General features: G+C 39.6%; 1 protein-coding gene and 1 non-coding gene across 2 annotated transcripts; both read right to left on the reverse strand.

Annotated features, from left to right (window-relative positions):
- Window positions 1-18,558: 18,558 nt before the first annotated feature.
- On the reverse strand, window positions 18,559-20,379 carry LOC116888906 (signal peptidase complex subunit 3). Its single transcript, XM_032890164.1, has one exon. The coding sequence runs from the start codon at window positions 19,998-20,000 to the stop codon at window positions 19,458-19,460; it is 543 nt and encodes a 180-aa protein (XP_032746055.1). The 5' UTR covers window positions 20,001-20,379; the 3' UTR covers window positions 18,559-19,457.
- A 15,761-nt stretch (window positions 20,380-36,140) lies between these two features.
- Window positions 36,141-36,280, reverse strand: LOC116889468. Its single transcript, XR_004386420.1, has one exon. It is a non-coding gene; the product is annotated as a small nucleolar RNA SNORA57 (small nucleolar RNA).
- Window positions 36,281-72,089: the final 35,809 nt, after the last annotated feature.

Below are 72,089 nucleotides of genomic sequence, written 5' to 3' on the forward strand. Positions count from 1 at the left end.
GTTTCTGAGGACTGGGCCATTTTTACCCCTGCACCCAGCTATAAATTACAACAGGAATGTCCCCCACTTCCTTCCTATTTCTGCTTTTTCAGTACTGAGATTAAGGGTGTGTACTTCCGGGCTGGAGAAATGGCTCAGTGGTTAAGAGCACTGACTGCTCTTCCAGAAGTCGTGAGTTTAATTCCCAACAACCACATGGTGACTCACAACCATCTGTAATGGGATCTGATGTCTGCACTCTTCTGGTGTGTTTGACAGTGACAAGTGTACTCACATACATGAAATAAATAAATAAGTCTTTAAAAAACGGGTGTGTACTTCCAATTTAGGCACATGGGAAAAGAGAGAGGGAGGGAGGGAGGGAGGGAGGGAGAGAGAGAGAGAGAGAGAGAGAGAGAGAGAGAGAGAGAGAGAGAGAGAGAGAGAAATATACCTGGGTCTCAGCATAGGAAAGGGCTTAGTGTCTGTTATGTGAATGTTTTAGGAGAGCTGGGCAAATTTGACTCACTGCAGATAGGACATGAAAGGAAGAGTAATTCCAATAAAGTGTAGCCTGGAGAACCAGTGAGTTCTATTACAGGAGCTTGGGTTACAAACTATTTACAGGAACTTTGACAGCTTTTGAGTGGCCATTTCTTTCTCTGGAGGAAATCTTTGTTCTTCCAGTAACTTGTGAGCTCTCCTTTCTCATAACAGTTAATGGGTTCAATCTTGTGCAGGTCTCCTTTGGATAGTTACAACCACTAACAGTTCAAGAGGGCAACACAGCACAGTGTTGCTCCACAGTGCCAGAGTGGGGAACATCCTTAGGCCAAGGAAATTAAGCAATAGTATCCCAGACCTAATGTATGAATTTATTCACTGGAGTTTAGTTAGCAATTGGGAGCTTTCAGCTGTGGATTGAAATTCCAGCTATCCAGAGAATGGGCAAAGGCTATAAAATAAAGTGTTGGTTCTCAGCTTGCTTCTCTTGGCACTCTCCCATTGTCAGACAGCCCAGTAATGAATGACTCCATAGTGAGGGCAAAGGTCAGAGCTTGCTTAAAATCTACTTAATACTCAGTTCCACAGTGTCTAGGAGTTTCTGGGTAAAACGGAGTTAGCCCAGGGTCTCAGGAGTGATTGCACATGAAATTAATACACTTTTGCAAGCAATTCTTTGGCTACTGAAAGTCAGTGAAGGAAATATACACTCTTCAGGACTACTCGTGCAGAAGGAGATCAAGTTCTGCATGTTGTTGCATTGTTAAATCACTCAAGGGGTCTGACCACAGGCGAACTGACTCCTACAAAGCTTTGTTTTTAAGTAACACAGAGCAGATTGGGTTCTGGAGGTATAGAAAAGATAGGATGAGAGGAGCAACAGTTTAAATTGAAGATGAAAATTTACGCAGGAACAAATGGAAAGATGGTTCCCAGTCAAAATGCACTGAGGCATTGCCACACAAAACTGCAAGACTCTAAACACATCTGCAGAATAGTGTAAAAGAGCTGCACCTAAAGGTTCTGTCAATGCTTCTTACAGCATAAAGACTGAAAACTTTTGCAATGAGTCTGAGCATAAAGTGACACATAGGCGTGTGGCTGTTAGTATGGAGATGTAAATATATATATATATATAAATATATATATAAATATATAAATATATATATATAAAGATATATATATATATATCTTTATTCCTCCTGCTTGGAAAGTAAGCAAACGTTATTGATAAAAACAAACATGCTACCAAGCAAACTATGCATATATACATAGCAATAAGCTGTACTACTGAGATAGCAATAATATACATTGATTGTATGTTGATAAAATTATAAAGAAACATGCATATACATATGCATATATACATGCATATGTTATTACATGTAGATTTCAACCATCTGGGGATTCAATATTCCCTAAAGATCAAAATGTTTAAATTTCCAAGCATTCTACCCTATTTCTATGACTCCAAAGTTCATATCATTAAGTATTTGTAAAACACAGTTTTTCCTGTTTAAGGACTGGGGCCACTCAGGCAACATAAATTTACAAAAGTTTCCAAAATTTCCAAAGTGTAGGCAAGCATGGGTGAGTACTAAGGGCTCAAGTCTTCTGATTTCAGTCTATTAGCCAGAAGAACAAACCACCTTTATACTTGGTCTTTCTGTTTTACCTCCTTCTAGGGGCTAAGAGCAAGGCTGCTGTTGAAGATAAAATAAGTTGGTAAGAAACAAAATCAATGAAAAAGTAATGCCATGCATATATTTTCTATGATCAGATATTTTATCCTACAAATAAGATAGGGATTTTCATCATACACGTAGGTAAATATTCTAATTTCTCCTAGTTTAAAATATAATTGATATATAGGACATGCTCAAAGTCATGCCTTTTGAAAAAAGTGACCACAAAGGAGGCCAGTCCATACATTTTGTAGTTTTCTGTGTTAGATACCGTCCCAAGTTTCGCTCATCCATAACTTGCTTTTTCCTTCCAGATTTGGGGAGGTATTGTGTATTTGTGGTGGTAAATCTTGTCAACCTGATTGAACTAAGAACCACCTAAGAACCTTACTTCTGGGTATATCTGTAAGGTTGGTTCCCAGAAACAATTAACTAATATGAGAGGATTCTGCCTGAATTCAGGCAGCACCATCCAATAGGCTGAGATACATAGAAAAAGAGAGCAGGAGAAAGGAGAAACCCTCAGCCCACTTATGCTTGTTTTTGTTTGTTTGTTTGTTGTTTTGTTTTGTTTTGTTTTATTGTTTTTGTATTTTGCTTCCTGCCTGCTGTGAGATGAGCAGCTACTGCTACGGGGATCCAGTGATAAACACTTTTTTTCTTACTGCGCCTATAAAGCAACTAATTCACTTGAATTTGAACTGAAATCCCTGAACTCATGAATGGAAATTAATCTCTCCTTCAAAATTGTTTCTCTCAGTTACTTGCCATAGCTATAAAAAATTGACAAGCACATAATTTTACAAATGCCCTAGGCCAAGCTCCCAAAAGGTTAATATTAAAGGGTTATATCCATATAATTAGAAGCATGAATGCAGATTAGCTATATGTATATGTATATATATCTTGTCTTTACATGCATATGTACACATATTATGTATGCATATTTGACAGTAAACACACACACATATATGTGAAATACGTAAAATGTACTCACCTACTGCAAGATATTTTTATTTATTTACCTTTTCTGTATTTCTGCACATGCCTTAGTCAGGGTTTCTACTCCTGCACAAACATCATGACCAAGAAGCAAGTTGGGGAGGAAAGGGTTTATTGAGCTTATACTGCCACATTGCTGTTCATCACCACAGGAAGTCAGGACTGGAACTCAAGCAGGTCAGGAAGCAGGAGCTGATGCAGAGGCCATGGAGGGGTGCTACTTACTGGCTTGCTAGTCCTGGCTTGCTCACCTTACTTTCTTATAGAATCCAAGACTGTCAGCCCAGGGATGGCATCACCAACAAGGGGCCTTTCCCCCTTGATCACTAATTGAGAAAATGCCTTACAGCTGGGTCTCATAGAGGCATTTCCTCAAGGGAGGTTCCTTTCTCTCTGATTACTCCAGCTTGTGTCAAGTTGACACACAAAACCAGCCAGTACGGTATGCCTGCATGAGTTTATGTGCACCACATGCATGCAGGTACCTATGGAGACCATAGAATCATTATATCCTCTAGCACTGAAGTTAGACAGTTGTGTGGCACCAATCTTCAGTTCGTTCTGAGAACTAAACCCAGGTCTTCTGCAAAAATAATAAATGATTTTAGCCTATGAGGCATCTTTGTAGCCCCGTATACTATTTTAAAAAAATGAGAGAGCATTTTTTTTAACTTTTTATTGATTCTTTGTGAATTTCACATCATGGATCCCAATCTCACTCATATCCCCATCCTTTTGCATCTGCCCTCTCTCCTTGCAACTTCCCTAGAAAATACAAAACAAACAAAAAAAAACATAAAATAAATTTTCTTTGTGGAAGCTGTAGTATGTCATACACATCTTTACTTGCAAATGTTCATGGCAATGAGTCACTTGGCTTCCGCTACACTACCAATACTAGAGCCTCACGTAGCTCCCCTCAGATGTCCTGTTGTTGCCCCGTGTCATGGAGATCCTGCAGCTTTGGATCTGCAGGACCAGGTCATTCACATGCTCCAGCAGTTCATAGATGGGGTAAATGTTGGGGTGGGCCAACTCAAAGCACCTACACCACCTGGACAAGCTATCCAGCACAGCCTGATTAGCTCACAGAAAGCTGCAGCCAGCAAGGGCCAGGGCCAACTCTCCTGTTCTCATGCCTTTTGGGCTGGCTCACCACCAGAGCCAGCTCTACTGTCCTGCCCAGGTAAAGTGCAAGGCCAACTCTCCTGAATGCTGTAGCCAGTGAAGGGTAGGGCCAACACTGCACAACCCTTGGATATCAGCATGGTCCCAGGTGGCAGCCCAGACCACGGAATCCGAATGATTTTACTGGTAAGGTGAGCCATGAACATGGACACAGACCCCTGCTGCTGCATGGTCTCAGAGTCAGACATAGCCCTCAGCAACAGCACAGGCTGTGACATCACCATGACCTCAGGCGGCAGGGCAGGCTACTCACATCAGGCTGTTCCTCTCTACCCACGAATCTCTAATTCTACCTCCCTTCATAATGCTCAAACTGTTCTGCTTCTCTTTCTCTCCCATCTCTCCACCATATGCTCACACACCATCGTGGCTCCCACTGCTGGTAGACCAAATGATAGGATGCTCTCTGGGTGTCTTCTGCCGGCCCTCTCAGCACAGCTTGGAGGCTGAGATAGCATTTTTAATGTCATCATGATGGCCTAAGACACAAATTCATGCTCTTAGCTGCTATAATGGGACTGCATTTGAAAACTTAATGCACATGTATTTTTTTTCTTCTTTTCATATGTGTGGGGTGCCTGTGTGCACACATTTATATGTGGTTTTGTAAACCAGAGATTGATATCAAGAATTTTACTTGTTTGCTTTTCTGCTTTACTCTTTATAGGCAAGATCTCTCAGTTAAACCCACAGCTTATCAGTAACTTGTCTAGTCTCACTAGTCAGGCACTCTGAGGATTCTTTATTTCTGCCTTCCAAGGCTGAATTACAGGCAAGCCACTCGGTCCACTGAGCATTTATATAGGTTATGGGTACCTGACCTCTGATCATTTTACTTGGGTAGCAAGCATTTTAACTCCTCAGGTGCTATTTTTGCTTGCTTGCTTGCTTGTTTTGTTTTCTTTAGAATTTATTCTTAATTGTATTTTTAAAAATTAAGTGTATGTGCCTGTCTGCATGTGGGTATGAGCATATGAATGCAGATGCCCAAAGGATTCTAGGAAAGAGTATCAGATTCTTAGAAGATGGAGTTACAGGTTGTCTTAGATACTGGGAACTGAAGCCAGGTTCTCTGTAAGAGCAATATGTGCTCCTAACCATGACCAATCTCTCCAGCCAGTGTCTGTGTGGCACAGGTTGGTCTAGACTTCATATGTTGCTCAGACAGGCCTTGAACTCATGAACATCCTTCTGCTTCAGCTTCCCAAATGTTGGGATTATAGAGGTATATCACTGTGTCCATCTTGAATGCAGCTTTTTACATGATTTATCTATCTATATATTTGCTTATCATTCATACTTGGAATTATCTTTACATTAAGAAGATTAGAGTTATCATTTGGAAGTCAGTACAGAAGTAGCTCTACAGTTAGCCGAGGGGGTCCCATGGAAATCTCTAAACAGCTGAGGAAAACATACAACTCATTGAACATGGATATCAGGCTGGAGTCTATATAAAGCCTTCACCCTACATTGTAGTATCTCCGGTGTGGGAAGGTACTCTGCAGGACACCAAAAGAGAAACAGAAACACCAACTCAGCTTCAAAACCTTTGACCTACAATATGTCCTGCCCACATAATATGCTAGGGCATTGATAGCACAAAATGTGAGTAGCCAACCAATGTCTGATTTGACTTAAGGCCCACTCCATGAGATGGAACTCATATTCAAAACTGTTTGGGTGACGAAGAACTAGACAGTAGATAGACCAGAGACCTGTGGTAAAACCAGTGCTACTGTTCTAAAAAAGCAAACAAACAAAAACCAATAAAATGATTCTTAATGATATGCTGCTGTACTCATAGATCAGTGCCTCATTCTGTGATCATCAGAGAGGCTTCCTCCTGCAGCAGATGGTAACAGAGACCCACAGCCAGAATTACTCACAGAGGGAGAGAGGGAGAGAGGGACTGGGAGTGAGGAAAGACATTGGAACACACAGTTATAAATGGATGTCTACAACAAATCTCTCCCCACAGAGCTCAGGGAAACTCCACAGAAGAGGAGGCAGAAAGAATATAAGAGCCAGAGGTGATAGAGGGCAGGAGGAGCAAAGATTTCCCAATGGACCAAGGCTCATATAAACTTGCAGAGACTGAAGAAGCAAGAACAGCCTACATGTGTTTGCAACAGGTCTCCCACTTATGAATTATAACTTTCAGCTTAGTATGTTTTAGGGAATTCCTCCTGAGTGTAGGATCAAGTGAGATTCTGATCCTTGTGCTTACTCTTGGGGCTACTTTTCTTCTGTTGTGTTGCCTTGTCCAGACTTGATTTAATGGTTTTGTTTTATCTTATTATACTTTATTTTGTTAGGTTTGATTATTGCCCTTTAGGAATCTCTTCTTTTCTAATGAGAGATAGAAAGGAAGTGTTTTTGGAGTGTAAGTGTTTCTGCTGGAATGAAAAGGTATCCTGAGATACAGGCACCCAGCTCTGAGGGGAAGGCTCCTAAGCAGGGGCACTGCAGCTCCCAGGGAAGTGTATCTGCAGCAGAAACGGGGAGCTCAGGAGCCTCAGCCCCTCTGCTTCTACTCTTCCCTTCATTGTTTCTTGTCTTCTTCCTATGAGAGAGTCACGGGCAGGCAGTAAGTCTCATAAAAGAGATTTATTGAAGGATCCAGGAGGAGGAGGGATGAATCCAAGAATGCCATGTGCTCCCTGTTTGTGCAACAGAGAACTGGACAAAGGGTGGGGCTTATGTTGGCTTTTATTGCGGAGGGGAGTGGGGTGCAGAGCTTTTCAGGGCAAAGATTTCCAGATTGAAGACTGGTGGTATTTAAAATCTTGAGCTTGGGGAGTTCAGGGATTGGTAGTTTATTTTCCTGTTCAGGGATTGGTGGCCTCCCCTCCCCCCTCTACCACACACTCTTTTCACTGCATCAGGCCCATGAGTTAGGGTCATAAGTTCTTCCCAAGCAGCAGGAGGCTTTGGCTGAGGCGCCATCTCCCTGGAGCTGCTTCAGGGCAGCAGGAGAGGAGGTGCTGTCACTGTGGGATGGCTTCTGTGGGACAGCTCCTGCAGTAGTATTTCACCAAGGTTTCAGGCTGCAGGAAAGGAGTCTAGATAGCTCCTCACAATGGCAGCAAGCTAAGGCAGTGCTGTTTTGACAGATGCCACCATTTTGAAAGATGCTGTTATTTTGGCATCTTCAGTGGCTATAGACTGGAGCAGGAAGGAAGGAAGGACAGAAGGCAGGAAGGAAGGAAGGAAGGAAGGAAGGCAGGAAGGCAGGAAGGCAGGAAGGCAGGAAGGCAGGAAGGCAGGAAGGCAGGACGGAAGGAAGGAAGGAAGGCAGGAAGGCAGGGAAGGCAGGGAAGGCAGGAAGGAAGGAAGGCAGGAAGGAAGGAAGGAAGGAAGGAAGGAAGGAAGGAAGGAAGGAAGGAAGGAAGGACTGGAAGGAGAGACTGCTGTCACTTTGAGGATCTTGCAGCATTCGGCTTAGGGACTACATGGAGGGAGAGGGAGTTGGGGAGGGGCTTGGAGGAATAGATGAAAGGAGAACTATAATAAGGATATGTTGAATGAAAAGAGAACTTATTTTCAATTAATGAAAAAATTTAAAAAGACAAAAAAAGAGTAGTTCCAATGATAAAGCAATAAACACTAGAAATGCCAAATAAAAAGAAAAACCAGTTAGATTACTTAATCTTTGTTGTGTGTGTATGTGTGGGTTGCCTATGCAATGAAATGCAACTGGCCTAAATGAAACTGTTTAGACATGTATATACAAAATTGCAAGTAAGTGTAACTCTATTAAAAGAATAGCTGAGGTGATCAACAAGTGACAGCTATTGGGGCAGGACAGTCAGTTTTCTTCAATAATGAGGCCTATGAGATGCTATTCATACTCCAGTATATATGGCTCTTTGTCCACACATGTACTGATGATTCTAAGAGGAATCAGTGGTGTTTTATCTGGTTGTGAGGCCTCAAACTAGTAGTTTTCCTGCTTCAGCCTCCCAAGTGTTGGAATTATAGGTGTGAGCTACCATGCACAGCTATGAAATACTCTTAAAAATATTAGCAACACAAATTCACAGTCCATCAAAAGGATATGGCTTTATGGAGCTCATTCCAATTATGCAAAGCTATTTCACTCTCAGGAAAGCCATTAATATAGTTTATGTATTAATGTGTCTCAGGAAATAATTGTAAGGCCTATTCTACACACGGAAAGGTATTTACCAGGCTTGTCATTTCGCAGGCTACAAGTCCTAGTTTCTTAAGAAAATGAATTAGAAGTGGTTTTTTTTTAAGTTTAAAAAGTGTTTGAGATCGTCTTTACATTAAAAGAGGTTTAACGATTTGCAGAGCTAATTAAGTCAGAGAAATTGCTATTACAATAAGGCACTTAATGTGTGCCTACGAGAAAGATGAAAGCAGAAAGAGAGATTTTTTCAATCTTTTAGTACTTGAACAAAAAGATATGATAGAGAGACCGTGCCTCAAAAGAATAAAGTAGAAAAGCAATCAAGGAAGATTCTTTTTTTTTTTTTTCCGTGGATTTTTTTTTTTATTAACTTGAGTATTTCTTATGTACATATTTTCGAGTGTTATTCCCTTTCCGGTTTCCGGCAAACATCCCCCTTCCCTCCCCCTTCCTTATGGGTGTTCCCCCCCCACCCTCCCCTATTGCCGCCCTCCCCCGACAGTCTAGTTCACTGGGGTTCAGTCTTAGCAGGACCCAGGGCTTCCCCTTCCACTGGTGCTCTTTACTAGGATATTCATTGCTACCTGAGGTCAGAGTCCAGGGTCAGTCCATGTATAGTCTTTAGGTAGTGGCTTAGTCCCTGGAAGCTCTGGTTGCTTGGCATTGTTGTACATATGGGGTCTCGAGCCCCTTCAAGCTCTTCCAGTTCTTTTCTCTGATTCCTTCAACGGGGGGTCCTATTCTCAGTTCAGTGGTTTGCTGCTGGCATTCGCCTCTGTATTTGCTGTATTCTGGTTGTGTCTCTCTCGGAGCGATCTACATCAGGCTCCTGTCGGCCTGCACTTCTTTGCTTCATCCATCTTGTCTAATTGGGTGGCTGTATATGTATGGGCCACATGTGGGGCAGGCTCTGAATGGGTGTCCCTTCAGTCTCTGTTTTAATCTTTGCCTCTCTCTTCCCTGCCAAGGGTATTCTTGTTCCCCTTTTAAAGAAGGAGTGAAGCATTCACATTTTGATCATCCGTCTTGAGTTTCATTTGTTCTAGGCATCTAGGGTAATTCAAGCATTTGGGCTAATAGCCACTTATCAATGAGTGCATACCCTGTATGTCTTTCTGTGATTGGGTTAGCTCAATCAGGATGATATTTTCCAGTTCCAACCATTTGCCTACTGAATTTCATAAAGTCGTTGTTTTTGATAGCTGAGTAATATTCCATTGTGTAGATGTACCACATTTTCTGTATCCATTCCTCTGTTGAAGGGCATCTGGGTTCTTTCCAGCTTCTGGCTATTATAAATAAGGCTGCATGAATATAGTGGAGCACGTGTCTTTTTATATGTTGGGGCATCTTTTGGGCATATGCCCAAGAGAGGTATAGCTGGATCTTCAGGCAGTTCAATGTCCAATTTTCTGAGAAACCTCCAGACTGATTTCCAGAATGGTTGTACTAGTCTGCAACCCCACCAACAGTGGAGGAGTGTTCCTCTTTCTCCGCATCCTCGCCAGCATTTGCTGTCACCTGAGTTTTTGAAGGAAGATTCTTGATATCAACTTCTGGCTTATGAACACATATGAATGTTTGCGCACGCGCGCTCACACACACACATACACACACACACACACACACACACACACATACAAAAAGAAGAAAAACAAAACAAAAATGTATGTGCACTAAATTCTCTAACTGGCACTGGATGTGATGGTGCACACCTTTAATCTCAGTCCTCAGAGGCAGAGGTTAGACAGATCTCTGTGAGTTCGAGACCAGTCAGTCTACAAAGTGAGTTCCAGGACAATCAGTGCTGTTACACAATGAAATCCTGCCTCAAAAACCAAAGCAAACAAAATGAAGCAACACCCTCAAAAGTGTATCTAATTATAGCACCTAAGAAAATAAATGTGTGTCTTAGACCATCATGATGTCATTAAAAATAAATTGAGTAAATTGATACATCACCTTCATAAGATAGATACACTACTATTGTTAAATATTCATTCTCAAAATATCTATACACTAAGTAAAATCCCAGAAAAAATATAAAAGATATTATTGATTAACAGGCTTCTTTTTAAATTTATATCAAAATGTAAAGATACTAGACTATTAATGCATATTGGAAAACATAAAAGTTGGAGAAACACTACCTTATTCAGAAAACTTTATTAACTCGTAGCACTGAAAAATGATCTATCAGCATGAAGATAGAAAAGTATATATATATATACATATATATATATATACAAATATAATTCATTATAAAAAGAGCACTATTCTAATAAGTTGTGTAAGAAGAACTAGTGGATATCCACATTGAGAAATGTAAACTATGACTCTTATATGGCTCATATAAAAAGTAAAAATGGGTCATAGTGGTTTTTGTTTCTTTCATCCTTATTTTATGAGAAAGGTTTGTCCTATGTAGGCTAGGATGGCTTGAACCCCATCATAATTATGCCTCAGGCTCCAATTGCTGAAATTATAAACATGTCTGCCACTTCTGATGTTGATCATAGATTTAATCATAAAACTTAAATATATAATAATTCTAGAGGCTGGAGAGATGGCTCAGCGGTTAAGAGCACTGACTGCCCTTCCAGAGGTCCTGCATTCAATTCCCAGCAACCACATGGTGGCTCACAACCATCTGTAATGGGATTCCATGCCCTTTTCTGATGTGTCTGAAGACAGCTACAGTGTACTTATATATAATAAATGAATAAATCTTTTAAAAAGTGAGAATTCTAGCAGAAACTATGGGAGTCATTATCAAGAGATAGACATGGCTAGGCATAGTGGTTCATGTCTATAATCCCAGCATTTGAAAGGGAATCCTAAGAAATACTTTGTTTCAAATAAAGACAATAGAAAGTGGACAAATAGTTCTTGCACAAAGCTATAAGCCTTGATTGCTTCAGATGCATGTTTGAGAAAATGTAGACCTGCTCCTGATCAGAAAACAGCATTCTCGAAACATGCAGCTCATACAATATGCAGAACATAGAAAGTCACATCAAAGTCAACAGGAAAAGAGATAATCCAGTAAAGAAATGGGCGACAACGCGAATAGTTAGAGGATGGAGAAATGGCCCCGCATTCAAGAGCATGCAGTGCTTTAGCAGAGGACGCATGTTCAGTTCTCAATGCCCAATTCCTGGTGACTCATATCCATCTGTAACTTTAGTTCCAGGACACCCAACGCATCTGGCTTCCATGAGCAACTGCACTCCTGTACGTATACCCACCCCAACATAATTAAAGTTAAAATATTATTAATTAAGCCTTTAAAAATAAAAAGAAATATTCAAATAGCTATGCCTCTATAGAAAAATAGAAAACTATCAAGCAATCACAGAAAAGGGTGTTTAACATCATCAACCATTAGAAAAGAGTAATAAAACTATGATCAATAAGGTTCTATTAGGACAGTGACACACATTAAAAGAAAGAATATAGCAAATACTGGCAATATGGTGAAACAATGAAACAATGGGAAAAGGGGGCTCGGAGTGCTTGATAGTGTCTCATAATACTAATATTCCATTTATATTACTCAATCATATTGTCATAAAAGGTATATTTGCAGATAGTCTTTATATCTTCTATGTGCATGAATGGCCCCAATTAAAAACAACCAGAGAATATAATATAGATACTAAATTTTTCCACACGCTTAATAGGAAGATATATACAAATGTATCATACATAAAATATCTAGAATATAGAAATTTAAAGGTGAGTTTTAAAAGCTAGATCTGAGCCTAGAGGTGTAGCCTAGTGCTACTATGCATGCTTACCACAAAGGAGAGCCTGCCCACCCCATCCCCACCCCCAGAAGCAGAGACTAAAACGCAGGAAAAGACTCCATTAAAAAGAAGCCTGCATGGTTCTGTTTAAATGACCATGAAACCTAATCTAGAGTGACGGAAATACCATTCATTACTGGGATCAGGCAGTGAGAGGAGCAACATGTCTAACACTACAGAATTGAACACATTACATCCTGGAAAAGTAATTATGAATTTAAACCTATCTGCTAGTATTTAAGGACTATATCTTCTTGTAATTGTAATATAGTGTGTGATGTTGTTTCTGAAACGACAGAACTCTGTATCTAGGAATGCGAACCAGTAAACAGCATTCTTTCAAAGTCTCTGCTCCAGTTCCTTTCTCAGCTACCCTTGGTGGCAAGTCACTCAAAAGTGATGAGTAAAATAAACTCTTTCTTCCCTATGTTTGTTTCCTATTGCTGTGATACAGGCCATGACCAAAAGTAACTTGGGAAGGGAACAGTTAATCACCAAGGGAAATCAGGGCATGAACTCAAGCCCTAGAACTCAAGGAACCTGGAATCAGATATTAAGAAGAAGGCATGAAGGAATGCTGCTCAGTTAACTTTGCTATACAGCTTAGGAACAACCGTCCCGGCCCGCAATAGACTAGACAAGACACTATCACATTGATTATTCATCAACACAATGGCTCACAATCTTCTCTAAGGCCAACGTGCTGGATTCATTTTCTAAATTGAAATTTCCTTTTCCCAGATGACACTAGTTCATGATAAGTTGGCAGAAAGAGAAGGGGGGAGGGAGGGAGGGAGGGAAAGAGAAAAAAAGAAAAGGAGAGAGAGAGAGAGAGAGAGAGAGAGAGAGAGAGAGAGAGAGAGAGAGAGAGAGAGAATTGACTGGCATAACATATTCCCCCTCAGGTTGCTTTGTTCATTGTTTTATCACTGAAACAAGAAGCAAACTAGTACAGAGTGCCTTTGAATCCACTGCATATTTTAGCATCCACTGGGATGTATAATGTAATTAGTTACTAATTACTGTTTAAACTGTCATTTCACAGAGGAGAAAATTGGTCTCAGAGAGACCTATCCCTATCATTTCCTCCCATGAATGCCTGGCTTCTACATGGAAAGTTGTTGAAAGGCACACTGGAGCACAACACCAAAGTCCTAGGGGAAAGGAAAATCTCAAGAGTCTCATAAACAAGACATTCCTCCAAAGAGCTCTCTAGCAAGAAGGAGCTGGCTAGGGTCTGGGATTCCCTGAGTATGTCTCCTCACTCTGCAGAGAAGTTCAGCACTCCCACCACTACACATCCACACTGAGTGCAGATACCTGGAGGAGACTTTTCTGTTGTCACCACACAGTGCCAGTTTCCGTTTTAAGTTGTCAGGGCCATCATAATTACATGGCAACTATAGCATCAGGGTTGCTCTCCATACTGAAGTTGTTTCTTCACATCCATAGGTCCTTAGGGTGAATTTTGACTGAGAAACAGTGATCACATATCTTGGACCCTCATCTTTCAAACCTCTGGGACAGTTCTGCTTTCAGTGGTAGATCTTTTAGTAGGCTCACTGCTGTTCTTCACACACACACACACACACACACACACACACACACACACACACACACACACACACACACCCGCCCCAGGATCTGAGGACCGAACCCAGGGCCTTGCGCTTGCTAGGCAAGCACTCTACCACTGAGCTAAATCCCCAACCCCTCGCTACTGTTCTTTATCTGTGTCTTACTGTCTCGGGAAGTGTTCCTATCTCTTCCTTAAAAATTTTGGTAGATGCCCCCCTTCACCCCACTCATGCCATAACATCCTAAGACTGAAATATAATGCAATTAAAAGACGAGGTTTCATTTCAAATGCCAATTCTAATTGTAGAAGATCATTGAGTTGTCCGGACTTCAGGTCTGGCTAGTTTGGGTGTGTGATGTTCTTATTTACAATTTTTATGATGAAAAAGTATTTTAAAATATGAGAAAAGGAAAAGGATATATTGAGTGATTCCTAATAAGGCAATACTGCTGACTGTGACTTAGACTTTCTAAGGAAATAGATTCTTAACAATAAACTCTGAAATCTGACTGACTTCCCATTTCAGCAGTGCTTGGACAGCTATGAGAGACAGGATTGTGACATGTGTCTATTAAGAGAAAGTTACTTTCTTGCCTTGGGTGATCTTGGTAATACAGGGGAATGCTTCAGGACCCGTTCTTTGGCACACATCTCCAAGTGCTAAAAAGACTCCTTTGTTAGATGTATATTCACCAAGTAAATTACTGCTGCTAGGAGTTTCTGTGTGGTTAAGACAGCAGTTTGCAGTGGCAGCTGCTCGTTTGCTGAGTAGGAATGGCTGCAGTCGTGTCTCATTCTATGTATGGATAGCAGAGTGGGTTAGAAGGGGAGGGGAACAGCCATCTAGAAGGGGAGGGGGAGGGGCTAGGGGGATGTTGGCTTGGAAACTGGGAAAGGGAATAACATTAGAAATGTAAATAAGAAATACCCAATTTAATAAAAATGGAAAAAGAAAGAAAGCGTGTATAGTGAATATTCCACTTAGAAATCTCCTCATAATTGAGGAATTTTTTCAGAAATTAATGCAAAATTGTCATTCACAGATTATAGCTAAAATCATAACGTAGTCCTACCAAGTCTCCTTGTACAGCAGTCTGTCTTCTGCTTAGAAGTGCTAGAGGGAAAAAGTCATGAGAGAGCTGTATTTTTAAATGAATTCATTTAAAATGTGAACCAGTATAATAAACAGCCATGTATCAATTACTTTTTGAGAATAAGTTCTGGGTTCAGACATCTCCAAATCCTTGTGTCTTTTTGAAACTTTTGATGAGTAATGGATAGAATTTACTCAATATACAGCACGTACATGTAGGAATACACTTTTTAAACTGAAAACAAGGGGGGAAGTAGGACAGAAGAGATGGCTAAGAAGTTAAGAGCACTGGTTCCTCTTCCAGATGACTTGGATTCCAGTCCCAGTACCCATAAGGAAGGAAGCTCATAACTATCTATATCTCTAGCTCCAGGTATCTGACACCCTCACACAGATATAAAATAAATCATTAAAGAGTTAACCCCAAAATAGGATATATCAATCAAAGCAAACCCAAGTTCCAGATAGATAGATAGATAGATAGATAGATAGATAGATAGATAGATAGATAGATAGATGGGGTGGGGTGGGGAGGGTGGCTGGGTGGCTGGGTGGGTGGGTGAGTGGATGGATGGATGGATAGATGATAGATAGATAGATAGATAGATAGATAGATAGATAGATAGATATGTAGGTAGGATACCTAGGGCCTTGTATATGGCTAGTAAATTTCTACCATTTAACTACATGCTCAGGCCTCAAGCTTTTTCTTCTGTTCTGGGGTTTGAAACTACAAACTTATCCATAGTATACTTGGACCTTTTATACTTTTATTCCATAGCAAATTTCCAAAAAGTATACTTATCAGATAATTGCAACTCAAGAAAATTACAGCATTCTCCTCTATCAAACTAACAGATCCACTCACCACTATGCACAGTGAGCTGGGATAGTGGTATCTAGGCCTTGGCAAGGCTTTGTTGTGAATGTCTTCCTTAATGACAATGTGGCCAGTTGTTTCAGGCTTTAACATCTGCAGATTTTATGCTCAGCACCTTTAGAAATTATATGAAGTTAAAGATTCTGGCTTTAAAACAAAGTCAGATCAATATGAAGTATGTTCTTGGGCATTCTCCCTATCTGTCTGTCTTCACACAACTATTGTATATTTCTGCTCCAATACGCTGAAAATATAAAAATATTATATATGTGTGATGGAAAAATTATCACCATGCAAGTAGTTATTTCAGCTCTTGCCATTTCGCAGACAGAGAAATGGAGATCCCACACAAACGAAGTGGAAATTCTGGAGCTAACACTAGAATGCATGACATTCCACCTTTGAAGCTGTTTCTGGTGGGAAATACTGGTTCTCAAATGCATATCCGTGGACCTCGTAACTACACGCACAGCTGTTTAAATGAATGGAGTGTTACGTTTACATACATGACGAGACTACAAGAAATGTTACACATTAGTTTAAACTGTTCTTAGGGGGGAAAATCGCCCTTTCTGCTATCACTGTAGTATAATTGGATCGTTTGCTCTTAAGAGCAATTGAATAGCAGTTACTGTTTTGACACTGTTTATTTTCTCACCTTGGAAAAGGCCATTTAAACGTTTTTTTTTGTGTGTGTGTAGTATTATGTATATTTATTCAGTAAGGTATTTTACAAACATTTCAATTTCTTTATACTATGAATCGATTAAGTGGAGATTTTATGCAGAGGAAGAAGCGCACTCCCTTTGTTAGCATAATCAAATCAGTCTTATCACACGAGGTAGGAAACTTCTTTCCATAAATGTTAAAAAGTATTTCCAGAGAAGGGGAACAAGAAATCTTTTAAGGGTTGGGGATTTAGCTCAGTGGTAGAGCGCTTGCCTAGCAAGCGCGAGGCCCTGGGTTCGGTCCCCAGCTCCGAAAAAAAGAAAAGAAAAGAAAAACAAAAAGAAATCTTTTAAGTAAAAATCGACTACTGTACTATCTGAGATACAAAAGAAGCAGAAGTTGAATTTGGCCATGGTATTTTATCAGAGCAATATAAATCCTATCTAAGGAAAGGGGTGAGGATTACACTTATATGTAGGTATAAGGACAAATATTTAGGATGCTGGTTTAGTAAAGCGGTTGTTGGTTCTCCTCCACGACTTGTGCAATAACGAGTACTAGGTGGATGTTTAAGTTTCCAGTATCAGAAATGATTTCTCTCATACTGAGTATGTCTTTGTACAATCTGGGAGTGGTTGTGTACTGCCGAGGTATGTGTGGCGTTACTGCTCCCTTGATTATTGTACCACACTGGCCACTGTGATCATAGGTGTTAGAGCTCAGTAGGACTGTTGCTTGCTTCCCACCTTTGGAAGTTTTCACAGTGCCTTCTGGTACCATGAAGCTCTTCCCCAAGGAGGAAGCTTTCAGGTTTGATCCAAACTGTGCCCTCTGGGGTCCTGGGTCTAAAATGCACACTGATTCCAGCCATAGAGAGTCACCTTCCACCACTTGGAGGGGGGCAACCAGAGGCAACAGAAATAACCTATAATGGTTTTTTTGGGGGGGTACTTTTGAACAATTCTGATCAATAACTCAAAAGAATTTTCATGCCTGATTTGAGATTTTTTGTTAGGTAGTCTATGGCTCTTGGACCAGGATGGTGAGGTCTATTGCCAGCCCATATGTGAAATTTTAATTTTAATTATGTGTATATTCCTAAACAGACTTGGTTGTATTGTATTTTAGGTAGATAGTTCACAATATGATTCCTTATAACTTTTCAAACATCCTGTTATTTTACCCTTTTCTCTCCTATTTATCCTCCTCCCCCTCCCTAATTAGATCCATTTTCCACTTCCTCTTCAGATCACTTGCATTCTGGTAATCCCCCATCAATTGCTCCCCCATCCCCCACTCTGGCGATGGTCTCCTTTTACTTTCCTGGTTTCTGCAGTTACATCAGGTTATATGCTCACATCCAAAGATTTGGAGGTCGGAACATCAGATAAGAGAAACACTAAATATACTCTTTTCTAGTTTCATCCATTTACCTGCAAATTTATTATTTCAGGTTTTTCTTTTACACCTTAATAGCAGCTGATGAAAAAGCAGACTTGTGGGGCCCAGTCCTACCCAATAACATCCATTTGTGGATGGTGGTGGTGGTAGTGGTGGGAGTTCATAAGGCCTCGACCCTAGACAAATAGCTGCAGAAAACCAAGGAACACCGAGAGTGAGAGAAATATATATTCACATACAAATATAATATATACATACACAGAAACACACTCAGAGACACAGACACACCATAAATTTGAAAGAACAACAAGATTATATGAGAGGGTTTGGAGGAAGGTAAAGGAAGAGGAAAAATGAAATTATATTATAATCTCATATAATAAAAATTTTTAACAAAAAAGAATCAAATTGTATTTCAAGTTAAAATTCTCTTGTTTGCTTAATGTAACAAAACTCCTGAATTTCTGCTTTTTTATTTGAACAGAGCTAATGCATGCAGTGTTTACTTTTTAGGTTATAGAGAAAAACATCTACAAATGATTATAAGTGAAAAATCATACCACAAATGTTATTCATCAATATCCCAGTAATGATTAAATAATGCCCCTACAAGAATTTTAAGCAGTTAGCATTTATTTAACGGCATTAAACATATTAGAACATACGCATCTCAGGGTAAGCATGCAAACATTTTTTCCAACTCTAGTAACAGTGCTAGAACATTTAACAAAGATACACTGCACAGCAATCTTTGTAGAGAAACCACTGTAAAGCACACATTTGATTTACTTAAGAGACTTGAAGTGACTTGTCATCATTTACAGTCTCAAGAGGCATTCACTATTTAAATGGTCATATTTACTGGCAAGAAAGGCAAGCAATAAGATTTCTGAAATGGGGGTAAATTCTCATTCTGACTCATGTTTAACTATTTTGCATGTCAGACTTTTAAGAAACGAATCACAATTTTTCTAGTAATCAAACACATCCTAGAACATATAAGAAAATGGCATTCAGTGTGAACTGACAAGGAATGTCTGGCATAAAATACAGTTATTATAACAATACCAATACATCTGTTTTTTAATTTCTCCCCGAACAAATTTTATAGATCACATGGAACCACATAATGAATATGACAAAACTGTGTATTATTCTTAAGCCTCATTATCCAACTGTCTAACAATATCCTACTCCGGAGAACTTCTTTTGTTATTTTGTTTGTAGAATGATGTTCCAGAACTCAATTAGCCTTTCCCTCCAATTACACAATTTGATGCTAATCCTTACACAAAGGAAGAGTAATAACCACTGTCACACTAAGTTCAATGAATGAAGTCTCCATGTTAGGTACATGGAAGCATGAGTATGAGTTCAGCCAGTCCCAGAACAAAACCAGCAGGTTTTAAAATAAAAAGAGAGAAGCCAGCAAGACTTGAGGGAAAAGAAGAAAGAAAAACAATTCCTTAGGTACACACATGTCCCATTTCCGAGGCAAAGAGAGAGAGTTCTTCAAAAAGTCGTGGCTATTTCATAGGAATCTGGAAAAGGGACAGACACACGTCCAGATCCAGTCACAAGAGGCAGGATCCCAGCAATCGGTATAACTTGCCAGGAGAGAGTCAGAGTGACATTCCTGTTTCCCTTGAGACCGTGTCCATCGTCAAAGAAAAAATACTTGCTTTTGACGTCTTTCAGGTTCAGCTTGGGGTTCTCGCCTCGCAGAAGGATCTTGTCCCAGAGGACCACCTGGTTCACAGCGTTGCTTTTGGTGGAATATTCTGCCGACAGATAAAGGAAGAGCTGCTTGACGTTCCAGTCGAAAGTCTTCTCCAGATCCGCAGAGATGTGGAATGTGATGAAGCCCAGGTCGCTCTTCTTTCTGGGTCCAGTGAAGTCTTCCACTTTTTTGAGCAGGATCCTGGAGACATGCAGGCGCACGGGCGCGCTCCTGTCTTTGAAGGCGGTGGTGAGGATGCAGCCCAAGGTGAGCGCCGCCATGACGCTCAGCGTGAAGGCGAACAGCGAGTTGGCCCGGGACAGCAGGGTGTTCATCTTGCAGGATCAATCGGCGGCTCCCTCCACGCGGGCTCCGCTGGCGCCTGCTGGCTCGGCACTGGCGTGCTGTTGGCTCCGCGGTCCCTCTGTCTCCCTGTGGCTCGCGCGGAATGCTGGGCGCGCGCACGCGTCCCTGGAGCGCGCACCGCCCACGATGCTTCCCCCTCCCCCGCCCCAAGTCACTAGTTAACCCTACAACCACTGTCTGCTGATAGTCTGGAGCATCTGATGGAAAGCGGCAGCGTGGCTGAATAAGGGGTTCAGTCGGGGGATGCCTTGAACTGTCTCACCCTCAGGCCCAGACAGTCACTGAAGGTCCCAGCACACAAAGCCCTGTCCAGGGAACCCTCTCCCTCTGCACACTGCTGCATCATGGCTTCCATACATCCTAGCCCCTCCCCTGGCCTTCTGCAACAGGCTGCTGATGGCTGTATTACCCCACCCCACCCCCCCACCCCTTTCACACTAGCTAGTCCTGCCTCTCTGCAGTCCATTCTCTACACAGAGACCAGCCATCCCCTACAGGTCATGTCACTCCCTTGCTGGGATCCTTCACCCTCAGCCTACAACAATCTTGGTGTCAGAGGTGGCCCAGGCTGTGTGCTGCATCTGCCCTTTCCCCTCACCCCCTACCAGCCTGCTTGTTTGCCAGGCTCCAACTTCTGGGCTTGTCCCCTGCTCCTGGGGTAACTGGAGCACACACAGAACAAGCACACCAGGAAAGACATGGCCTGTCTGTGCGTGGTTTCTTATCATTTAGGACTCAAGCCTAAAGCCACGTCCAGAAAAGGCTTTCAGTGAAAAGTCTGTGTAATGATCCCTGACCCTTGATTCTGATTCTACCTACCCTAAATATTCTCTTAATTGGAAATGACTACCAAATGGCTTTTTTAATTCATTTGTCTTCTTGGTCCCAGTTTCCCAATCTTTAATGACAGGTTAGTGACTCTGTCTTTTCTGTTCTTTATGCTTTTCCCCAGTGCTTAAATCAGAATAAATATACAAATCTGAACAAATATGACATATTAAGGAAGTAGTATTTGAATAGACAAAAGAAGCCGACACTTACAAGCAAGTAACCATAACAATCACTTGTGCAAGCATTCAGAATAGTCAACTGACTGAGCAGTATTTCTTGGGAATCTGTTTTCCCACTGAATTACCTTTCCAACTTAAAAAAAAATCATTAATGTAGATATGGATATATTTCTTATTTAGTTAATTTGATTTAGTTTCTCAGCTTGATGTCCACAGAACACTTTCTTGATTATTATAGGTTTATCAGACATTTTGAAATCAGGTGTTGCTTATTTCTGCCATGTTTTCAAAAATCTATGCCCTTTGAGTTTTCACTACATGTGAGAATCTGTGTGCCATTTTCTTTGTATAATTTTTTTGAGTTTTATAGGAATTGCAGGGATTCTTTTGTTGTTGTTGTTAAAATATCCAAAGATACTTTAGGAGGAAAAGACAGTCTTCTCGTGATATAGTGCTCAGTCACATGTGTACTAATGTAAACCGAGATGTATCTATTGGACCCCATTCAAAGGGTAACTCTGAATGGGCTATACATCTAAGTGGAGACTTAGAGATATAAAAATTTTTAACAGAAAATAGGCAAGACTACCATTTTGCTCTTTTGTTTTGACACTAAAACCACAATTTCCAAGTGAGAAATCACTAAATGATACTTTTTTATAAACTAAGACTAAATGAGCTATTTCAAAACTTTACTGAGATGATATAAAGACAGGTGTCTGTGAGAAACTATTTCAAAACTATAGTATCTAAGAGGACTAATAATTAGAATATAAATAGTCACAAAACTAAATATGAAAAAAAAACAAGACATTTCACTAAATAGTTAAGAATTAATTACCTAGACAGGAAGGGGTGGCATATGCCTTTAATCTCAGCACTAGAGAGGCATAGGCAGGAGGACCTCTGTGAGTTCAAGGCCAGCCTTGCCTCCAGAATAAATCCCAGGACAGCAAGGGTTACACAGAGAAACCCTGTCCTAAAAACAACAGCAACAACGACAATGGTAATAATAAATAAAAAAAAAACCGCTCAAGGTCAAGCTAGTCAATGTTACAACATGGAAGAGAGGTGTTCCCAAAGCCTCACTCCTAGTTGGCAAGCTATAGGCAGCTAGCTGACAACCACAGAGGGAGAGAAAGTCTGTTTTCTTCATGGGTGGTGCCCCTGGCAGTTTCCCCATGCTACAGTGGACAGCCCTATAGCCACATGTGTGTAACACTAATTAGATACCACATATATATATATATATATGTGTGTGTGTGTGTGTGTGTGTGTGTGTGTGTGTGTGTGTGTGTGTGCGAAATTTGGAGAAGGATCTGATAAGAGAGACCTGGGAAGAGATAGAAGAGGAGGAAATGAAAGATGGATTTGACCAAAGTGAAATATATTTATGTATGAAGGGAAAATAGAATGGAAATAATTAAATATATAAGTAATGATGGTAGATTGAAGTCAAGTTGATGAAAAGATCCTCAACATTAGTGTTAGAAAAACGTCTCAAGAAAATGGCTACACATTCCAAAGTATTTGGTATGGCAGTAGTTTTACTTCTGCAGAAGCAGATTAGATGCATCAAATCCAGCTTGTAAGCACACTCAGCAGGGTCCACCTGGGCCTTTATTTCTAATGCAAAGTTGGGTCTTACACTCCTACACAGTTGGCTAACTCAAAACAGTTCAGCTGATAAGCAAAGTGCAGCTTTTGAGAACAACATGCAACCTTCAGCACATATTTTGATTTCAAGAACTGCTGCCCCTGTGGGAATTTAAATTTCTGCCAAGTGGCTTTGAAAAAACATTTTAAAAAATGAAGTTTTTGTCTTACTTAACCTTAGAGTAGAAAAGAGAGCATATGGTCTTCAATAACAACAAAAACAACTAAAAGCCCTCATACACTTGGAAGTTGAACAATGCTCTACTCAATGATAACTTGTCAAGGAAGAAAAAAATGAAAAAATTAAAGATTTTTAGAATTTAATGAAAATGAAGGCACAACATACCCAAACTTATGGGACACAATGAAAGCTGTGCTAAGAGGAAAACTCATAGCTCTGAGTCCCTCCAAAAAGAACCTGGAGAGAGCATATGTCAGCAGCTTGACAGCACACCTAAAAGCTCTAGAACAAAAAGAAGCAAATGCACCCAAGAGGGTAGAAGGCAGGAAATAATCAAACTCAGAGCTGAAATCAACCAAGTAGAAACAAAAAGGACCATAGAAAGAATCAACAGAACCAAAAAGCTGAATCTTTGAGAAAATCAACAAGATAGATAAACCCTTAGCAAGACTAACCAGAGGACACAGAGAAAGGATCAAAATTAACAAAAACAAAACAAACAAAACAAAACAGCAACAACAAAAACAACCAAAAAAAAAAAAACAGAAATGAAAATGGAGACATAACTACAGATTCAGAGGAAATTCAAAAAATCATCAGATCTTCCTATAAAAGTCTATATTCAACAAAACTGGAAAATCTAGGTGAAATGATTGATTTTTCTATACAGATACCAGGCACCAAAGTTAAGTCAGGACCAGATAAACCATCTAAGCAGTCCCATAATTCCTAAAGAAATAGAAGCAGTCATTAAAATCCCCACACACAAAAAAAGATCACAGGACCAGATGGGTTTAGTGAAAAATTCTATCAGACCTTCATAGAAGACCTCATACCAATACTGTACAAACTATTCCACAAAATAGAAACAGAAGGAACACTACCGAATTCCTTCTCTGAAGCCACAATTACGCTTATAACTAAACCACACAAAGACCCAACAAAGAAAGAGAACTTCAGACCAATTTCCCATATGTCTATCAACACAAACATACCCAATAAAATTTTCACAAACTTAATCCAAGAACACATCAAAATGATCATCCATCATGATCAAGTAAGCTTCATCCCAGGGATTCAGGGATGGTTCAATATACAGAAATCTATCAACGAAAATCCACTATATAAACAAACCCAAAGAAAAACCCACATGATTATCTCATTAGATGCTGAGAAGGCATTTGAAAAATTCAATACCCTTTCATGATAAAGGTCATGGAAAGAACAGGAATTCAAGGCCTATACCTATACATAGTAAAAACAGAATATACAGCAAACCAGTAGTTAACATTAAATTAAATGGGGAGAAACTTGAAGCAATCCCACTAAAATCAGGGACTAGACAAGGCTGCCCACTCTCCCTACTTATTCAATATAGTACTCAAAGTCCTAGCCAGAGCAATCAGACAACAAAAGGAGATCAAAGGGATACAGATTGGAAAGGAAGAATTCAAAATATCACTATTTGCAGATGATATGATAGTACACTTAAGTGATCCCAAAAATTCCACCAGAGAACTCCTAAACTTGATAAACAACTTTAGCAAGTGTCTGGGTATAAAATTAACTCAACAAATCAGTAGCCTTCCTCTACTCAAATGATAAACAGGCTGGGAAAGAAATTAGGGAAATGACACCTTTCACAATAATCACAAATAATATAAAATACCTTGGTGTGACTCTAACTTAGCAAGTGAAAGATCTGTATGACAAGAACTTCAAGTCTCTGAAGAAAGAAATTGAGGAAGATCTCAGAAGATGGAAAGATCTCCCATGCTCATGGGAGGATTAATTAATCATTGGCAGGATTAATATAGTAAAGATGGCCATTTTGCCAAAAGCAATCTACAGATTCAATGCAATCCCCATCAAAATTCCTACTCAATTCTTTATAGAGATGGAAAGAGCAATTTGCAAATTCATTTGAAAAAACAAAAAAAAAAAAAAACCAGGATACCGAAAACTATTCTCAATAATAAAAGAATTTCTGGGGGAATCACGATCTCCAACTTCAAGTAGTATTACAGAGCAATAGTGATAAAAACTGTATGGTATTGGTACAGAGACAGACAGATAGACCAATGGAATATAATTGAACACCCAGAAATGAACCCACACACCTATGGTCACTTGATTTTTGACAAAGGAGCTAAAACCATCCAATGGAAGAAAAATAGCATTTTCAGCAAATGGTACTGGTTCAACTGGAGTTCAGTATGTAGAAGAATGCAAATCGATCCATGCTTATCACCATGTACAAAGCTTAAGTCCAAGTGGATCAAGGACCTCCACATCAAACCAGATACACTCAAACTAATAGAAGAAAAAGTGGGGAAGAGCCTCAAACACATGGGCACTGGGGAAAATTTCCTGAACAGAACACTAATGGTTTTTGCTCTAAGATCAAGAATCAACAAATGGAACCTCATAAAATTGCAAAGCTTCTGTAATGTAAAGGACACTGTCATCAGGACAAAATGGCAACCAACAGATTGGGAAAAGATCTTTACCAATCCTACATCCAAAAGAGGGCTAATATCCAATATGCACAAAGAACTCAAGAAGTTAGACTCCAGAGAATCAAATAACTCTATTAAAAACGGGCTACAGAGCTAAACAATGAATTCTGAGGAATATGGGATTGCCTTGGAGCACGTAAAGAAATGTTCAACATCCTTAGTCATCAGGGAAATGTAAATCAAAACAACCCTGAGATTTCACCTCACACCAGTCAGAACGGCCAAGATAAAAAACTCAGGTGACAGCCGATGCTGGCAAGGATGTGGGAGAAAGAGGAACACTCCTCCATTGTTGGTGGGATTGCAGACTGGTACAACCATTCTGGAAATCAGTCTGGAGGTTCCTCAGAAAATTGGACATTGAACTGCCTGAGGATCCAGCTATACCTCTCTTGGGCACATACCCAAAAGATGCCCCAACATATAAAAAAGACACGTGCTCCACTATGTTCATAGCAGCCTTATTTATAATAGCCAGAAGCTGGAAAGAACCCAGATGTCCTTCAACAGAGGAATGGATACAGAAAATACAGCACATTTGCACAGTGGAGTACTACTCAGCTATCAAAAACAATGACTTCATGAAATTCTTAGGCAAATGGATGGATCTAGAAAATATTATCCTAAGTGAGGTAATCTAATCACAAAAGAACACTTATGGTATGTAGTCACTCATAAGTGGATATTAGCCCAAAAGCTTGGATTACCCAACATACAATCTTCAGGCCACAGGAAGCTCAAGAAGAAGGATGACCAAAATGCAGATGCTTCAGTCCTTCTTAGAAGGGGGAACAAAAATACTTACAGGAGGAAATATGAAGACAAAGTTTAGAGCAGAGACCAAAGGAATGGCCATCCAGAGACTGCCCCACCTGGGGATCCATCCCATACATAGCCACCAAACCCAGACAACATTCCTGATGCCAAGAAGTGCAAACTGACAGAAGCCTGATATAGCTGTCTCCTGAGAGGCTCAGCCAGAGCACGACAAATACAGAGGTGAATGCTAGCACCCAACCATTGAACTGAGAACTGGATACCCACTGGAGGAATTAGAGAAAGGATTGAAGAAGCTGAAGGGACTTGCAAGTCGATTAGAACAACAATACCAACCAATCAGAGCTCCCAGAGACTAAACCACCAACCAAAGAGTACACATGGACAGACCCGTGGCTCCAGCTGCATATGTACAGAGGATGGCCTTGATGGGCACCAATGAGAGGAGAAGCCCTTGGTCCTGCCAAGGTTGGACCCCCCGGTGTAGGGGAATGTCAAGGAGGGGAGGCGGGAAGGGATGGATGGTTGTGGGGGAAACACCCTTATAGAAGTAGGGGGAGGGGGAATGGGATAGCATGTTTCTGGAGGGGAAACTGGGAAAGGGGATAACATTTGAAATGTAAATAAAAAAATCCAATAAAAGAAAATAATAATAAAAAAAGAAAGTCACAGAAAAAAAGAGCAAGTGCTGATTCTAAATTTAAAACAAAAGACAGCATACTTTACATTTCATACAAAGCTAATCATTAAGGAAAAAATCCTTAAGACATGATATCAATTAAATATTAGATTCTGAGAGAATAGCCAATAGTTTGAAACACTGGCACAGTCATGAATCCTGAAGCTTTTATATGCTGCTAATTGGGGGTGAAAACAGTTGGATAAGCACTTCCAAACACTTCTCTAGTGTTTTTACAATGATAATTTCATGTCTACTGAATGATCTGGCCATTGAACTCTTAAATACTGTAAGGCATCATGGTATTTACTGGCCAATGGTGAACAGCACTGAAACTGTTAGTGACTAAGCATTGTGGGTAGGTAGGCTCCTGTCTTAATGTACCTTCAAAGTACATTTTCATTTATTTCTCATTAAAATTCTGTGGTGCAAGTTGAGCACACCCAGAAGTATTTCTATCCATCACTTTAATATTTTATGTATGTGCTGTTTTGAGCTCGGTATGTAACAAAATGCATCTACTATAGTTTCTTTTAAAATTGTTAGCTTGTTTGCCTAGGCTAAAGCATGCAATCCTTAACTGAGCACGTATGGGAATGGACTATTCATTCACATGTATATATGTAGATGTAGATGTAGGTGTAGATGCAGATGCAGATGCAGTTGTGTACACACACATACACACACACACACACACACACACACACACATCTCTGAATAAAACTGCCATACTTCCTTTACTCTGGGCAAATGCTGCTTTGGAAATATTTTTGGTGTTCTCCTGGATTTGTTGACACAATACATATTTTAAGTGTTTTATGTCTTAGTCTTGATTATTTTCACACTTACCAAAACATGAAAATCTTCCATTTGGTTACAAAACAGCCAAGTTCTGATGAAAAGTATGTTAGTTAAAAACATTAAACTCAGAGGCACCAAAATGTACTAGTGTCTCATCAAGAAAGAGCATTCGGCACTTCCCCTGGGTATGATTTGGGAGTCAATTTGAATTCTACAGTTCTGTTTCCGTGTCTTCTTTCTGCCTGTCATTTGTGGTATTTGGTTTGTCTATGGCCTGGCTATGGTGTGTGTCATATGCATCCGTATTTCTTATCTCTCACGGGTTGTGTTCTAACAAAGGACTTTGCTCTGTAATTCCTGAACAGCACCGAAAACATCACATGAGGAAGGAATGACAGATAGTTTACAGAAATCTTTAACAGAGTTTTACAAGGGGGGGGATTAAATTATTTACTCTAACTGACCCCAAAGCACTCAGCAAGACAAACACACTGTTTTCGTAGAAGAGCCACATCGTTTCCAACTTTTATGGTGCGTGTTTGTTATATATGGATACTTTCGCCCTGCCTTCTGTTTTCAACAAATGATAAACATATCACACACACACACACACACACACACACACACACACACACACACACACACACACACACACGCACACTGCTCTCTGGGTCAGGAGCATATAGTTTAAGATTACAACTTTGCATGCAGTTAGGTCGTAAACGCTGATTACACGGAAAATCCAAGGGAAGCAGGGTTGGTTGTTGCATTGTTGTCTTAAAGGCAGGTTAAACAAACAGACAGAGTACAGCGGGATATCACACTAAGGGACCTCAAGCTGGATTATTAAGTTGGCTGTGAGTTCCAGCAAAAGCTGCAGTCTCTTAGAATATAAGAGCTATTTTCATAAAATTGTATCACAATATAACAGGTACAGGGAGCATCTCCCCTAGGTCTTTCCCATCTACTTCAGCTTTCAAGTTCTAACAAGAAATCTGAGAAGGAGTAAGGAGTGGCCTGGATTCATAAGAACAGGGCTATGTGTTTGTTCTTATTAACTGATGGTCCAGACCATTCTGTGAGCATTCAAAATGAGCCTTTCCTTGTCTTATTCTCCCATAGGCACCCTACTTGTACATGGAAAGTAGTTTCAGGACACCTTGGAACAGGATAACATGTTCTCCTTGGCTGTGAAGTTTCTGTACTTCTCTCCCTTGGGAAATATTCCAGCATCAAGGCAGGAAACAGAAATTATGGAACTTGGGTCTGGGGTCTCTCTGTTTCTCTATTTCTCAGGGATACTCAGCTCCCACTGCAGGGCTCTCATACCCTCATCTGAGTCTAAAATACCTGGGTGTGGGCGGGTATTTGCTCTTTGAACTAAGCCTTGGAAATTTCTGTTACAATATTGTAATTGAAGTAGCCAGCAAGGCAGCAGGTTTCTATGGCAACTGTGCTTCACAGGCTACCCTTCACATTAGAAATCCTTCCACACAGCTGTCTGCCTCTTGCATTTCACTGAGAGAAAAACACTTCACTCTTCAGGCTAGCACTTGAGAAATCACATTAGTTAGTGGAACTTGACTAGAATTAGGCAGCATTCTCTAAGTCTGCTCATTGTGATGAAGGAAAGGAAGTCCACACTGTCAACCATTTTGTTTGCATAAAATTCTCAAGCATAAAAATATAATAAAAATGGCCTTGGGAAGGTATTGCAAGTCTGCCGAAATTCAAGGATGCCAATGGAGGTAATCTGTGTATGTGCAGCTGGTGGCAGTGCCAATCTGTGAGCACACAATATCATCACTGAGGACAGAACTAACGGAATACACTTTGGAGGCTAGCCTGGGTTAGTGTCTTAAAATGACAGAAAGAGTCTGTCTACAGTCTTGTGACTAAATGATCTAGGAATACAGAACAATGTCATTTATATAAAGCCAGTTGTATTTGAAAGAATTAGGCCTAGAACAGCTGGTCATTTATTAGGGCCATGCCTAGTCATTTTAAACATATATCAGTTTACACTGAGGAATATTTACCCTACACTCCTAATGTTTTCCTTCACATAGAAGGGTCCCTATGGATAATGTACACATTGCCTATCCACTTATTCCATCATGGAAGGGAAGACTTACTTGATTGGAGAGTTCCACAAGAGATATGCATTATTCAGCAGAAGCCCTCTTCTTTCCCAAAAATTGCTAACAGAATTCTTCCATTCTACTCTCAGGAAAGGATCTTCCTCTACTCTTCTGTGTCTTTCTGGCATTCAATTCTTACAGTCTTACTTCAAAACAGCCAGCAACCAAATGAACAACAAAAGGGATAGACACAGGAGCAAGGGGTTCTGGGTACTTCCTACAGTATAGATACCTGGTAGGAGTACATAATTCAAGGAGAACTGAGTAATGTGATCTAGGTCTGCCTGCACAGGATTCCTGTTGCTTAGGACTGGGACACTGGAACAAATGGAACACTGGGACAATGGAAGCGCAAGGACTGCAATGTATATTTATGTTGATGTCTGGTGGAGGAGTTCTGTCTGTGTGTGCCTCAGGAATGTGACTTCCTTGCCAAGAGCCATCCTTGTTATAAGAAGAAATATTTCAGGATACTTTTGAGAAAACACTTTCACAGCGACTACTCTTTGTTTGGGATGAATGTGTAATAAGCCAACTTTTGCGCTTTTCTCCGAGGGCGGTTTGTGACAATGCTCCCTCAGTGTCTTAATTCATGAGACTACAGTGGCGCACTCAGCTTACTGAATTAGGTTCCAAATGTTTGAAGAGTAGCTAGAAATCGGTATGTTGTAAAAATTAATGTTATATAAACCCCTTCAAAAAAGAATTGGCCAAGTGTTCAGGAATCTTTATACTCCCATAAACATAAAACATAGATTTTAGTTAAAATTATAAGAAAGCTTTATTGAGCCTCACAGGATAAAATAATTCAATTCTCATAATGACAACAAATCACATGGGGGAGGAACATTCACCAAAGCATAGTAGTTTTGCTATTTATGTCTGTCAGTACCCCAAATCATTAGCCATCGTTCTTTCAGTATTCTATCTGTGGACTTCACTCAGGAGACTCTTCTTCTGTTCTCTGTGGTGTCTGTTATTTGAAGACATGGGTACCTAGGGTCCAAATACCTCGGGCATGGGATGTTTGATAAGGTAGAGCAGATTGAGACCTGGAGACTCAGTGGGTACACATCTGTGACTTAGGTGACTCCCTGCTCCCTGTCAGGCTCCTGGACTGGAACAAGTGCCACACTCTTCACATAAAGAAATGTGTCCTAGGGTCATGCAAGCCCAAAACAGAGGTCTCCATGTACCTAGAGATCTGGAGGGCTCAGCCAATAAACTTCTTTTCCCATACATTCCTCCCTTCATGGGGTCTACCCTGAGAAGTAGGTAGGATGCATTACGCATCCCTTTCCCACCATGAACAACCAATAAACTATTTAGAACCATGGACTGTCTCTCTCATCAAGATTCGCTGTGGGAGCCACGGAGAAGGCATTTGACTACAGAGCCGCAGCTTGATTCTCCCATAGAAAGTCCCTCTGTGCTCCCAGCCACAACCACCACCAAGTGTGCCTCCACCAAGCTAAGGACAATCACCCATGGAACAAGCTAGATCTCCCCTTCCTCTGCCCCTGGGCTAGATGCTGTCCCCAGTTCAAAGGCCCCCAACTCTGTTCTCTGCTCTTCTGCAACTCCCAGCAGTGCCTGGATGTCCAAGAGTCTGAGAATCCCATGGTCCTAGTCCCATCGCAGGCCTGGGGACCCCCAAATCATCTCTGGCATTCCCACATCTCAGACTGTGCGTTCCCACCCCCAGAGCCTTCGTGCTTCTCTACAGCCCAGCACCCACCCAGGTAGCACAGTCAAACTCCTCACATTCGGCTCTCTAAGACGAAGTGCCCAGCATTGGAGCAGATACAGACCGACTCTGGGGCATTCAGAAAACCTCCTCACATGAATAATGTATTGTCACTTTTCTACTGCTGTGATTAAAACGCTATGACTAAAGCACCTTGTAAATGGAGGGGCTTATTTAGAGCTTACAGGCCCAGAGAATCAGGGTCCATGATGGTGGATCAAAGACATGGTGCCTGGAGCAGAGCTGAGAGCTCACACCTTGAACTGTAAATAGGAAGCAGAGAGAACACACTAGAAATGGAACATGGGTTTTGAGACCCTAAAGCCTGCACCCAGTGTCACTCCCTCCAGCAAGGCCACACCTCCTAAGCCTCCCCCGAAGTGTGAACAACTGGTGACCAAGTATTCAAAGGTCAGAGACTAACTGGGAACATCTAAATACCACAGGTGATTACTGCTGTGGACATTTGCTGGAAGCTCAACTGTGACTTTTGCCTAGAATTCATTGGTTATGCATAGAGTCCTCCACATTTTGGGTTGCCAGATTAAAACAGATAACCAATCAGTGATATTCTGATGGCTCAATTTTTCTGTATGCTCCTTTTTGTATAAGAGGTTCTTTTAGTACAAGGTTGAGATATAATTGCATGGAGACACACACCTTTAGCCCCAGCTCTTTGGAAGCAGAGGTAAGCAGACTGTTGTGAGTTTGAGCCCAGCCTGGTCTACAAAGTAAATATGTATATATTTTTCCCAAGAAGATTGTTCTGTATAATGAGATTGAACCTCATCCAATCAGAGGCTTGAAATAAGAAGATGTTTAATCTTCCCAAATAAGAAGGAATTTTTCAATCATGAACTAGAACCTTACATTTTCTCTTCTTTATTTCTTCTCTCCAACCTCTCCCATTGTTGATTCTCAAATTGATAGTTTCTTGTTTATTATTTCATATATATGCATAATTATATAAATGCAACCTGCTCAGTCTGTTTACTCTTACACACACACACACACACACACACACACATATATATTTTGGTTGATCATTTGATATCAGATAACTTATTAGTGTGCTCTTCCATGGAGAAGACTTTCTCCTGCTCTTAGTATTCCTTAGTTGCTTGTACTTCTTTGTCTCCTGGTGGGGTCTTTTGAGGGTCCTTCTATGTCAGCATGTCTACTCAGCTATTGTTTTACTAGAATTTTAGGTTGTCTCTGGTCCCTTCTGTGCAGATTTTGGATTTTTAGTAACTTTCATTCTGTAAAAATATTTCTGAAAGTAAACTAACCTCTTATTAAATACAGACATGTACATATGAATGTGTACAAAAGAATATATTATTGATTCTGTTTTTTATCAAATACAGCATGCAGTATTACTTTATTTGAATTAAATTAAGCTGTCTATTTTTTGATTTGCTACATTGGGTACCTAAGATGAGAAATCTCCGAATATGTGAATCTAAGGATTATCTGAGATGAGACTTAACAGTGAGGCACATCTGGGTAAAATGAAATCAGATCTTCAAAAAGATAAAACCTAGTAATGCCTAGTTTGGATTTCATAAAGGAGAAAGACTTCTAATCCACAGTTGATGCCAAATGTGTGTATAAATATATTGAGGCCCATAATATTACAATTTAACATTTTAATGACCTTTGGTATAAAGGCCCTGCTTCTATCATCAAGAGTTTCTGGTGTGGGTTTGAAGAGAAGTTCTTCAAGGTGATTCTGATGGGAAACTCAGATACTGGGGAGGATCAAGGTTCCACTTGAGCCTCACCTCCAGGACCAGTGACCTCTTAAGTAGGTTGTTCAAATGTGAATCCAGTTTCAGATACATTGTATTAGAAGTTGGAGTTCCCTGTCTAGCCCAGTGGCACAGATATGGCATTAACTTCTCTGTTGTAGCTAGAAGGAGAAGTTGCCAATCAAGTTGCCATCTTGATTGATGGGAAGCATATTAATGGGAAATATATAAGGATACGAACCCGTGTGAGACTTGATATGCATCTTTGCTGTGTTTACTTGTCCTGCATCTCCAGCATACAATATGATTTTATTCCCTTCTCTTTACCTTTGGGGAAGTTTGTGACAAGTGCTGAAGCAGAAGCTGTCTGAAGCCAGTATTTCTTCTTTTTTGGGAAAATATTGAAGTAATAGAAAGACTGACACAGTAAATGCCATCATTTTAGAGCACAGAACAATTTCTTAAGCACAATGTGTGTCTACAGGTTTGTTTTCTTTTCTGTTGTCTGGAAGGAAGCTCTACAGGCTCCTTGAGGTCATGTGATTTAAAGTCGTATCAGAAGGAGAAGCTAGAAAGTTATGGCATGGAAGCTGGGTAGAGAAATGCCCTCCATTTGCAAAAAATTGGTCGGCATCATTGAATTCTTTGATGCTTTTCAGGAGTAGTAATTTCACGAGTGGCCTTTAACTTGGTATCTTGATCTTTATGGTTCCCAAAGGACTAATTTCCACAGAAGTTCAAAGCATGGGGCTGAATCTGGAAAGAGATACCGTGTAAAAGAAAAACAAACGTTATCTGTACAAGTGCCTGACAAACTAATCCCTCAGCAAAATGCATACCATCTCTTGTGTACTGATTCAGGATGTGGGGGGCATGGGAGTTTGGATTATCTTTTAGCACAACAAATTTGACTATACATTTATCTCCCATTGTCCTTGATGTTCTTTTTTTTTTTTTTTAAGATTTATTCATTATATGTAAGTACACTGTCACTGTCTTCAGACACACCAGGAGAGGGCATCAGACCTCATTACAGATGGTTGTGAGCCACCATGTGGTTTCTGGGAATTGAACTCAGGACCTCTGGAAGAGCAGTCAGTGCTCTTAACCACTGAGCCATCTCTCAGCCCCTCCATTGTCCTTGAAAATTGTACCATCATTTAAATTCTCAGAGTTAACTGAAGTATTAGTGAAATCTGAGACACTGTTGAATGGATGTACAAAGTGTAGCAGTCGAAACCCTCAACAGCTCTTACCTCTTGTGCTTGGGAGAGACAAATTCTGTTTCACTTCATAACTTATAACATCTTGTCATGAGCCAACATCTGATGAATGAGGAGTGCAGCCAATTTTCCTAAGAGGGAATATTGCAACCAGCCTATCATGTGAACCATTTGTGGTGGTTTGAATGGGAAGCGTCCTCCATAGGCTCAGCCTAATTCCAGGTTTGACCCAAGCTATGTAGAAAACGCAATGGCAGGAAAGTGAGTTTCCGAGAGATGGCCCACCATTTTGCATGGCTGGGATGGGTGAGCTCTCTGAGGGGCACGGAGCCCAGAGACTTCATCCCAGGATTGCTCCTGATATGCTTTCCCTGCCATCATTACATAGCCTAATGCTTCCTGAGCCTCTCCTATTGGGCAGATTTTCTGCAGATCGATATGAAGGTGCACTTTCATGTAATAATGCTGTCTAGACAAACTGATGATTTCATAATTCCTGATAATGATTCTATAGAACTTCTGAACCGATTCTAGTAATTTTAAGCCTCTCGTAGAATAAAACACTGCAAATAGTGTTCTATGTCATAAGCATGTAAATTTCACTAGGAAGAAAAACAGGCTAGGAACAAATTAATGATCAAGGAAAAACATTAATTCTAGGTCAGGTCTCAGGACAAGGCCACAGATGTATGCCATGATAAAGCAAATTGCTTTGAACTTATAAGGAGCTTATACATTGAAACACTGGTTTGAACTTATCAACTTCCTGCTATAATTCCCTTTTTTAAAATAATATTTTATCAGTGAAGTAATTTTATAAAGAACTTTTGTCTAAGAAGCTATGAAAAGGCTGAGAGAAAAAATAAAGTGTGGCTGTTGAGGCTCTGCTCTATCCACCAAATGTATATATGTGTGTATAAGCACATATGTGTATGCTTTTATATGTGCATATGTGTATATGCATGTTATGTATATATGTATATACATATATACATAATTAAAATTGTAGCTCTGTGAAAGCATGTGTATATGTATATATACATCTATGTATACTTATGTATGTATTACATATATCTCCTGATTCCACAGAGGGACACAGTGGGTTCAAGTTAAAGAGCATTAACATAGAGTTTGTGAGAAAGAGGTAGCAGGTGTTGAAATTCATAATATATTATTATCTGATTATATATATGAATAGATAATAATTCTATGAATTATTTGTAAATTATATATTTTATCATATCACATGTTATATGAAATATATTTATCATAATTTTTATTGTGAAATCTTTCATATCAATTCACATGAATTATATAGTAATTCATAATAATAATATTTAAATTTATACTAATAGTTCATACCATAAAATTCAAAAATATAAGCATTGAGGCAGAGTTAAACTCTGGGACAGGTTACCTGTAGAAGCTGAAGAAGAGCCATGGTCCCTTTTCCTAACTGCTCTTTCTTTTTTCTTTTTTTTCTTTTTTTCTTTTCTTTACGGTTCACAGACTTTATTGGTTCAACAACGAACAGCAAAGAAAACGGGGGCGTCATGTAGACCTGAAAAAAAAAGCGTTGAGTGATTTAGAGGGGACTGCCGGACTTAGCTGCATTTCTGCACGGAGGTGTTCCGGCGTCTGAGGATAGAACCTGCGAACCGGAGGCCGCAAGCCCCGAAGACATAACACTGAGAGGGCCGGAGCCCTTTCTTCTACCTCCGTACATTACAGGAGCGGGCCTGCACGCCCGGTCCCCGCCAACTGCTCTACTTTCTTGTTGCCTAAGTTTTACTATTGACCCTGGAGGTGCAGGTTCCCACTGATTCTATAGCATAAGGCGAAATGCAGAGCCGTGACATGTGGAGACTGAAACAAAACGACAGTGAGGAGACCACACAATGCTTGACTTCAGAAGCCATGCTTGCACAAGTGTCCCAGGCTCTTTCAGGCCTGACAGTGCAGGTGCTGATGGAGCTTCATCTGTTTCTCTTATAGGTGTCGCCACAAGTCTCTGCAAAGAAGTTGTACAAATTGTCCTTTCTTATCAGTGCACGGAGCTTTCATGGCATTGCAATTTCAATCTCAATATGAGAAAACATAATACAACCCCAGAGACAAGGGTTTTATATCAATGTCTCAGATTATTCTAGGGTATAATCTGAGGCATAAAGGTGTACCACTGTCTTTGACTTGTGAACTACATATATGAAATATATGACATTTATATGAAAGTAAGATGAGGAAAATGAAATATTTGTGTACCATTCCAGCAATAGAAAATTAAAAAAATAATATTGCTCTGCAAAAATTTATGCTGTTAACTGGTGGCTGCTTTGAGTAGATTAGTAAAGAGATTCAAATTTCAACTAGAAAAAAATATTTAAAGTGCTTGATGCTTATTTCAATAACATGGTCTTGGTTTTTGGGACACGGAACCCACATGCAGCCTAGGTAGGGCCTCCGCCATCATGTGTTTATACACTCAAGGCTAGGTCGTGGCCTAGTTTTCTTAGTCCTTTCAGATAGTAAACTACAGGTTGTAGTTAAAAAATACTAAGACAGCTAGAATTTTCAAAAGAAATATAAAATTTGTATTTTTCTTTCCCTTAAACCAATGATCTAGTTTAATAAGAACTTAGAATTGGTGCAATGGGTTTTAGTATATTTTCAATAGTATCTTTATTTATTCTAATATTCTTTAATGCCTGCCTGGATAAAAGGCAGTTGGATTTTTATATCATCTTATGCTTAACGGTGCTTTCAAAAACAGATTAATTTTTCTTACAAAAGTACAGGTAAACTTATTAGCATTCATATGATAAAATAATATGTAAAATCTTATTGAACATTTTATAATGATATTTTATAAATGTAATTACATGCAAATATGGTCATATAAAGGTAATGGAGGAGTGAAAATATCCCACGTGACCAGGATTCGGTTTTATTTTTTGTTTATAATACATATCCACCAATTTACTTAGCAGACTTTTAGCATAAAAATAAACTACAATATCGTCCATCTCATGTAGAGTTCTCACTTCTGTCTGATGACTCACGGTGCGTCTACCGGAAATGGTTCCTTTTCCAAGCAATCGTCTAGAACGTTCTGAAAGGTGGTTGGGCCACAGGAGCTCCCCTAGCGTCTCCTGCTCAGTGGTGTTCAAGCTGTAGTTCAGGATTCTGTCACGAGGTGGCACCAAAGCACCCCATTTTCAAATCTTTGCAAAGAAGCTTCTACAATGTGCAGAAAAAGATGACGTCGCTCTTAAAACCAGTTTAAAAAGAGAATGATTCTAATTCTTTCAGAGGACACAAAAATTATGTTATGTGCATGAGAAGCTGTAACATAGAGCCTTGGAAGAGTGGTGGGAGGAATTCTAGGAAACTGCAGAGAGTAAGCCATTAGAGGATGGAGGTCTGTTCCAGGGGAGAGCCCCTGCACGGTGTGGACATTTACATTTATGCTGAGAGAGTAAGAGATAAGTCAGTGAGTACCCGCGAGGCTGTGGTCATCAACAAATGAAATGACTTTCGGAAAACAAATGAAGTTTTCCCAAAGATCTAGAAACACAATTACCTCATTTGTTATTCTGTGCAAAAAGATACTCCTCCTTAAAAGAAAAAGAAGCCCCTTTACCCTTTCACAGTCTTCATTTTGGTCTCATGACCTATACAGCCAACTATACACAGATCCGAGACTTGTGTCTCTGATTCTGAATTGCTTTGTTTAATATAACAATTTGCAGGTCCGTCCATCTTCTGAAAATCTCACCAGGAGGGGGAAATAGCCAGGGTAAGAGAATGCAGTCAGATGAAAACAAGGGAGGCACTATCTTGTGGGGAGGACACGAGTGCAGCATGAGAAGATAAGCAAAGGAGCCTTTTCTTTGTCTTTTAAGGAGGAGTATCTTTTTTTGCACAGAGTAACAAATGAGACAGAACAATTCATTCGCTGTGTTTCTATGCCGGGACCAGCATGGCCTTGGTAGGGACAGGATGGCATGGTTTCTGCCCCAGGGACAGCAGCAGCAAGTGTGAGCCCCCACGAGTATCGATGGCTGCTGTGGGCATATGGCTTATTCGTATAACAATGTACATATTTTATGTTCTGCCTTCAAGTTATGTCCTCCCTGTTAGTGACTCCATGATAAGCAGAGACAGCATGAGTCAGGGAGACGGAGGTGTGGCTAACGTCTCAGCAAAATGGTAAGCTCTGGGACCTTCAGGACCGCCCTTAAGGCTGTAGAAAAGAACTTTAAAAACATGGGTTCAAAAATCCATAATTTATCAATTTTACAAAATATAAGGATGCAATATGAATTGTATAAGGGACTTCACAGGTCTAAGGGAACAGAGGCAGCTTTACAATGAGTCAGCTTGTCAGAAAGATACAAAGAGGCAGATACAAATGCACGCAGAATCCTGAGTTCAAAGCAATCTGGGACACAGCAAGGTTAGGCCTAGGTGTGGTAGAAATGGCAACTTCAGGACCAGGTCCCACCCAGATACATTTTCTTTTTTTCTTTTCTTTTTTTTCCTTTTAAGATTTTATTTATTTTATGTACACCATCACTGTCCTCAGACACACCAGAAGGGGCATCAGCACCCATTACAGATGGTTGTGAACCGCCGTGAGGTTGCTGGAATTGAACTCAGGACCTCTGGAAGAGCAGTCGGTGCTCTTAACCACTGAGCCATCTCTCCAGCCCCCTCCCCCACCCAGCCCTCTTATTGTCTGTGTTTAACAGTGCAGGCAGACCTCTGAGCTCTTTTGCAATGTTAAAAGAACATGTATGCTTGTTGCCGTGAGTTTACAGGAGCTTTGCTCAGGGCCTTGTTCTCCCGCTGTCCTCCATCTCCTCTGCTTCCCACATTCCTTCTGCCTCTTGCTCTGTCGGATTCCCTAAGCTCTGAAGGGAGGGGTTTGATGGATACCCCACTTAGAACTGAATATTCCAAGCTCTCTCTCTTTCTGCATCATTTTTGGCCGATTCTCTACTTGTTCTCATTCCAAAAGCAGTTTGTTTGTTTTTTTCCCCTAAGTTTTAGATCTAAGGCAGATATCATGAAAATAATTTAATTTCTCTTTCTTTTGTAAGGAAAACAGTCATCTTCACTAATGAAGCAAAAAACACAGAGTTTTATATCTGAACACCTTGAAAGCTCTATTCAGCCATAGTCATCTGAACCATCAAACTCCACACAATTTTCATCTTGCTAGGAAGGTAGGTGTATCTTTGAACTCTCTTGGTGAGCTGCAGGGGCGGTTATTCTTAGGGAACAAAGGTGTTTGCACAGCATCTGCTCATTACATCTAGTTATGTTTCTATATTTATAGGGGTATTGTGGACCCATAACACAAGTACAAGTGCAGAAGTGCCCAGATCCTGAGTTGCCCAGCTACATCATACCATACCATAATTCCAGCTCTCTGCTGCTTCCCTAGAAGACAAAACATTCCTTTCACACCAATCGAATTGTTCATTCCTTTATCAGCTACTTTTTTTTGCTATTTTCTCCTCTTCCTTCCTCTTCTTCTTTCTTTTCTTTCCATTCTTATCTCTCTTCCTCCTTCAAAGATTCCAAAGAGATGCTTCTACACTCCCTGTTTTCATTCCTTATTTAGCCCCGAGTCTCTAACTCGTCATCGTACTGCATTTCATCTCAGTGCATAGGACTGTAATGAATGAACATCTCCAAGGAAGCCAGCTCCTATTTAAATCATTTAGTTCACCTAATTTATTTAAATATATTAGCATACTAACTTTATCCCTAATGACTTTCCAAAATAGGCACGTCGTGCAGCCTATTTACTTTTTTGTATTTATTTACTCTTCTCTCATACATTACAGCCCTACTGCAGCCGCCCCTCTCTCTGCTCCTCCCCAACGCTTCCCCCATATCTCTCCTCTTCCCCAAATCTACTCCTCCTCCATTTCCCTTTAGAAAAGAGCAGGCCTTCCAGGGATATCAACCAAATGTGGCATAATAAGTTATAATAAGCCTTGGCACAAACCCTCTTATCAAGGCTGGAAAAGGCAACCCAGTAGGAGGAGAAGGGTCCCAATGTAACAGCCTGCTTCTTCAATGGCAGATCTTTGACGCAGAAGCATAATATCCTGGGTACTAACCCAAGCTGTTTCACTCCCTGACTGTGCAGTCTTGAACAAAGACATCTCTGTCTCTAATTTTCATTCGTAAATGAGGATTTGCCACATTTTCCGCTGTGTGAACACACAGTAAGCACTAAATGATGGTGCACCTTTTATTTATGACGTACTTTTCAATGTGCTGGAAAGATGGTTTCGTGGTTAAGGACACCTGTTCTTCCAGAGTACCTGGGTTCAATTCTCAGCTTCCAGGGGTCGCCTCAAAATCCTCGGTCACAGCAGTTCCAGATGGCCTGGCTCATCTTCTGTCTCTGTAGGCACTGCATGCACATGGAACACATGAATACATGTAGGTAAAACGCCAGTGCATATACATTAAACTGAAAATAAATCTTTAAAAAGCGCTTTCCCCATAGCAAATTCTAGCCACCATAAAGTGATTTTTCTCCTGATCGGTCATTTGTAACCTTACCAGCCCTATGGCATGAACTGGTACTTGCAGTCAACGGACTTTATGCTAATAAAGACATTGTAGGTTGCAAACCCGAATGTTAAGTTTTTGCATATACATGCTTGTATTTCTATAGAAATACAAAGACTAAAGAGAAAACGTATGTAGAACCTTCTACACATATACTCCTCAGAAGAGTCTCTGATAGGTCTGCTATAGTGTGATATTACTTATTTACTGTTCCATGTTTATACATTTAATAAATATATGCTGGCAACTGTACAGAACAGTCTAATGGGGAGACAAATACTATCAGATCCACCATCATAAAAGGCATTGTCTTAGAATGGGAAATATTCTTTATAAAATATTCATTTCCTTTTACGTATATGAGTGTTTGCCCACAGGCATGTAAGTGCACCACACCTATGCACGGCACCCATAGAGGTCAGAGGAGGGTGTTGCCTTCCCTGGAACTGGAGCTACAAATAGCTGTGAGTTCCTGTGTAAGTGCTGGGAACCAAAATATGGTCCTCTGCAAGAGCAGCAAGGGTTCTCAACCACTGAACTCTATCTGTATTTCCCGAGAACAGGGAATATTCTTGAAGCTTACAAAGGCTGTCAGGATAAGGAAAGATCTTCCGGAAGCAACAGAATTTTCCTTCAATGTCAGCCCATATCAAGAGCCATTACTTTGCATTGGTTTCCTGTTAAGTGGAATAAATGAAGCTACTGGTTTTAGCTGTGTATATTTCAAAGACATGTTGAAGTCCTACTTGTAAGTGCCCATCAATGTAGTCCTGTTATCAGTTCCAATGTTAGTAGATGTGTTCATACTCAGATGAGGTCAATATGGGGGGGACTTAAGTTCAGTATGCCTTATGTCCCTGTAAGATGAAATACTATTGACACAGAAACATACACCTAGAACAATGGATGGTAGGGGCATATATTAGAATGATGTCCTGGCAAAGAAGAAAGATCAACAATTCATGGCCATCAACAGTGCCCAGGGAGAAACAAAGAAGGATTCTTCTCAGAGACTCAAAATGAACAGGACAGTTAGCACCTGTATTTGAGACCTTCGATTATTACATCAGTGAAGGATTACATTTCAGTCATTTTAAGACACATATTCATGGTGGTTTCCTTTGGTTTCCTTTTCTATGAGCTGTAAGACTGTAAGCACTATGTAAAAATCAGAAGTACCATATTGAAGAGTTATATTTACTTAGGAACCTCAGAACCCGTGTTCAAATCTAAGTTTTATCTGTTCGCCAGATTTACCCCCACTGTGCTTCACTTCTCTTTTATTTAAAATCAGATACCAGTAGCCACTCCATGTATGCTGTTGTTATGATTAAAAGACAATGTATGGATATAACAGTTACAAGAGCATCAAGAACTAAGGAAACCATAAGCCTTAACTTTCATTTTCATTCCCAAATGAAGTGTCATTTTACATCATGTGGATTAATCTATATCGGCACGCATTAACTTTTATAATATGATGTCCACAGTAGTGGTATGAGAATAGTTTATAAAAATAACATTATCTTATTGTATCATTCTGTTTCTTAAAGATATGATCCATTTTGTCTACTAGTATGTCTAAGCTAGTAATGTTAATGTTTCTTCATGAGTAATTGAGTTTAAGGTATATTTTACAATTTTACTTCTTTCATGTATTCCTCATGTTTTTTTCTACAACAAGAGAATCCCTGATTTGGAGATTAAAAAAATAAAACCAAGTAAGTGTCCCCAGACCTTCATATAGACAAGCAAGGCAGAGATAGCAGGGGAACATCTTAGAGCTAAGGGAACTAGGAACCAGTTTAGAACTACTTTTTCTACCTATATGATAGTCCAAGAGGTGTACCATCAACCAGGGACATTAAAGATTCTCAAGGGATGAGCAGTTACATCTCTTGGATAACCCACATTGTTAGCATCAGAGTATAAACCCACTTTCCTGGGTTTTCTTGAAATATATTAAGTGAAATGAATTTCCCACTGAATTCTCCCCAAACAAAGGCTATTTAATTGGCATTGGCCCCTCTGTTTATTCACCCAATGAATTAGCAATGACTCTAGAGGGGAGGGAAGGTGAGAGACAGTGCAAAACTTGCCCAGCCCTCAAGCTCCATATTCTCTCCTGAGATTCGGTATAAAAGCCGAGTCACATTTGGTCCAGAGCCCTGGAAACATCCCCAGAATATGATCTTGCTCATTAAAGCATAGAGAATCAGAAAATGAATATGTGCATTGTAATAGCTCTAATAGAATATATGCATGCAAAAGGGCTCATTTTAGTCCTCTAATAGAAAATACACATGGAGAAAGGTGTGTTTCAGTTTCTCTAATAGAAAATATATATGAGAGAAAGCACATTTCATTAGTTCTAATGGAAAATATGTAAAGAGGCACATGTCCAAGTCACATGCCAAAATGTTAATGTCTATTTGTTCTTCTCTATCCCTCCAAAGAGATTAACCAGTCAGAAAACAACCTGTATTTCATATGATGGTTTGTACTTTTGAAATAAAGCTCCAATGATATTAAAAACAAAAATACAAAATTCTTGTTAATGATCTTTACCAGACAGGAAGGAGGTTACTATAATTATGAAAAAAAAAAACCCTTGGAATAAGTTTCGAGCATATTTTTGATCTTTGTATCTTTTTTTTATTAACTTGGTATTTCTTATATACATTTCAGTGTTATTCCCTTTCGGTTTCGGCAAAACATCCCCTAATCCCTCCCCTCCCCCTTCGTTATGGGTTTCCCCCCCACCTCCCCCCATTGCCACCCTCCCCCCCAACAATCACTTCAGGACCCAGGGCTTCCCCTTCCACTGGTGCTCGTACTAGGATATTCATTGCTACCTATGAGGTCAGAGTCCAGGGTCAGTCCATGTATAGTCTTTAGGTAGTGGCTTAGTCCCTGGAAGCTCTGGTGGCTTGGCATTGTTGTACATATGGGGTCTCGAGCCCCTTCAAGCTCTTCCAGTTCTTTCTCTGATTCCTTCAATGGGGGTCCTATTCTCAGTTCAGTGGTTTGCTGCTGGCATTCGCCTCTGTATTTGCTGTATTCTGGCTGTGTCTCTCAGGAGAGATCTACATCCGGCTCCTGTCGGTCTACACTTCTTTGCTTCATCCATCTTGTCTAATTGGATGGCTGTATATGTATGGGCCACATGTGGGGCAGGCTCTGAATAGGTGTTCCTTCTGTGTCTGTTTAATCTTTGCCTCTCTCTTCCCTGCCAAGGGTATTCTTGTTCCCTTTTTTAAAGAAGGGTGAAGCATTCACATTTTTGATCATCCTTCTTGAGTTTCATTTTGTTCTAGGCATCTAGGGTAATTCAAGCATTTGGGCTAATAACCCTTATCAATGAGTGCATACCATGTGTGTTTTTCTGTGATTGGGTTACCTCACTCAGGATGATATTTTCCAGTTTTCAACCATTTGCCTATGGAATTTCATAAAGTCATTGTTTATGATAGCTGAGTAATACTTCATTGTGTAGATGTACCCCATTTTCTGTATCCATTCCTCTGTTGAAGGGGTTGATCTTTTTTTAATGGAATTTAAAAGGTAATTCCAATTTTTTACAAGTCTGTATTACCATACAGAGTTAAATGTCTTATGAGTTTTCATTTTTGTTTACAAAATTTGCAAATGGCACCTATTACTTTAGAAAGAATGGAAAACATAGTTAATTTCAGGCACGCAATTTCAGTGTCCATAGTAATCATTAATTTAAGAGTATCACACTTTCTACTGTTGCTATTATGTTCTCTATACGTGTAGTCATAATGGACATTCATTGTATGTGCCTCCTACTTGTCTCCACACTAGCTTTACCAGATGCCCTGAAATAAATTTTGAGTCATTTCAAGTTTACCCTGAACTCTATCTTCCTTTTTGTCCTTCATTATTGAGATATGGGAGAGGGGACTTTTGTTAGTAGTCATCTCACCCTGGATAAATATTTCACCAGAGAGAATGAAGAAGATGCAATCAGATAATGATGTTTTCTTTAAAATTTTTAATTTTGTAGCTCTCTATGCATTTATCTGAAATACTAACACATAAATAATTCAGTTTAAATAATGAGATAAAAATACTAGTTTGGATTTTTAAGTTTTCTTCTTTTATTTTAACTTTGATTTTTTTTCAGGTAATGAAACATTTATTTGTGACTGATTAGCCAGAAATTAATGGAAGATAAAGATTTGAATTTTCCTCTTCTATATTTTTACATAATTTTATTTTATGTGTATGAGAGCTTTGCCTGTGTGTATATAAGTATACCACGTGTCTGCCTGGTGTCTACAAAGGTTAAAGAAAGGATCCTTTGGAACCGAAGTTACTGGTGGCTGTGAGACACCATGTAGGTGTTGAAAACCTGTGGAGAGCTCTTAGGACGGCTTCTAGGAAATTGGCAAGAAGATTTGACATTGGGCTAGGACGTAAGCTCAAGAAAATACAGCCGAGGAATGCGCTCCTTGTATGTTGATCATATCTCCCACTTACCTTCTTTTGTCCTTCCCTTCCTACTGAGCTGGTTCTTCTTCCAAACTAGTACCCCTCCTACTTTTATGTCTTTTGTTTACGTGTTCAGGTCTTATGCTTGTACTAAGCTTTTCAATCTTTTCATCCTTCTTTGGCAATATTTTTCCTGGTCTTTAGTAGATGATACAGATGTCCCATTTAGGGTTCATGCACTCCTGTCATCTTAGCACTCTGCAGGTTGGAAATATCTGCTTTCACTGTCATTCGCTGATGAATATGCTTCTCGGATAAAGGCTGGGAGCTTCACCGTTCTATGGATACAAACACAAGTATGTAGAAGGCAGTTTAAATACACATTCATTTACCAAACATCAATACTAGATTTCCTCCTAGGGCCCATGACCTGCAGCCATAGTCTTTTAACCAGGTTTACATTGAGTATGTATTCTGTCCTATGGGGTAGGCTTCAGGTCTAATCAGAAAGTGGTTAGTTACTCCTAGAACAGTCATGCCAGTATTGCACCAGTGGTCACATCTTGCCCAGAAAGTTAATATTGAAGCACACCGGCTTCACATGCATTAGATGATTGATACCTTTTCTTGGTCAACCTAATTTTTATTGTTAATTAACTCTTTCCTTGTAGACACAGTTCCAAATCTGGAATGGTACACTTAACTGGCAAAGTATCATATAAAGTAATGGTATGTGCCTACGTGTCCTCGAGTGCCTTTTACAGTCATCTCTTAATCAGTATATTCAGCCTTCAATTATCACGGTAAAATTTCATGGCACATCATTTTTACATGGCAGCATAATCCTACCATCAACAATTTGCTTTGGCGAGGTGGCAGAATGATGATAGAGAATGATAAAGTCATGAGCAGGTACGAAACATGGGGCAGATGAGCTCCTTGTTCTAGGACTTGTAACCAGCTGGTAAAACTTTTTTCAGGGTAAGATCCAAATCTTTCTCATCCCCATGCCCTATTCCTAATCACTCTTCAGTACTGGGCATTGTTCTCTGTAAGGAGAAGAACAATGAATAGTAATGGTTCAGCTAGATTGAAGAAAGATATTTGTGAACAAAATTGTATTTTAGTTGCCACATACATAAATCACCACAAGTTCTGGGTTGGGCTCTTCTATTCGTTGGCTTCAGCACTATTTTCTGTACATTGAGCCCAGTTACAAATTCCTTCACTTTGTCTCACTAAGAAGAAATCCAGAGTCAAAAAAGCTGGTGGAATAAAAGGTGTATGACATAAACAAACTTTCTTGCTGGCCCAGTTCCAAATGCCATCTGTTTCAAAATGAAGGTCATTTGAGATATAGAAATTGTGTCTTTGAAAAAAATTTATTTTTATAAGAGTCTATCTTAAAGAAACAATGCAAAAAAAAACCAGGGGAGGGTTGACATAAGAACATTGTCTTTTCTGGCAGAACAATTTCAAATAGTGAAAGACTAATAGAATGATATATGTTCGGTAAATTGCTATTGATTGAATATAGTACATCAATATCCTGACATATTATGCAAGTATAAAAATCAACAAGAACATTCTCTCTCTACTTCAATGTAGTAATCTGCAGGACAAATTGAGATACAGAAAAGGGAGGTGTGGAAAAATGTGTTGAGCTATTGTTAGCCCATGTTAGTGTCATGGAGTAGATTTAGATGCAATTAAGTCTTTTCTCCAATTGTACTCACCATATTTTAGATATTCAGCATTAGCAGGTAACTAGTAACGACTTTCTGGACAAGATAGATGCAGAAGACTTTCATACCTATAGAAATGTTATCAATATTAACTTATATGTATGACAATTTTCACGCATTAAAAGAGAAAAGTGGTATTATATTTAAAGTTGGAAGGTTAATGCAATAACCAATCAATGTTACGAGTAATAAGATGGAGGACCCTCTATATATGGAAATTAATAATGTGCAACTCTCTTAATTTATCTTCCCACTGCTGTAATAAAAATATCCTGATCAAAGGAATTTAAGAAACAAAGTATTTATTTGGCTCACAATTCCAAGTTATAATGCATCACTGTGGGGAAGTCAAGGCAGCTGGAACTTGAAGCAGCTAATCACATTACATCCATAGCCAAGAGCAGAAAGCAATGAATTCATACATGTATTCAAGGATTCATTTCCATTTCTCCACTCTTACATAATCCAGGATTCCTAGCTCAGAGAATTTTGCTATCAACAATGGTTGGAGGTTCCAAATGATCAAGATAACTCCCAACAGATATGCCTACAGGCAAACCAGATCTATTCAAACCCTCACTGATAGTCCAGGGTGATTTCAGATTGTGTCCAGTTGACAACTAAAACTAATCATCACACTCTGAAAAACAATTCACATCGGTGAGCTACCAATGCAGTAGTTGTAAGCAGCTCTAATTTCTAGTTTGAGTAAAATATTTTCTACTAAAAGGGAATCAGCTTTTAAGAAGTGGTTGATCATACTGTTTGGATAAAGAATGTGTCCATTAAGCCTAAATTAAACTAAACTACAATAAATCCTCAAAAAGAACAGACACTAAGATAAAGGAATCCCCAGATTGCAAAAAAAATTAGAACAATTTGAACATCAAATGACTTAAATAGATTAAAGCATCCAATATAGAAATAGCAACAACTAATAAAGATTTAAAAAGTAATAGACCAATTAATTCAGCTTCCTTTGCAGGACTTGGGAAAAGAAATTCACTGTTTTAAAAATTGAAAATGTTACAAAAAGAATTTAGCACTCTATGCTATCCTTTCTATGCTAACACACTTGTTTATTACTAATGAATAGAGTAATTTATAGCAGAAGCTCAGCTAATGACTATAAAATAAATGACGGAATTAGAACATCAACTACAATAAGTCACAAAGATAGATTTTTTGTTTGTGTACTTTGTAGCAATCCAGAGACTTAAATAAAAATTATCTTTTGGCTGCTTCCACATAGAGCTTTCATTTATGCATAACATCATGATGTACTTCATGTTTAGAGTCTTGGCAGTAGCTCTTTATACTGGAACTCGTCCCTTTTCTATCCAGAATTTTAGAAATCTCTGTAGGATGAGCTTGTATCACCCCCCCCCGTCACCCCCCCTCCCCGCTTCCACTCAATGATGCCCATAATGTAGTTCAGAATTCCACCACAAGATGGCACCAAATGAACCCCATTTTCGGCAAAAACATTGCCTTGTTTTAACTACTGACTTGAAAGCAAGAGGACTATTTGTCAGGGAAGAAAAGAACCAGTAAGAGGCAGGGAGAAGAGGGGGAAAGTAGTAAGTAAACAGGCGAATTTATAAGCAAGGTACAATGATGCATCAGTATATCCATGCAATTCATTATTTTGTGGTTAAAAATTTAATTGAAATACAGAAATAAAGCGCATACATTGTGCTTGTATAACATATAAGGAGAAAAATGCGTCGATTATGACCTAGCTTATAGCTCTACAAACAGAATAATTTTAGCACTGTTCAAAAATACATTTAATGAATGTAAATTCTTTTCAGCACATCCATGGGATGAAATATCAGGTAGTTCCAGCCTTCCTTGGCAGTAGCACGTAGGGTGGTATTCTGCAGTGTGGTGCAGATGGTAGGCAATGAAGAAAGAATGGGGGTGTCAAAAGTGTCTGTCGTGTCCCAGAGACGGGTTGATTGGGAGGGATAGAAAGCAGCCCGACAGGCTGTACAGATAGAAGTGAGTGTTGCATGGTGATTTTTTTTTTCCTCTCTGGTCATAAAAGGTGCCATCTTCCACTTTGTCTCTGTAGCCATGGCAACCAGAGAAGAACAATACATTGCTAGCCAGGCCCTTAGTAATGGTAATGTAGCTATTGTCATTCCCTAGGGAGAATCTGGAGACCCTGGTCCAGGATTCTAAGTATAATCCCTCTTCTAGTTGCAAATTATCTTACTAGATACTAGGGTATTTAAGATAAATAAAAGACTGATTAAAAGTAGGATTCCATACTGCAGTTTCCATGAGGTCACCATTCCTGATTGGATTGGATTTTGCTGTGAAAGTAACTCCTTACTGGTGTTTTGTAAGAAAGCCTAACACATTTATTGTTCTCATCAAATTTTACTTTGATGAAATTGTTCTTCAAATCTTCACATCTAGGCTCTCAAATAGACATTGTTACTTCGGGTAAGGGTCCTGCTCAGACAGCAAAGTGCATTCTCAATTATTTCTAAGAAAATGTCAAGTAGACACTAAGATCGTCTGGAAGGGGTTTCTACCTGGAGATTATGAAACAATTTGTGCATCAAAATATATAATAACCAAATAATTCTAACAAATGGGGGAGCTTGAGTCATATTGATAAATGTACTAATAAATATGTTTTAAATAAGAGAAAAGTGAAATTTTGCATTAATCATTCTAGAAAGGTTAGCGGTGTAGAAAATGACATGTTTTAGTAATCAGTGATTCAGGTAAGAATCACTTAAAATGGAAGCTCTAGTGCATCTGCACCAAATCGCACAGCAGTCACTGTGTTACCATGGAAACCATGCTAGCAGGAAGAGATGGAGAAAAACAACAAGTCACCACCCTAATTTGTTTTCAGTGTGAGATAGGAACCCATGATGCACAGTAATTAACCTTATGTGTCCCTGTATCCCCTTACACAGTAAACACTGCTGGAAGCCTCAGTAATACATATATTAATGCATACATAAAACCCACATGGTATTTCCCCCTCCTTTGCCTTCTATCTCTTCCCTCCCTCTCCTCTCTCTCTCTCTCTCTCTCTCTCTCTCTCTCTCTCTCTCTCTCTCCCCCCCCTCTCTCCCGCTCTACAATTCCCCAAAATTCAGAGACAAATTGCTGAAGGGTTAAAAAAAAAAGAAGAAAAAAGAAAGGCCACACAATCAATACATTCAATTCTGAAAGCATATATATGTTTTAAAAATCTTTTAGAAAATATCTTTTACAGGGCTCTACAGATGGCTCCTCAATTAAAAGCAAATATTGCTCCAGCAGAGGGCTTAAATTTGGTTCCCAGAATGCAAATCAGATGGCTAATAACTGCCTCTACCTCCAGCTCCTGGGGAAATCAATGCTTCTGGCCTCTGGGAGTGCCAGCACTCATGTTCACAGACAGGATTAAACGTTAATCACTTAAAAAACATTTAAAAAAACAAATTAAGTTTTTGCAGAGATGATCTATTGGATTGACACTAGGACACTTTTTTTTTCCCAGTTACCATACATTGCTAAGAATCTAAAAGGCAAAAGAAGCACAAGAAACTACATTACCTTTCCATTACCTGAGATTTTTAACTCCGCATCACCTCAATAACTACTATCAAGCATTTGGCTGCTGAAAATTCAATGAAAGGGAAATATATCACAAGTGTAATTTAAAATTTACTAGGATGCAGATGTAGCCTAAGGGTAAAGTACCGGGGATTTGATCCACAGTACTGAAAAGAAATATTGTTATTTACAGTTTTACCAGAAGGTATAAAACAGCAACAGTCTGCCCTCTGATATCTACATATTTTGTTATTACAAAATAAAACTCGAAATAGAAGACAGCATATCTATGAGTTTCAAGAAATCATTAATAGACCGTTTTCCTCCAGCTATTCTATACATATAATGTGAGTGCCACAGAATTACTAACACACATTTTCTTTAGAAAAATAAATCAACAATTTGGGCTAATTCCTAAACTCTTATGGAAATGCAACTGCCTATTATATGAAATGACATTGTAAAAATTCAAGTCAAATAAAAGACAATCTGATTTCAGGAATTCTTATAAACATAAAGTACTCCAAAATTAATAGTGGCATCAAAGTAAAGAAGAAGAAGATCAAAGGCAAAGAATAAAGGATTCAAAACCAGACAGACTTTACACATTTGAACACCAATTTTTGAAAATTATACAAAGGGAATTCAGTGGAGGACAGGCAAGACAGTCTTTCCAGGAAATGATGTTGTAGCATCAGGATACTCAGATGCAGAAATGTAAACTAAAACTGATATATTATTTAACGAACAGAACTCAACACAATATATCTCATAGATCTTAGCATAAAACTCAAAATGTGACCTAAGAGACTGGCTTATTGGATTACACATCCCAACATTCATGTAAAAGAAAGTCAGCATAGCTACACACAGACCAGCAAGTAATTCCAGTGCTATGGACGAAGACAGAAGGATCACTGATTTTTGCTGGCTGCAGGTAGCCTAGTTATAGGCTTAGTGAGAGACTAAGGCAGAGAGTGACAAAACAAGGATCTGCTGGTCTCCATTCACAGACATCAGTATACACAGTTGCGCGCGCACACACGCACGCACACACACACACACACATGCAAATGTACTATACATTTCTCTCTCTCTCTCTCTCTCTCACACACACACACACACAGAGACATGTGCAAATGTACTACAGAACACAACCATTTCTGTCTCTGTCTCTGTCTCTGTCTCTGTCTCTCTCTCTCTCTCTCTCTCACACACACACACACACACACACACACACACACATTTTAAGACAGCTTTTTTAAACCTCAATGCTATAAAAAATGTAGCAGAAAGTCAAGGAGAAAATCCGATTCATTTTGGGCAATGTGAAGCTTTCACAAATAAGACACCAAAACAGCAGTCTATGTGTAAGCAAACTAAGAATTTCCTCATAAGCAAACACTAACTCTTCAAAATAGTTGAATGAGTGGAAAAGGCATATTTGCAACTAGGAGAAAATGTTTGAACATCATCCAGTTGTTAGAGGATTTGTAGCACATAGAATATTGGACCTAACTCAATAAAAATAAATGCAATTTCCCTAAGGAAGTTCTGAAAAATATTTAAATACAAACTCTGCGAGAGATATAGATATATGAAGTAACCACATGAAAAAAATCGTACAGCATTAATCACTAAAGAAATGTTAAAAAGACAACCTGCGATGATATATTATTACATTCTAGGACTATATCCAAAAGCTAAAAGGCTGAATGTAAATGAGCATTGGAAGTTTATTGAGGATGAAATTCTCCTACACAGTTGACAGCAATAAAAAAAATGTGCAATCACTTTGTAAGCAGTTTGACAACATTTTCTTTTTCCAGTGCCAATCTTATAAGTATCCTATGATAATCCAGACCTTGAACTCTCTTGAAATATACATCCAGGGGCTGGGGTGGGGAAGTATATGTCTGTGGCAGGAGACTAGAGACCCGGAAAACTGCAGGAATGTTAACAAATGAAAGAAGCCCATCAGAAGACAAAGCCTGGAAGCCCTTCCTCACCTGGGCTTCTGGTAATGAACAGAACACACATGCAAAGGGCTTGCCACATACAGTGTGGGAGTGAGAGGTATGCAGTGTGTAAGTAAGCAGTCCTGTATCTTGTGGCCCAGCACCTTTCAATTACATGCTTTTCCCTCTTCATTCCCTCTCTCTAGAGTGCTTTCTCTTTCTGAAAAAACTGCCTCAGAGGCTGAGGAAAATGATGCAGAGGTTAACAGAACTTGCTTATCATGCAAAGACCAGAATTCAGTTCTGAGCACTCACACCAGATGGGTGACAACTGCCTTAAACTCCAGTCCCAGGGTATTAGATGCTGTCTTTTGTCCTCCAGGGGCAACATTATACACATTATATACAGGCAAGCATGCAAGTGTTCATGTACACATTTATGCATAAAATAAAAATAAATATGTCTCCATTTCATTTTCTAAATTATGTGTCTCTGGTCCAGTTCCTTCCCATGGAACACAAGAGCCTCAACCATGAGATATAAGAACCTGTATACTTCAATCAGGGTAATACTGGGAATCAGATTGGCACCTATAACAATTGCATAAAAGGACGTATTCATTCATGTCCATGAAGTATTATTTACAAAATCCTAAAAGTGGGAATAGCCTAAATGTCTACTCAAGTCAATAACACCATTTGTGATATATAGACTATGATATATATGGACTAGATCGCTGCTTTCAATATTCATGCATTGGAATACTAGTTTAAAAGAATGAAGGTCAGTGAGACGGTTCAGTGGGTAAAAACACTTTCTGTCAAGTCTGATGACCTAATTTCAATCCCTGAGACCCACAAAATGGGAGAAGAGTCAAGTCCCGCAAGCTGTCCACTGACTTCCACATGCATGTGGGTATGCACACACACAAAGACACAAAGACACAACCATACACACACTCACACTCACACATAAACAACCACTCTCTCTCACACACACATTCAAACACACACTCAAACACACACTCACTCACACGCAAATAATAAAAAAAGTTGTCTGGGAGCATGGAAGAGGGAGTGGTAGGAAGACAAGGTACCATGAAATGGAGAATGTTAAGTTCTGGAAGACCATAACAAAATGTAAGCCTATCTGGTTATTTTGATGGGACCTACTTGGGTATGCTTAATACTGAAAAACTAAAGGCCAATCATTATTTTGAAAATGTTGTTATGTGTCTAGCTGTGTTTGCTTGACATGTGACTATCCCTAAAGAGGGCTTCACTCTGTATTTATTCAACAGCAGAGAATGCATCACACGGGGAAGTATAGAGGAATGCTTTACAGAAACCTTTCACAGAGTTTTACGAGAATTCATGTCATTCACTCCAACTGACTCAGGAGACAAATGCTTTTAATAAGTATCTCTGGATTGCTTTTAATATTCATAGCTAATATCTATTTTGTAAGCTCATTTTTGACGTTTGCTATTTTCAGCAAATGATTGCCATTACATATACACACACATGGATTGCTCACTGGGTCAGAGTCATGGAGGACTATATGTCTTAAGATTAAAGTTGTAAAAGGTTAAGTTGTAAAAACTGATCACAAGGTAAATCAAGCCAAATACAGTTGACCGTTGCACTGTTCACTTAAAGGCAGGTTAAGAAAATGGGAAGTGTCTACAGTAGGACTTCAATGTGTATCATTAACTTGGTTGTGAGGTCCAGTCCCAGCTTCTGAGAATAAAAGAGAAAATTTTATAAAAGTGTAGACTTTGTCCATATTCACCCTCACCCTCCACAACCTCCCTTTATACTCCATTCCCTCTTCATTTAATTTCATGCAATCCCTTGTCAATTCTTGGTCCTAGAAATGTTGAATTTTTTTCTGTTAAATCTTGTATTGATTACCGTTATGACTAGGGCTCAGCATGCTATTTTACTACATCTCCACAGTGTACACTGTTTATCATCAGTCCCGCTTTATGAGTCCTGCATTAACAGTCACTACTCCATATTCAGATTTGTGGTGGGTCTCTGCAAACGTCCTGACTAGCAGAATAAATGACCCACACTAGATATGAGGAAAATCTGGTTCAACACAACTCAGTAGCCACTGGTGATTTGAACTTCTAAAGTCTAACCCAGAGCAATTTATTTTAGGCATATTTAATCACAGTGCAATTTGGAAAAATGTTTTCTCATGTAACAGAATACCAAAACTTATTTGTGCAACACAATACCCTGTGCACAAAGAGGAACAATTGCATCAAAACTCTTCTCAAAGTACATGTCTCTTTTTCCATAGAGATAGGTTCTATAGATGGACTACATGTGTTATCTTTAGTGCCTAGGGGAGGATCTGATGTGGTCGTAGTCATAAAGTCATAAATAAAGAGGTCGTCTAGACTATTAGCTACCCCTAGTCCTGCTTGTGGGAGCCTGGGGTAGCTTTTGGCCATACAGATAGTGCAAAGGTCATAGAGATTATTAGCCACTGCCAGTCCTGCTACTGGTAGCTTGGGAGAGCTAGGTATGGCCTGGCCCTATAGATAGTGGTGGAGTCACCTAGGCTACTAGCCACTTCCATTTCCAGCCTTCTGGGTAGAAAGCAGGCCATATAGGGCTTCTGTTGAAGACTGGCATTCCTATCTTATCTGTGAGTACAAGGACCTTTGTGCTCCCAACACAGTTTGACTTTGAAAAGAATTCCATAAAGAAAGAAAAGACATTTTGACATTTTTACTAACACTACACAATCATGACTTTTGAATACATTTATAAAACGTTGTATAAAAAGTGACCACTGAATGTATACAAAAACTTCAAGTGGCCTAGAAGACCTCCTCGTCAATCATGTATTTCAGAACCCATCTGGGACACACATCGGAATCAATGTCACAAATCAGTCCTTTCATTTTACCCAGATAGAATTAATGATCATGAAGCTCTTGAAGTGCTGGTCTTTGTTAACTTTTATTATTTATCCTTACCTGATATGAGTAGATGATGGTGACAGGCAGGCTGGAGTGACAGGAGCAGGTGACACCATCTAGTGTTACAGTTCTCATAAAGGCTTCACACTTCTTATCTCTTAGCTTTATTAGGATAATCAAATTTACGTAAGCCTCGGGTATCAGGACTCAACTCTGTAACTGATATCACTCTTCTATGAGCCTAGGAAATTGGGATTTCTCAGACCTGAACAGCAGCTGGCTTCACAGACTCGTGTGTATTGCCGACATGAATGACTGTCTTAGCCCTTACAGGAAGCAGTGTTACGGCTCACCAGTCTCAGGTGTCTGAGAGCACTGGCCCTAAAGGCTTGGCATTTCTATCAAATCAGTCTAATAATCTGGCTCTGCAAGTTGATGTTCATGGCCTTTACATCCTTCAGCTTCTGTCCTTTCTTGAACCTTCCGCCAACTCCCATATTCCTGCCGTGGCTGCTCTCTTGATCTGTCGCTCAGCTGCCTTTTTCTCAGCTGTCAAGCAGACAGCTGGCTTTTCATTCCGGCAGCTTGACGTGCCTACCACTCAGCTGCTGCTGAAGCTGACACTGCTGCTCAACTGCCACCGCCCTTCTTCGGTCTCTAAGGCCTCTCTTTATTTCTCCTTAAGGGAATACATCAGACACAGTTGATTCTGGAGCCATTCCGTGTGACCATGAACTAGGAACACAGTTTTATGTTACGCTGAATTGCACATTCCAACGTGAAAGCAGTTTCCCTTATTCCCCAGTGATACTAGTGACGCTAGAGAAGACTACTTGACAGAAGTCCTTTATTAGATACCGTATGTCAACAGACAGAATGGCATGCCACGAAAGATCTATCTCCCACCCAACTCACCAAGCCTGAACATGTCTCCCAACCAGCTCTTTATATGATCCAGAAAAGGATGTTACAGAAAGGTATTTAAGACAGTCACAGCACATCCTAGATACACATGAAGATACAGGCCTGCATCAATCATATTACACCTTGCATACAAATAGGACTTTACATTAGTACCAATCACAAGCTTGTCTCTTTATCATCAGACATGCCAGTCCTTCTGCTAGGTCTCCAGGGAAAGTGCTCTTCCTTTGGCCTGGATAGAAATGGTTGAAGGGTCATCTAGAATTTATCAAGGTTTGTGACAGCAAAATGTCTTGTACTAAGTATTTCAAGCAGCCTTTGTAAGTGTTTCTGCTCTGGTGGAAGGGCATCCTGAGACACAGGGGCCCAGGGCCACACAACTCTGAGGTGGAACAGTATCCCAATGGAATTTTGGCAGAAGCCACCATTTTGATGGAGTTTAACTGCAGCCATAGGCTAGGGCAGGGAGAAGAGGCCAGCTACTGCCTTGACGGCTTTTGCTGCAGGTCACTTAGGGAATACAGCCCTGGCTATGTCTGTGCCTTCAGGAACTCAGGCAATCTGATGTGCCATTGTGTAATTTTCTCAAGTCATCAGTGGAGCATTCAAAATGTTCATTGCTAGGCTAAGGGTAGGACAACTAGCTATTTGAATGATTGTCCTTTCTTTAAGGCAAACAGAAAAGCATGAGAGACTGTAACATCTGTCAATTAGGGAGGCAAGTTATTTCATCTCCTATGTCTTAGCTTATTTACAGAAAAATGAACATCAGAAGGAGTACTTACATGTAATAAGAAAGCAAACATCATTGACATTTATCATTACCAATGATAGTAATTTTGACAGGTTTTAACAACAGTTAACACCTGTCCGGTGCCCTAGGAAAAAGTGCTCGTCTCACCAGATCATTCTTCTCCATTAAGGAGATATCACAGTTGCCATGGTACCAGGTTTCTATAGCAACCACGATGTGGAGGTGCATACATTAAACACATTAGAGATTCCTCACATGAGACACCAAAATGCATCAGTTAAATGTATTAGTGACAAGCTCAGAGTCACCAGTATGTGTCAGTATCACATTAAAGAGAAGAAATCAAAGGCTTCCCCCTTGGAGTAGTTTAATCAAAAGCCTGACCAATTTTGATCATTTAATTCTTTTCCTATATCCCCTATCACTCTGTAGCTTATGGGTTTGGGCTGTCTGTAGTCAGTTTGTTGTATGTGTCTGAATCTGTGACTGTATAAATTCTGCCTTGTCTGTGTCTGTATCTGTGTCTCTAACAAAGAGCTCTGTCTGTTTTATTGAGCAGCACAGAAATCACTACATGGGAAGGGGAATAAGGGATACTTTACAGAAATTTTTAATAGAGCTTTACAGGAATTAAGTCATTGATTCCACTGACCCCACTTGACCCAGATAGGAAACAGAAAATGCTATCAAACAATATCTGTATGTTGCTTTTAGTGTTTATAGAAAACATTTACTTTAAAAGGTCACTTTAGACCTATTAGCTGTTTTCAGCAAATGGTTACCTTAACAGACACACAGATACACATATATGCTCTTTGGGTCAGAGCCATGGATGAGTATATATCTTAAGACTAAAGCTATATATTACCTTAGTTTGTAAAAAGTTGATTGCTTGGGAGATCCATAACAAGTAAGGTTGACTGTTAAATTTTCATGCAGACTAAACAGGCTGAATACATGGTAAGATATCATTCTTATTTATTTATTACATTCAAAACACTGTTCCTCCCTCCCCCACATCCCTTCCCTTCTCCCCTGAGAGGGTAGGCCCATCTGGTTATCCCCTCACCCTGGCATATCAAGTCTCTCCCACCGCGGCCACACAAGATAGCCCTATGTGTCTCAGGCCTCGGTCCAGCCCATGTATGCTCTTTGGTTGGTAGCTCAGTCTCTGAGGGAAGGATTGAACATATCATTCTTAAGTCTTAAATTATTTCAATGTGCATCACTAACTTTGGCTGTGAGGTCCAGCCAAAATTCCAATCTTTTAGAATATAAGAGATGTTTTCATTATAATGCATCACCACTTAGAATTTTAACCAAGACACTAGTTATACTGCTACTGGGCATATACACAAAAGATTTATATCCTACTATAAAATAGTTGTGCAACCATGTTTATTGCTGATATATATTATATATATCAACATATATACAAAATATGTGTTATATATCATATATATTGTACATATACAAATGTATATATGTATACATACATGTGTATATTATGTTAATATACACATATACACATATACATATATATGGATATGAATGTGGGTACAGGCCATGAAGCTATAAAGTGGATCATGAGGAGTGGGCAAGAGGTTTAAGGAAAGGAGTAGAGAAGTTAACAGAATCCATGTTACATGAAAGTTCTAAGGAAACAAGTAGGGGTAGAAGGATTTGAGCATGGCAGAGAGTAGACGGCAGAGAGTAATAGAGAACAAAGATCACTCAAAATAATATACAAAATACCACAATGAAACCTATTAATATGCAAGCTAATTCAAAAACAAGGATAAACGGAGTAAGCTTTTCACTAGGGCCTTTTTCTTTTCTATTCTACATCTGGCAACACTTAACATGAAAGGAATCAGAAGTCATACGAGCATTTTTAATTCAATTGACCAGAAGGAAAGCTACAGGCTTTACTTGTGATCACTAAAGACGCCAGCAAGCCTCTGGGCAAACACTCCGATGACTATTTTACAGAGGGAGAAGCTGGGCTGAGGAAAGCTATTTCCTGTCTTATGCACCAGTAATGCACTGTCTGTACCTAGAAGCTGCCTACAGGACATCAGGAAACAGTACAGTCCACTCCTGGGGCTAAGATGGTCCTTTGCCTCTCTTCCTCATGAAACATGGTGATACCAGGGCCCAGGTCAAGAATAAATAAATACCAGTCTGAGCACTCTGTTCCGTCTCTCCACCCTCCATGAAGACTCACCTCCCATCACACAATTTCAACTGAGGATAAACAAATTCAGGCAAGATCCTGCTCTACAAATCACCAGGATTTGAGGCTGGTGTCCCTTTGTTTTCTTAGTCTTTGTGATTTCTGAGCAAACATCTCAGAGGAGCTGTAACACAGTGTAGAAGTTAGACAGAGTTTGTTATAGGGTAAGTAAATCTGACTCAAGGGATAAGAGTGGGCAATGGTCAAAGGGACCGTTGCAAACCAGAATTGATAAAAGTTTATAATAGTCAGAGAGACCACTGTGCTAATCTGCATTTATAGATAGACTTCATAGTATTTCTAAAGTCTCCAGGACAGCTTTCCTGAGAGCATTTTCCTGTCTAGATGTTCAACATTTTCATTTGGTTTGACCCTTTTTATTCTTAATTATTTTATTTATTTACATTCCAGATATTGCCCTCCCTCCTGGTCCCCCCCTCCCACAGCTCTTCATCCCATTTCCCCCTCCCCTTTGCTTCTGAGGGGGTTCTCCCCCTCCCTAGACTTCCTTCTTTCCTTGGGCCTCATGTTTCTACAGGATTAGGTGCATCCTCTCCCACTGAGGCCAGGTTATGCAGTCCTCTGCTACATATGTGCCAGGGGCCTAGGACCAGCCTGTGTATGCTCTTTGGTTGGTGGCATAGTCTCTGGGAGCTTCAAGTGGTCCAGTTTAGGTTGACACTTGGTCTTCCTATAGGGTTACCCTCTTTCTCAGCTTCTCCAGCCTTTCCCTAATTCAACCACAGGGGTTCCTGACTTGTTCCCAATGGTTGGATGTAAGTATCTGGATCTGTCTCAGTCAGCTGCTGGTAGGGCTTCTCAGAGGACAGGGAGGCACTCCTGACTGTAAGCACATCAGTAATAGTGTCAGCCCTTGGTGCCCCATCCCTACCCCATGAGATGGATCCCAACTTGGGCCAGTCATTGGACCACCTTTCCTTTAGTCTCTTCTCCATTTTTGTCCCTGCATTTATTGAAGACAGGAAAAATTTGGGGTCAGAAATTTTGATGGGTTGGTAACCCCCTCTCTCTACTTGAAGCTCTGTCTGTCTACTGTAGATGTCCCCTTCAGGTTCCCTTTCACCACTTGATTTGACTCATATAGTATAGAGCAATGGTATATAAAGCCTCCTGCTAGACAGTAGTCTTATGAAGTTGCTAGAATCACATTATCCAGCTATCAATTAATAACTATCCAGACAATTCAGAATGTCTTGTCTCCTTTAGGGTCACAAATATGACTCAGGTCCCATTCCTCTGGCTAACAATTAGGGTCCTGCAATTCCAGTCCTTGCTTTTACAAGATGTTGAGTATGAAGGAGAAGCCTAGCTATAACATCCTTCAAGTCTGATAATACCTAACAAGTCATTTAACAATCTCAGTAGATCAGGACATTCTCCATTAAATAATCATTCTGTTCAAGTTTGGGATGGCAGCTTATGTCTATAATCCCAGCACGTAAGGGGCATGAGTCAGTATGATTACTCAGTTCAAGGCTGACTTGTGCTACATAGAGAATACTAAGCCAGCCATGGCTACACAGCTAGGCATCATTTAGAAACAAATGTCATTCTGGTCATTAGTTGCCTAGACAGCAATTAGGTTTCTATGGTAACCATGAAGAACAGACTGTTCTACAAACTGAAAATGTCTCCAAACGGTCCTTGCTTTTGGTGCACCCACCCACTTAAATCAAAGTACCTTCACTCTTCAGGTCATCTGATAAAGGATACTCAGTGAAGAAAGTTTGTCCGGGTGCAGGCAATTTGAGAAAGACTGCTTAGAGCATAAACTTAGTCTGTTCCTGGATGTAGACCTTGTTTTTCTCACCAGACCACTTCAGATTTCCATTACAAAGGCGATAGTGTCACCATAAAGATGACAGGTTTCTATGGCAACCAAAAAGCAGAGGATGTTCTACAAACTGAAATGCTTCCACAAAGCTTTCTGTTCTCTTGCTTGTCCCTGAAAACAAAACACCTCACTCTTCAGGCCACTTGAAACAGCATATTCATTAGAGAAACCAGACCAACACAGGCAATCAGGAGAACTCTGCTTAGACGATGGGAATAAAGCATGCCCTTGTAAGGAATTTTGTTTGCTATAAAAGTAAGAACTTACCAGTAAACAGAGTCTATTGGAGTCACCCAAGGGCATTTGGCATTGTCCTTACCCTCTGAAAAAGAACATATTATAAGGGTTCATGATGCACCTAAAAATGAAACCCCAGACTCAAATAGTATGTAAATGCAAAGAGTATTTTATTCTGCAAAAGTCCAGTGTGCTGGGGTCTCCCATTACCAGAATAGAGAGACACCCAAGTGATCCTGCAGGCCTAATTTAAGCACATTAGGGAATTCCAGGATAGGTGACCTCTATGTTAATCTGCTGGGTCCACCTCTATGAACATTCCATTTTGGGGCGATCTGGAGACTGTTACTGAGGAAGTCTGGAAACTGCTGATAACCCATTGTTCTTGCCTCAGGCCAGGTGGCAGGGCAGCTTCTGAGGACTGGACTTGCCTGTAATTGTCAAGTTCTTTGAAACAGAGATTTAGGCCTAGTCTCCTTAACTGCCAATTTGAAGCCTGTTTTGGAATCAGTCTAGCCTTCTCAATATAAGATGCCAACTACACTATGAAATTAGCTGCCTATGGCAAAAAATTTAAAAGAATTGCCAGACTGATTCAGGAACAACAAAGTTTGTCACTTAAGGAATTTCATAGTTAATTTAGGGGCGGGAGATAGTCCTACAAGAAGAATATAATCAATTGCTAGGTAGAAACCTAACCTTTAAGTATACATTGGCTTATGCTGAGGAATATTTATCTTCCATTATCAGTTCATAAGCAGTCTTTCTGCTTGTGAACATCTCTCAGTGACATACATATGGCCTCTGTAAACATTCCCTCCTTCTCAGCAGCTGGAATGGCTTACCCAATGGGAGAGTTTGGAATGAGAAGAGGAAAGCACATTCCACTTCCTCTCCCTGCAAAATCCTTGGTAGCAACCTATGATGCCACACTTCTTCTCTCTGCCTGAAAACTTGGGCCACTCTAAATTTTTTTCTTTTATTTAACTGGTGGGGGGGCTGTAGATAAGGCTTGGCTGTTATGACTACTTGGTGCTCTTGAGGAGCATTAGGATTAGGGTTCGAGTCCTAGTCCCCACTTGACTCCTCCAGGTTCAGGGGATCATATGACCTCTTTTGACTTCTGCAGGCACTGGGCACACATACATAAATGTGGACAAAAATATTTATACACAAAAAGCAAAATAAATCTAAAAATTAATTGTGTATGTGTTCATGTGTATGAGTGTGTGCGTGCCTGCGTGCGTGTGTGTGTACAATTTGCAGGAGTCAGTTCTCTCCTTCCATCATTCCTAGGATTGAACTCTGTAGGTCAGGCTTAGTGACTTTACCGGCAGTCATCTCACCAGCCATGAGTTGAGCCCTAAAACATGTCAAAGTTCTACTCTTTCTGTGTCTCATTGATTCCCTATTTCTATGGTATTACTTTGCAATGCCGAGCCTTTGGAAAACCTTAAGATACTCTTCTGTACTGTTGATGAGCGCTAAGTCAGTACAAAAATACGACAAAATGGCAACACATCAGGATGTTGGAGAAACTGGCTTAGAAATTCTGGGACATGTGATTTCTACTAATGAATTACAAAATTATCCAGACATTAACACTGTATTGGAAAAGTCACACATGTCAAGGACTACAATGCACATCTATTTCTGTTGTATGTTGAAAATAACTCTGTGTATGCATGCCCAAATTTGTCAGTGTTGCAGAAGGCAGTGTTCTTGAACACTGTCTTTGAGAAACACTTCTTACAGAGACGAAAGTCCCTTTCCCTCTATTGCATACTCACTGAACAATCATGGCGGGGCTTAGCATGTGTGGGCTACTGAAATCCCTCTTCATTTCTTGAAACCAATGACTTCCAGACTCTTAGTCATATAGAGTATGACTAAACTTGAGATCTAAAATCAAAGAATGAATTGAAAATCATATAGAATTGATTTTTTCATGGAAATTCCTCCAAGAAAGAACTGATGAAATGTTAAAGCCATAGTACACACACTGTAACTAAAAATATAAGAAAACCTTACCAAGGCTTAAGGGGAAGCAAATCTATATTTTGTTGCTAACAAATCACAGAAAAAGGGAAAGTCCATCATATCCACATAGTTTGGGTACCCATTTGTACTCAACAAAATGTCCCTAAACAATAGCCACTTATTATGTCTTAGGATTCTGTGTGACTAAGCCTTTGCTTTCTTTGCTATGAACTGTCTTAGGACAGACACAGCCTGAGACATCATTCTGAGCTGTCACCGAAGCAAAACATGCTTGCTGCTAAGCACACAGGTGGATACAGGGAAGTTTCTCAGTAGGGTCCCTGAAACATCCAGGGCTAAAGAAGTTGCTGGAGAATTTTAAAGCATTAGATACCCATATCAATAATAATGACAATAACAGAACACATATTCCCAAGGAAAGTCAGATAAGTAACCAGCACATAAAGTAAGAGAATACAAACACCAAAGATAAAGGTAAATACAGATATAAATAAATTCTGCAAACAAGACTGCAGTAGAGTTTTATGTACAAAGGAAGAGATAAACCATGGGTGGAACATTATTCAAACAGCCATCAACCATCAAATCCAGCAAAAGAGCTAAACCTTGATCTTCATAAATCAGAGTCAGCCAGAAAAACAATGAATCTTCAAAACTCTGGGAAAAGAAAGATAATCTTCAAATTTGGGGGCTCTAAACATACAGAAAGGAATCTTGAAATCACGGAAAGAAGAAACATCAAGTGTACCAAACTACTAACACCACCAAACTCTTGTCAGGATCGCTACCAGGATGTAAATGTTCTTATTTCCACGATTGGGGGAATCTCAAGAATTATGAAAAAAAGGATAAGGACTTTCTTCAGCAAAAAATGTGTAAGGAAGTTTCCCACCCAACATTTATGACACTAAATGGCCCAAAGGTGGCACTAAGATTCCTATGGAATATAGTAGAATATCTGTGCATTTCTTCTTGTTTCCTGTAACTCGATAAAATACACTGATGCCTCCAGGGGAAGAGACATGTTTTTCTCCATCAAAATCAGAGCATTTATGATTGAAAGGAAGCAAGCATTGGCCTCGTGAAAAGATACATGAAATACCGTGCTGGGGTCTTGACCAAGGTTTCATTTGAACCCCAGGAAGCTCTCTAAGGTAAAGTCAATACTTCCTTTTCCACCTCAGAAAGATGTGGAGAGATTGCTAGTGTTAGATCTTTGTTTGCTGGATTTAAAGGCCTATGTTTTTAACCAGTAATGTTTTTCCTTTAGATCAGTGGTTCTTAACTTTCCTAATGCTGTGACCCTTTAATACATTTCCTCATGTTGTTGTGACCCCAACTATAAACTTGTTTTTGTTGTTTCTTTGTTACTTTACAGCTATAATTTTGATACTGTTTTGAATTGTAATGGAAATATTTTTAGAGATTTTTGACAGAATTACAGCTCACAGGTCGAGAAACCGTTGCTTTAGACAGATGATGATTTGAGCAAGAGGAACGGATAAATGCCATTCACTGACCAGTGTAGTCATTCAAAAGTGCAACATGACAACATCTAGGAAAACTGAAGATGAATTTGAACTACAAAGTATACACTAGCAGAGAGAATAATAGCAACAGAGTATTCTGTTAAAATATATATTACTAAGCTATAATGATTACAGCAGTATAATGATCACATAAAAACAAATGAACTGATTAATTAGATCAGACAGAGAGCCCAGAAAGAGACCCAGGAATGCAATAAACTGTTACTTTGATATAGGACCTTGCTATGTATCTCAGGGTGGCCTCGAACATGCCATTCTTTTGGTCTCTGCCTTTCTGAGACAAAGCTTAAGCTCATATGTGACTAGACCTGACTTCCTGACTTATACATTAAATCTTGACAGGGTAGCCAAAAATATACAATTGGGTATGGATTGCCACTTTAACAAATAGTTCTGGAGAATTTGAATAGACCCATGCAAGAGAATGAAATGTCACTCACTAAAGGCAATGAATAAGAGACTGACATAATTTCTGAAAGAATAAAAGCTGTAGAAGAAAACATAGAGGAAAAGCCACTAAATGTTGGCATTGAACCCTAACTTCAGTTTCTGCTGCCTGATGCATAAACAGAAGCCAGGAATTGGATCTTTAAATGGCGCTTCATTCAGAGAGCTGGCATCCTGGGAAGTGAGAGGAAACTCAGCCTTCCTAGTGCCTTCCTTCCTTAACATGTTTTAAGATAACAGGAACAATGGCAATTAATAAATCAATAAATCATGCCAAAGCTTAGTCTTGTACCTCCGCCCAGGCAGTTGGCCTTTTCTCAGACATTCCTTTTTTTTCTTTGCATTATTGACTCTCCTGTGTAGAAGGGACTCTACTTTCTCCCTTTAGCAGCTGTCTGTGTAGTGGATTAGAATCTATATACACCAAGGCCACTGAGTTTTGCATTGTTCCTGGGTCACTTTGGATGGCATCTAAATTTAAGGTTAACAAGTCTTTATCAGTGCACATTATTCTGCTGCTTTCAGAGTGCACATACCAATTCCCTCCCTACAGATTGAAATTCAAATGTATTCTTATAGGAAAATAAGAAGTGCTCCTATTTCTCTGCACAAAGTGAAGTACAAATGTGCTCTTAAAATATAGACTACAGGGTTGGGGATTTAGCTCAGTGGTAGAGCACTTGCCTAGCAAGCACAAGGCCCTGGGTTCGGTCCCCAGCTCTGAATATAAGAATAAAAAATAATATAGACTACAAATCGCACCAGGGTTGCTTGATAAATCCTCAAGAAATTATATTGATATTCCTCAAGGAATTGCATATGCATATGTATGTGTATATGTATAATCTTAAAGGAAATTAAGCCATTTGGCCTGATATTGTGTCCCACAAGAACCATAGACTAAGACCAATCCAGTACCAGGCACAAGGAACCTTCTTCCAAATGGTTGGTCAGGGTAGTCCAGGTGACAATAGAGATTATTGATGTAGCCCTTACATGTGTCCCAGGGTTGAGGCTAGGCCTCTATTGCTGAAGACATTACACATTTAAGACACAGTACTTGGAAGGTTCAAGCTGGATCTGACCTGAAAGCATCTTTCCTGCGGTCTCCTTCTATGCTAAATCTTATCTTTCTATCACAGGTAAGTGTAGCTACCACACCTTATCAAAGAAGTCACTGTAGCAATTGGAGGCCACTGTGGAAACGTGGGGATCAATAGATTGGGCAGAGCCTAGCCTCAAAACATAAATCTATATCACAGTTCCTGCATCGAAGGCTCAGGGAAGACTGCAGAAGAGAGTGTCCTTGGTGACACCGATCTCTGCAACAGGAAGTGCAATAGTTCTTTTGGTTTAGTTTTTTCTTAGATAAAGGCCATTCTAACGGATACCCCTGGCCTTTCCTACAATAATGCCTCTCCCTTTATAAATTCTTCAGCAAGTTCCTCTTGCATACAGCTAATGAAGGAGAGTCTGGAATTCTGATCATGTTCACTCACGTGCATTTGGTGACCCAATCCTGCTACTGTGAGACTGAACTTGAACTTGAACTCCATCGGTGATCTACTCTGTAGGTCTCCTCTCAACAATGAGAGTTTAAAATTACTAACCAGTGGCCCCTTAAAGCCCTACATGTTTCATTTCTTTAAATTACCCCTGTGAAAGTCCTTGAGTCTTTATTAATGACATAAAAATTGACTGTTACCCAGGGTCCCTCCTTGAGGAAATGTGTAAATGAGCTCAGTATGGGAATTGACTGAGGAACCATGATGTTTTTGTATTTAGAATATTTTTTTGTAAATTTTCATAACACCTTTACACACACACACACACACACACACACACACTCACATTCACACACCACTACCACCACGAATAACAACAACAACAGCAACGACAACTATTGTGTTTCTTCTTATCTGTGAAGAGTATGTTACAAGACCTCCTCATCAGAGTAGATGGGATCCCTGAAAGTACAGCTAGTACTGAATCAGTACAGTGTGACTTCCCCTTTTATTTTCTATAATATTGCCACATAATGTTACGGTTTGTGTGCTTTTCTGTGTTTTAGGGCTAGAGACTCCCTTCATCTTACCACTTTTATGCTTTGGTGTCATTATTAAGCACTGCAGTATTTCTGCAGTCAATCTAATGAATTGGATAGTTGCTAACCAATTAATGAGCAGAATAGGAGTGATTCACATTGTGTAGAACAAAGGAAGGTGGTGTAACATTCCATCTTGTTCCTCAGGATAATATGTGATTTGAAACTCATGATGTTTCTGTTTCTGGTATTTTTCTTCTAGATTACAGTTGGTCATGGGTAACTAGAACTCTAGAAAACAGAACTATGGGTAGAAGAGAACTTCTCTATCACCCCTTTCAATCAACAGCCTCCATTTAACAGAAGAGTCCCACAGGGCTCAGAATTTCAGCCATGTTGGAATTTGGCCAGTGGCAGGATGAGATCTTCTATTTGCATTTCAGAAATCACAACAATGGAGGCCAATAGAGGGGTTGCAGGTCAAACACTCCACAGGTCACAACCCAGAAATTACTAATATTTTAGCTCTAGTTAAAAAGGATAATGCAAAACAAAACAACCCCCCCTTACATCTTCAAAGCACTCAAGTAGGGGTAAGAAACTTCCGGTCAGCGTGTGTAGAGCCACATGCCCCCTTAGCCTTACTGCCTTTATGCTTCCATGCCATTATTAAGTGCTGCAGTATTATTCAGTGGAAGCAGTTTCCTTCCAACCAGGTCTACAGCTGATTGGATGTGGAGAAAAATCATCTTTACTCAGGCTAAAGATTCAAATGTTAACTTAACCAAGAAGCGAGTTCACAAACAAAATGAGGCAATGCTTCACCTAAAAGCTGAGACCCCGTGAACAATCCAGTTGATACACTGGGTATGTATTGACAGTGGGTATGTATTTAGGTCAGTGTGATTAAGTAAACGTTTAGATACTGCATGTAGTGGGGTAAAGAAATCTAGAAAAGTGGCAACAATTAATTAACATAATTGTTTACATTATGGAGGGGAAACAGTGAGGCAGAAGAAAGCAATAGAATAGTTTGAGCTTCCAAATGTACATTTCTGTACTGGTGTTTGTTAAATGAGAAAACAGTATTAATAGGTACTGGCAAGTACAGAATTTAACGGCATAACAGATATTTGAATTGAACTGTCCTAAAATGATGGAGCAGAAATATATTTATTGATTTGCAATCACGTTGCTTACAGTGGAATTAAAATGAAATATTAAAGTAATTATTTGCGAGCCAGGCATGGTGGATCATGGGAGACTGAGGAAGGAATACAGTTATGAGTTTGAGGCCCCTTTGGCCCGGTCACACACTGATTTCCAGAACAAACTGTCTCAAACTAAAACAAAAAAACCTATTTGATAATAACCTAAAATTTACATGTGAAAAAGCAGGACATTTTTATTTTACAAACCTTTCATATCTGTGTTTTGGTTGTTCAAATGTATTACATAGAAGTTGAAAACAAAACACCACATGTCTCTACCCTTAACACTCAGGACAGCAAGGTAGGAGTATCAGGTCAACGATGCAGTACTTTGAAGGGAAAAAACCCAAAAACTTAAAAAAAAAAATAACCTGAACTGATTTAAAAAAATAAGTTCAGCCCCAGTGAACATGACTGTTGGGGAGGCGCAATGGGGAGGATGGGAGGGGAACACCCATATAGAAGGAGGGGAGGGATTAGGGGATGTTTGCCCGAAACCGGAAAGGGAATAACACTCAAAATGTAAATAAGAAATACTCAAGTTAATAAAAAAAAAATAAGTTCAGGCAATCATCACTTCAGAAATGTTTTTAAAATATGCCATGTATTGAGTAATTAAACTATTGCAATGGCATTTGCAAAACCAAATCCAAGCATGAAGAGGGAAGCTGGGCACACCCCATCCCCCTTAGCTGTGGAAGGAAAGTCATGTTTTTGTTTTGTTTTGTGTGTGTACTGACTGTCCAATTCCATATTGGAATCCCACACCTTTACTCTTTTGATCTTTAAATGTACAAAAAGAAAGAGAGAAAGAGAGGGTAGAGGAGGAGACGGAGGGAGAGAAAGAGAAAAAAGAAAAAAGAAAAAGTGTAAGCAAGTGCACTTAAGACCCATACATAATATTTGATTCAAGTCAACCCATATCGACTTGGGGCTTCCTCCTGGGTCCTGGTGATAAACACACCCCCCTCGAGTAGATAAATGTTGCTGTTATACTTCTGTTATACTGGCACTCCTCGCTCTAAGCGCCTTCATCTTCTTACACAAGCCACTACTTCTTCTGGTGCTATCTCGTTCCCAAAAGGAACTACAAGGTAATCCTTGTGTGGTTTCAGCTTTTGCTTCTCTTCATTTTCAAAAAGTAGAGATTTGTTTTATTTGATGTTTTATGGATCAGAATGGTAGTTTTAGAAAATTTTATTCTGTCTTAGCCCGAGGAAGGAGGTTGTAATCACTTAGTTTTCTGGGGTGACATGGAGTTTCTGCTTAATGAGGAAATAGAAGTGTCCGATTTGTAAAAGACGGCACGGACCTAGCAGCATTGCTTAATGACCTGTTTTTCATATCCTTAACCTTTCCTGTGCATCCTTCTGAGAAACTACGGGACAATAGTCACTGAGTTCAACACATACCTATCCCGTGACTCAAGAATTTATATTTTTGGTACATTCCTATATTAGTGTGCTTTGTTACTATAATGAAATAAATACCTCAGGCAGGCTAACTTTACAAACAGGAAAAGGCTATTTTGCTCAAAGTTCTGGATGTTCAAGTTCAAGGTTAGGGAAAACGGCAAGTTAAACACTGGTCTGGTCCCTAGTGAGGGTTTACAAGTTGATGTCACAATGACAACATTGCAAGTAGGAGGAAGAGGTCACACCATTTATGAGTGCTACTTGCTCTTAGAACAATGCACTCTCTCAAGAACTCAGGAGTCCTGTAACAGCAACTTTAATCCTGTCCCGTTGACTAAAATATTTCCAACCAGGCCCCACATCTTAAAAGTCCCACTGATTTTGAATACTGACACTGTAATCGACATGCAAGAACCCTTGGACAAACAGTATGTGCACCATAGTAATCACTAAGAGGATGAAAAAAATGGTCACCTAAAATATATGTACAAGAATGTTTATAGTATTGTTATTCATAAGCCAAAATTTGACAAAATATGTAATTTTTATAATGCATAGGCATACTTTAAAATATACACACAATGTGATAATATATATCAATGAGTATGACATTGTATAACTGTAGAAACATAAATAGAACTTACATATACATGATGCCAATTGGTAAGGACCAGATATAAAAGAACATTTTTGTATGAGCTCAGCCATTTTAGTTCCATGATTTTTGTGGAAGGGAATGTAAGTCATCATTCATATTTCCTTTTATTTGAATGTATTTGCTGTCTCTTTATATCATTTACAACCTCACAAAAAGCATACATTCTTTAAATACTGAAGAAATGATTTATAACACATAGAAGACTATGTTAATTCATCTCCAACTGAATAATAAAGAGGAGATATGGCCTTGGGCCAGGGTGTCAGTCTTTTTTTTTTTTAAGATTATTTATTTCACATATATGAGTATACTGTCACTGTCTTCAGAAACACCAGAAAAGGGCATTAGATTCCATGTGGTTTCTGGGAATTGAACTCAGGACCTCTGGAAAGCAGGCAGGGGTCTCAACTGCTGAGCCATTTCTCCAGCCCCCAGAGTGTCAGTCTTAAACCACTCTCTAGTTGATCTTGGATAAATTTCCAGACTTCATTGCCTCACAACATCAGTGGGAGATCAAACCATATTTGCATCCCCAGCAGCCAAGCCTAGAGCATTGAGAAGTGTGATATCCATCAGAAAAAGCATCATCAGTCATAAAAGAGAACGCAATTAACCACAGGACATCAACAGTATTTTAACATCTAAGTTCTCTAATGCACAGAAACATGACTAACAACTGTTAAGTAATTATTACTCCTTGTAGTAGTAGTAATGAGTCTGTACATTTGAATATTTAGTTCCCAGTTGGTGGAACTATTTGGGAAGGATTAGGGGATGTGGTCTTGTAGAAGGGGTTGTTTCATGTGGGGGTGAGCCTTTAGGTTTCAAAAGGCTACCACTCCAAGTGTGTTCTCTCTCTTCTGCTTAGGTGTGAGATGTGAACTCTCAAGCGTTTCTGCTGACATGCCTTTGCTTAAGACTGATGCTCTGGTCCAATGCTATATCCTCTCTTTATGCCACCATGGACTTCTACTCTAAAA

The sequence above is a fragment of the Rattus rattus genome, chromosome X, assembly GCF_011064425.1.
Source record: "Rattus rattus isolate New Zealand chromosome X, Rrattus_CSIRO_v1, whole genome shotgun sequence".
Lineage (NCBI taxonomy): Eukaryota > Metazoa > Chordata > Mammalia > Rodentia > Muridae > Rattus > Rattus rattus.

Excerpts from the sequence above, each read along its gene's own strand:
- LOC116888906 (XM_032890164.1), bottom strand. The coding sequence starts at position 20,000 with ATGAACACCCTGCTGTCCCGGGCCAACTCGCTGTTCGCCTTCACGCTG.